General features: G+C 40.2%; 2 protein-coding genes across 2 annotated transcripts in view; one reads left to right on the forward strand and one right to left on the reverse strand.

Moving 5' to 3' along the window:
- Positions 1 to 644, reverse strand: part of LOC306733856 (scavenger receptor cysteine-rich type 1 protein M130-like) — a gene marked incomplete at its 5' end in the record, with an annotated part of 17,274 nt that extends 16,630 nt beyond the window's left edge. The window contains one exon of the mRNA XM_079215162.1: positions 602 to 644. Within this exon, the coding sequence (XP_079071288.1) occupies positions 602 to 644 (43 nt within the window). The remainder of the gene's footprint in view (positions 1 to 601) is intronic.
- Positions 645 to 20,667: 20,023 nt separating this feature from the next.
- LOC306733857 (scavenger receptor cysteine-rich type 1 protein M130-like) lies at positions 20,668 to 58,483 on the forward strand (the record flags this gene model as incomplete). The annotated part of the gene is made up of 10 exons (XM_079215163.1): positions 20,668 to 20,845; positions 29,309 to 29,641; positions 29,734 to 30,027; positions 49,366 to 49,698; positions 49,791 to 50,075; positions 53,212 to 53,562; positions 53,653 to 53,949; positions 57,296 to 57,637; positions 57,730 to 58,014; positions 58,339 to 58,483. The coding sequence occupies 10 exons, from the start codon at positions 20,668 to 20,670 to the stop codon at positions 58,413 to 58,415; spliced, it is 2,775 nt and encodes a 924-aa protein (XP_079071289.1). The 3' UTR covers positions 58,416 to 58,483.
- Between the last annotated feature and the right edge of the window lie 8,992 nt (positions 58,484 to 67,475).

Here is a 67,475-nt window from a genome sequence, read left to right on the forward strand (position 1 = left end):
CAGAGACTCAAACACTACAATGTGACAATGGGACAGAACCAAACCCTCAAGGACTTCAGGGAGCCTCAAAGTCTCTGAGACTGAGTTCATGAATGAACCGGAGACACGAACACCAGAGAAACACTGCACAGAGACTCAACATATAATAATACATGTGGGGGAATAGAACTGAATGTGGACATTTTTCACAAAGTTCAGCGCACATCATCACGTTTTATCAACCAAGAGGATCACATGTCAGCGTTATTTTTTTAACATGGTGGCTGGCACAGTTCAATTCATGCAGTGGTTCTCAAACTGTGGGGAGGTTTATCAAAATTCAGCTCGGACCATTTTGTTACAATCTTGGTGGGACGTGAACATTTCTCTTCCTCCAAAGTGGGGCGTGACAAAAACAGTTTGAGAACCACAATCTTTATTTTTCAGTCGGGATAATTTATGAACGTTTGTTTTTTCACTTTTTTATTTGAAAGACATGAAAATACTACTTCACTGTCATGAACTGTTGTGTGGAATTACAATGACATTATTTCGGTTTAACTGTTTTCTGTGTGTGTGTGTTTTCTGAGTGAAAGCCATATAAATACATAAAGAGTCCTACCTGAGCTCCTCAGCAACAGCAGCAGCATCAACAGGTGATCCATGACGTCCAGGTGGTCCGTCTCTCTCTCTCTGATCACCACATGCCTTCAGGGTATGTCTGCGTACAGGAAGAGAGGAGGAGCTGTGCTCATGGTGGCCTTCAGCTTTATAATTAGACACTTTTCTGAGCTGATTTCCTGTGAAACTGATCATCGTTGATTTCACAAGAAGCTGCTGACCGATGACAGATTACGGGACAGTTACCACGACAACCAGGACTGGCAGAGATGTTCCTCTCAGATTAATGCTGAGTCCTCTTCTTATTTCTGGTAGACGTGTTCACAGATACCTCTCACTGAGCCTGGCTTCATGTTTCTGTGTTGTTGGCCTTCATGAAGCTCAGCATGTGCTCAGCCCAGTGGCGACCGGTCAGTAGAGGTCTAATATTATAAATATTAGACCTCTACTGACCCCACCTTGAGCCACCAAAAAATTATATATATATTTATAAATAAATATGAAGCTGCTGCGAGACTTCTGCCGTTCGAACGCGTTCCCTCGTCACTCACTCTCTCCAGCTCTCTGTCACGGTGTCTCTGCAGAACAGAGTGTTGGACAGGGTCCTGACAGATGAATGCAGAACAGAGTGTTGGACAATGTCCTGACAGATGAATGCAGAACGGTTGTGGGCCTTCAAACTCAGTCCAGCAGGTGCTGCTGAACTCGAGCAGCAACAACTTGAACATGGACAAAAGAAGGAGTCGCTTGTGCAAGACATTCCAACCAGATGGAGTTCAGCTCTGGACATGATGAAAAGCGTCCGCAGAAACAAACAGCCACTGAGGGATGTCCACACACAACACCAAGATCGCCATGACAACTACAGCTGAAATGGACAAACTGCAGATGTTGGAAACGCTGCTGGAGCCCTGCAGGTATATTCTTTACGTCATCTATTTCTCAAGTAAGTGAATGCAATACATTTTGACTGGAATGGGTTTGATTTCCTTTCTGTTGCAGGAATGTGACTGAACTTCTGGGAGGAAAATAGTATGTTTCATGCTCTGCTCATGTGGTTCTTCTTTTCTCTCTCAGGTGATGAAGAGCTCAGGTGATGAAGAGCTCGGGTGATGAAGAGCTCGGGTGATGACCCTGCCTACGTGGTCAAGTCTATATTCATAACAGACCTGGAGACACGCAAGGAAAACGCCAACATTGCATATCTGAAGATTGCTACCGCATTGGACCCGAGATTGAAGAACTCAAGTGTTTACCCAGAGCTGAGAGGAGTGAGGTGTGGGCCTCAGTCAGCAACTTACTCAAGGAACAGGTTGGTGCAGAGAAATGTGTGGAAGCAACAACATCTGAGCCACCAGAGAAGAAGTTAGCCCTGTTGGTTGCTTCATCAGAGTCTGATTCTGAACAAGAGGAAGACTCAGTTGAGAACAGTGTGTGGATCCAGAGCCCCATCAGTACAGAGGCCTTTCCCTTAGAGTGGTGGTCCACACATGCAGGCTCACAGCCGCCTGGCCTCCACTGCACAGCAGTACTTGGCCACACCTGCAGCTCTGTACATGTGAAAGGTTGTTTTCTCTGGCTGGTCATATTGTTCAGAAGAAGAGAGGTTCTTTATCATCTGAAGACGTACATGACCTTGTGTGTAGTAATACCTTTTTAAATTGAATCATACGGGATGTTTGCTGTAATTGATTAGATGGCCCTACCAAGAAAAAATTGCCACCACCCGCCACTGGTTCATCCTTTATGAAGCTGCAGCATGTGTTCATGTGTTCAGCATGTGTTCATGTGTTCATGTGTTCAGCATGTGTTCATGTGTTCATGTGTTCAGCATGTGTTCATGTGTCCATGTGTTCAGCATGTGTTCATGTGTTCATGTGTTCATGTGTCCATGTGTTCAGCATGTGTTCATGTGTTCATGTGTTCATGTGTCCATGTGTTCAGCATGTAATTATAATTATTGATGCATTATAGAGGACCTATTATGCTGTTCTGCTTTCCCTTCAGCGTTTCATATTGTTTTACATGTAAAGGCCCTCAGGAACTCTGCTGAGACTCAGAGGAACAGGGTGTGTTACTTGACTACATGACTTTGGGGTGATGATGTTTTATGAGCGCGTTGAGACACTAACTATGATGAAGGTGATGACATGACGATGATGATGATAGGCCTGATTGTTGTTGGCCTGGTCAGACTAGATTACTCCTCCTCAGCTAACCGGCTGATTCCTTTCATTTGAGTTCTTACGTTAGCATGAAGCTATTGTAGCTATACAGCTTCTTCTTCATGTGTTGTATCATTGCATGGGCACTAAGTCCTCTTCCCTAAATAATGCATCCGCCTATGAAGTTCCTCTCCACACACTTTAGGACCAAACAACCAGCTGATATTATGGTCTGTATTGAGGTGAACAGTATGAATTCCATACATTTAACCCTCACCTGCTCTGAGGAAGGAGCTTGCAGGTAATACAGTATACCTCTGCTGAATAACGGCTGCACTTTGTAACTTTGTTTAAAGAGATCTATGAATGAAATGAGGCCATCAGCAGATATTCCCATACCTTTAATAACAATGTATAGTCTCCTCTAAAGTCTAATAAAAGGGGACCCACTTCTTAAGTCACTTCTTAAAACACATTTTTATAGAATTGCTTTTAAGTGATGTCATCCTTGCATGTCATTTTATGATCTATTATGCAGTTCTTTTGTTCCCCTGTTTGTATATTTTATTTATTTGTTTGTTTTCTACTCCATTTGCTCTTTTTGGTTATTAGTTTGGTTTTGTTGTGTTCATTGCCTTTATGGTCCTTTTTGTTTACTGGTATTTAAGTTATGTCTATGCTTTGCTTCTCTGTAGAGCTCTTTGTAAACTTTGTTTTTAAAGGTGCTATATAAATAAAGTTATTATTATTATTATTATTATTACTCACCAGCTGAATTGTTCTAACAAACATACATTCACCCCTAACTTCTCAGTAAGAACACTTCAATCAAATGATGTTATCAGCACATACGTGTAAAGCGTTTCACACCAACCGTCTGACGGTCGACCAGCAGATCAATATCACACACCTTCCTGTGTGTTTCCTTGACGATCCAAACCACATCTCACTTTGCTTGTTTCTCCTTCAGTGGACAGTTTCTTGTTTTTAAATATTTCTGATGATTAAAACTGACTGAAAAGAAGTACTCACATCTTTTACTTAGTAAAAGTACTACTACGTCACTGTACTGCTCCGTTACCCTGCACTGAAAACATGTCCTGCTTGATCTACTTCATGAAATCAAGGCAACTTTTTGCATGAATGTTTTACATAGAATAAGCAATGCTGTTTATTGTATGAATTACTAATTTTTTTTGTATGCAGCGAATCATTTTTCCAAGTAAAGTCAACTCCATTGTGCTAGTGAATTACCTATAAAATCAAGTTGACTTTACTTGACAAGTTAAGCAACTAATCTGAAAAATGTGGTACACTTTACTTGCAAAAATTAGTTGAATTACCAAATTTAGTTATATATACCTTTAAAAGAAGAATTTGTTACGTGCAAAACTGAGTAATTCATACAAGAACCAGCATTGCTTATTCTATGTAATACATTTATGCAAAAAGTTGCATAAATTGTTTCATATCATCAAGCTATCTTGTTTATTGTATATTGTGTATGCAAGAGCAAGGTGGAACGGGATTCAAATTCCCTGTGTGTGTAAAGCTGATTCTGATTATATGTTTTTTCAATCAGGAGAGACTTGTTTCAGAGTTTAACAATGATTTATTACAATTGCTTCAGCCCCCCTAAAACAGGCCTAAGAACGCCCCTGGTGTATACTTCATCTCAAAATCATTTTCATCAGTGTGGTGAGTTTCCCCCCTGTACAATGACTCAGCACTCAAGGTATTCAAAGTTGTAATGGCCTTTATTTGCACCAGCTCTCACAGACCGTCTGGCAGCGGTCTACCCCGGTCTCTCCCACCGTCTTTCCTACTGCTCTTTATGTTGGGGAAAACAATCAACATCAGCTGAGGCCAATTAGGCCTCATCCCCGGCACCTGTCCCCTGAGCCGCTATCTTTCAGTTACCTCCTGTTTACTTCCTCAAACGCCAACGGACACCGCTCCGTCCACTGGACCGGATCTGAGGCACCTTTCCGGGTCAGGTCAGTCAAGGGGCTGGTCAGATCTGCAAAGTTCGGGATGAAGCGCCTGTAATAACCCGCCAGCCCCAGAAACTGCCTCACCTCTTTTTTTGTCTTGGGCTGTGATAGCGGCGGTCTTGTCCACCTAGGGGCGCACATGCCCACCGCCCAAGTGGTACCCCAGATACCGTACCTCCCTCCGTCCAACTGCACAGTTCCCCGAGTTTCGGTGAGCCCGGCCTGCCTCAGGGACTCCAGCACCGCGCCCACCCGCTGCACATGCTCCGCCCAGGTGGTGCTGTGGATGATTACATCATCCAAGTAGGCGGCCGCATATGCAGCGTGCGGACGCAGCACCCGGTCCATGAGGCGCTGAAAGGTGGCTGGGGCACCGAACAACCCGAAGGGAAGCGTGGTGAATAGTAACCCTTGGTCAAATCCAGTGTCGTGAAGAAACGCGCCGTGCCTTGTCGGTCCAGGAGCTCGTCAACCCGGGGCATTGGGTACGCATCAAAACGTGACACATCATTCACCCTGCGATAGTCCACGCAGAACCGTATAGACCCATCCTTCTTGACAGCAAGAACGATGGGACTAGACCAGGCACTGTTGGACTCTTCTATTACCCCCATCTCCAGCATAGCAGCTAATTCCCTCTGAACCACTTTTCTTTTGTGTTCAGGTAACCTGCAGGGTCGCAACCTCACCGCCCGGGGGAGTCTCAATCTGGTGCATAATGAGGTTTGTGCGTCCTGTGACGACCCTCCCACTCAATAGTTGGGTCTCCAGCCTAAAATGGCTGCCTGGTGGGAGTCCGCCTCCAAGAGGGTATAAAAGGCGGCCCAAGTGGGAGGTTCTCTCTCGAAATCAGCAGGACCTGCTGCACCAGCCTTGGTTTTGATGGCATGAATTGTTTGGGTCTGACAATAAACAGGGTTTGAGTTGAAGATCGAAGTGTGGCCTCCCTTTTTGTTGCCAGCCGTGAGCCAGGCGGTAACAGTCCTGGCAGGAGAGAACACACATCAGCAAACTGCTCTTGCAACTGGGCAATGTCTGTTCTCTGGGTCCCGGAGAGATGGTCTTCACAAAGGAGCGAGGCCGGATTGGTGGATTTTGGGGCCTCAGGCCTCAGCTCCTCTCTCTCAGAAACTGCAGACACCAGAGAAACAGACTCCGCCTCTCTCCTTGCTTTTAGGAGGTTGAGGTGGTAGATCTGTGTAGCTCCGCCCCTGTCAGAACGCGCCGCTGAGCACAGTGCACATATCGCATGACCCTGTTTGTCGTGACCGCACCCCCCCGCCCCATTAATTTATTAAACCCTGGCCAATCGGTTCCCAAGATTAGAGGGTGCGTAAGGCGGGAACTAACCGCAACCTTTATATTATGCTTTCCCCCCCCCCCCGTGTCTAATCTCAACTGACACCATGGGACACTCGTGAACATCCCCATGCACACACCTAATCCTCACCACAATGCCTCCACCAATGCCCCGGGTCGAACCAGGCTCTGGTGGATCATAGACTGCGTACAGCCAGAATCCACCATTGCCTGATGTGTACCCCCCTGGATTCATACCGGAACGTGGTACGTCGCTCCCGGACCGGGGGAGGGTGTTGGAGAGCCGGCAACCCGAATCACCTGGCCCACTTCCATCAGCGGACACTCCCTGCAGAAGTGTCCGGGCTGCCCGCACCGCCAACACACCTGCCCTGGCGCTTGAGGGACCCCCTGTGGGTTGGGGAGGGTGCCGGTGTTCACTGCGGTCAGAGGATCAGGGACCCGGGTGGGGGGTGGACAGCGGTGTCGGCACGGATCCTCTGCCGGGGGCAGACCCAGGGCCGCTGACTGCGCCTCCCCGGTGAGCAGAGGCAGGAGACGGACCGCCCACTTCGTCGCAGGCCAACCACACGCCTCCGCCACCGCCTGGGACGTCTCCAAAAAGGACTGCGCGTCGTCCGCCGCCGTCATTTTCTGTAGTGCCACCCCAAGGTGTTGAGCCGCACTTTAGGACCAAACAACCAGCTGATATTATGGTCTGTATTCAGATGTACAGTATGAATTCCATACATTTAACCCTCTGTGTTTAAAGATATCTATGAATGAAATGAGGCCATCAGCAGATATTCCCATACCTTTAATAACAATGTATAGTCTCCTCTAAAGTCTAATAAAAGGGGACCCACTTCTTAAGTCACTTCTTAAAACACATTTTCATAGAATTGCTTTTAAGTGATGTCGTCCTTTTATGTCCTTTAATGATCTATTATGCAGTTCTTTTGTTCCCCTGTTTGTATATTTTATTTATTTGTTTGTTTTCTACTCCATTTGCTCTTTTTGGTTATTAGTTTGGTTTTGTTGTGTTCATTGCCTTTATGGTCCTTTTTGTTTACTGGTATTTAAGTTATGTCTATGCTTTGCTTCTCTGTAGAGCTCTTTGTAAACTTTGTTTTTAAAGGTGTTATATAAATAAAGTTATTATTATTATTATTACTCACCAGCTGATCTGTTCTATCAAACATACATTCACCCCTAACTTCTCAGTAAGAACACTTCAATCAAATGATGTTATCAGCACATACGTGTAAAGCGTTTCACACGAACCGTCTGACGGTCGACCAGCAGATCAATATCACACACCTTCCTGTGTGTTTCCATGACGATCCAAACCACATCTCACTTTGCTCGTTTCTCCTTTTTAATTATTTCTGGTGATTAAAACTGACTGAAAAGAAGTACTCACATCTTTTACTTAGTAAAAGTACTGTGTAGACATAATATTTTACAGTATTAGGCACAATGGAAAATTTCAGAATAATATTATTTTATTGTATTATAATTATTGATGCATTATAGAGGACTTATTATGCTTTTTCCCTTCCCTTCAGAGTTTCATATTGTTTTATATGTAAAGGCCCTCAGGATATAAAAATAGTTAGTCTAATTGTCAGTGGCCATTGACAATTAGACTAAGTATTTGGCCCATGTTAATGTTGTCGAATTGTCATTTTGTAAGGAATCGATGATCCTTATAATTCAAAAAATGACAATTCGACTACATTAACATGGGCAAAATAGTTAGTCTAATTGTCAGTGGTCATTGACAATTAGACTAAGTATTCGGCCCATGTTAATGTTGTCTGATTGTCATTTTGTCAGGAGTCGATGATCCTTATAATTCAAAAAATGACAATTCGACTACATTAACATGGGCAAAATAGTTAGTTTAATTGTCAGTCAGTGACAATTAGACTAAGTATTCGGGCCATGTTAATGTAGTCGAACTGTCATTTTGTATGGAATCCGTAACCTTTATAATTCGTGAAAAAAAAATTCAACAGTATTTTAATTAAAATGAATTACTTTAAAACCACTTAGAGATGTGGATTCTTTTCCTAAATTAAGAGGGGCTTCTCAACATAGATAGCATCCAATCTGGGACCGATAGCTGTAGTTGACATCTGGAAAAGTTACACAATGAGACATAGATATCTCGAATCAGCGTTAAATGGCGACCATTTTGGACCCAATACCTCAGGAACCATCTAAAAAACATACACTTGGACTTTGCCACGTGTGGCCGAATTTCCACGGAATCAATGATCCTGATGATTCAAAAAATGACAATTCGACTACATTAACATGGGCCGAATACTTAGTATAATTGTCAGTGGCCATTGACAATTAGACTAAGTATTCGGCCCATGTTAATGTTGTCGAATTGTCATTTTGTTAGGAATCGATGATCCTTATAATTCAAAAAATGACAATTCGACTACATTAACATGGGCAAAATAGTTAGTCTAATTGTCAGTGGCCATTGACAATTAGACTAAGTATTTGGCCCATGTTAATGTTGTCGAATTGTCATTTTGTAAGGAATCGATGATCCTTATAATTCAAAAAATGACAATTCGACTACATTAACATGGGCAAAATAGTTAGTCTAATTGTCAGTGGTCATTGACAATTAGACTAAGCATTCGGCCCATGTTAATGTTGTCTGGTTGTCATTTTGTCAGGAGTTGATGATCCTTATAATTCAAAGAATGACAATTCGACTACATTAACATGGGCAAAATAGTTAGTCTAATTGTCAGTCAGTGACAATTAGACTAAGTATTCGGGCCATGTTAATGTAGTCGAATTGTCATTTTGTATGGAATCAGTAACCTATATAATTCGTCAAAAAAAAATCAACAGTATTTTAATTAAAATGAATTACTTTAAAACCCCTTAGAGATGTGGATTCTTTTCCTAAATTAAGAGGGGCTTCTCAACATAGATAGCATCCAATCTGGGACCGATAGCTGTAGTTGACATCTGTAAAAGTTACACAATGAGACATAGATATCTCGAATCAGCGTTAAATGGCGACCATTTTGGACCCAATACCTCAGGAACCATCTAAAAAACATACACTTGGACTTTGCCACGTGTGGCCGAATTTTCACGGAATCAATGATCCTGATGATTCAAAAAATGACAATTCGACTACATTAACATGGGCAAAATAGTTAGTCTAATTGTCAGTGGCCATTGACAATTAGACTAAGTATTCGGCCCATGTTAATGTTGTCGAATTGTCATTTTGTAAGGAATCGATGATCCTTATAATTCAAAAAATGACAACTCGACTACATTAACATGGGCAAAATAGTTAGTCTAATTGTCAGTGGCCATTGACAATTAGACTAAGTATTTGGCCCATGTTAATGTTGTCGAATTGTCATTTTGTAAGGAATCGATGATCCTTATAATTCAAAAAATGACAATTCGACTACATTAACATGGGCAAAATAGTTAGTCTAATTGTCAGTGGTCATTGACAATTAGACTAAGCATTCGGCCCATGTTAATGTTGTCTGATTGTCATTTTGTCAGGAGTCGATGATCCTTATAATTCAAAAAATGACAATTCGACTACATTAACATGGGCAAAATAGTTAGTCTAATTGTCAGTCAGTGACAATTAGACTAAGTATTCGGGCCATGTTAATGTAGTCGAATTGTCATTTTGTATGGAATCAGCAACCTTTATAATTCGTAAAAAAAAATTCAACAGTATTTTAATTAAAATGAATTACTTTAAAACCCCTTAGAGATGTGGATTCTTTTCCTAAATTAAGAGGGGCTTCTCAACATAGATAGCATCCAATCTGGGACCGATAGCTGTAGTTGACATCTGGAAAAGTTACACAATGAGACATAGATATCTCGAATCAGCGTTAAATGGCGACCATTTTGGACCCAATACCTCAGGAACCATCTAAAAAACATACACTTGGACTTTGCCACGTGTGGCCGAATTTCCACGGAATCAATGATCCTGATGATTCAAAAAATGACAATTCGACTACATTAACATGGGCCGAATACTTAGTATAATTGTCAGTGGCCATTGACAATTAGACTAAGTATTCGGCCCATGTTAATGTTGTCGAATTGTCATTTTGTTAGGAATCGATGATCCTTATAATTCAAAAAATGACAATTCGACTACATTAACATGGGCAAAATAGTTAGTCTAATTGTCAGTGGCCATTGACAATTAGACTAAGTATTCGGCCCATGTTAATGTTGTCGAATTGTCATTTTGTAAGGAATCGATGATCCTTATAATTCAAAAAATGACAATTCGACTACATTAACATGGGCAAAATAGTTAGTCTAATTGTCAGTGGCCATTGACAATTAGACTAAGTATTTGGCCCATGTTAATGTTGTCGAATTGTCATTTTGTAAGGAATCGATGATCCTTATAATTCAAAAAATGACAATTCGACTACATTAACATGGGCAAAATAGTTAGTCTAATTGTCAGTGGCCATTGACAATTAGACTAAGTATTCGGCTCATGTTAATGTAGTCGAATTGTCATTTTGTAAGGAATCAGTAATCTTCATAATTCGTAAAAAAGACAATTCAACAGTCTTTTAATTCAAATTAATTACTTTAAAACCGCTTAGAGATGTGGATTCTTTTCCTAAATTAAGAGGGGCTTCTCAACATACATTCCCTCAAATTTAGGGCCAAAAGCTGCAAGGCCTCCAAAACAGTCACAACGTGTGACCTTTGACCCCAATTCCTTCTGTTTTTTGACAAGTGTAAAAATTGCAATAATTTCCTAAATATTAATTTTTAAACTCCCATTTTTCTCACAGACACTCAGGACAGTGCCTACAATGAGGTCATTGGGTTTATATTGTTCAGATTGAAGGTCATTTTTTTCTACGCATGTCAGAGCTTAGCTTTCTTTTTGAAGGTGTGGCCACTATCAAATGGGTTCCAACCATGTACTTTATACCACTCTAGCCCTTAGCCACGCTGCGTGGGAGTGGTTTAAAAACCCAAAAAACACCCAAATTCACACTTTCAAAGGTTAAAAACTCCCTTAGAAAAAGGTCCAAACTGCTTGAAACTTGGTGGGAACATTGCTCTGGAAGCCTTAAATGACATACTAAAAGCACAAGTCTGCAGACCCTCTAGAAAGCTTACTTCCGGTAGCAGCATGCTAGCTAGCTAAAACCAGTAGAGCATGTGACAATTAGACTAACTATTTTTCCCATGTTAATGTCGTCGAATTGTCATTTTTGAATTATAAGGATACTTGAGTCCTTACTCAAATTTAGTCTAATTGTCAGTTGAGAAATCTTGAGACCAGTCTTTTAATTCAGAAAAAATACTTTACATGAACTTAGAGATGTGCATTCTTTTCCTAAATTAAAAGGGGCTTCTCAACATAAATCCCCTGAAATTTGGGGCGAAACGCTACAAGGCAAGACCCCCTAATACAGGCCCAAAGTGTAAAATTTGACCCCAATTCCCTTACATTTTGTTAATGTAAAAATTGCAATAATTCCCTAAATATTAGTATTTAAACTCCCATTTTTCTCACAGACACTCAGGACAGGTGGTGGATGAGGTGAAATCTCCTCTAAAACATTCACAAGAAGGAATTGGCCGGGTGCCAAACTCCCAAATTTATGCCAATTGTCAGTGGCAAAATCTTGAAAAAGTCTTTTTATTCAAATTAATTACTTTAAAACCACTTAGAGATGTGCATTCTTTTCCTATTCAAAGAGGGGCTTCTCAACATACAGAATCTCAAATCTGGGGCCAAAAGCTGCAAGTTAAGGGCCCGAACCCGACCCTAACGACGTTGCCCTTTGATCTTTTTTGACAAGTGCAAAAATGGCCATAATCCACTAAATATTAATATCTAAGCTCCCATTTTTCTCACAGACACTCAGGAGAGGGCCTACAATGAGATCATGTGGTGAAATCCCCTTAAAAACAAGCAAAAGTCTTAATTGGCAGCATAAAATTCAGGATTTGGAGAGGGTCTAGGACTTAACGAACCTGAGACCACCTGAAGAGTCTGGGCCGATCGGGGCTTTTTTTGTTCTGAACGTGCTAGAGCTTAGCTTTCTTTTTGAGGTTGTAGCCACTCCCAAATGGAGTCCAACCATGCCGGATGTGGTTCCGTAACCCTTAGCAACGCTGCCTGGGAGTGGCTTAAAGAACCCCGAAAAACACCAATTTCACTCCTTCAAAGGTTCATATCTCCTCAGAGAAAGATTGAAAGTGCTTGAAACTGGATGGGTCCATTGTCCTGGAAGCCCTGAATAGGATTCTAAAAGCACAAGTCTCTAGACCCTCTAGAAAGCTAACTTCCGGTAGCAACATGCTAGCTACTTAAAATCAAGTGGCCCTAGTAGAGCATCCTCTGATGTCCACCATACTCCAGTTTTGTGCAAAAAAGTGATTTTAAAGTGTTTCAAGTGCACCCAGCAAAATGTCACTCGAGTCGAGAAAGGCCTTTCAGAGGCCTTTCTCGAAAAATGCATTTTTGGAAATGACCCAATTGTCTGGAAATGACCCATTTGTCACAGACAGGGACAATTAGACTAACTATTTTGCCCATGTTAATGCAGTCGAATTGTCATTTTTTGAATTATAAGGATACATGAGTCCAAATTTAGTCCAATCGTCAGTTGAGAAATCTTGAGACCAGTCTTTTAATTCAGAAAAAATACTTTACATGAACTTAGAGATGTGCATTCTTTTCCTAAATTAAGAGGGGCTTCTCAACATAAATCCCCTGAAATTTGGGGCGAAACGCTACAAGGCAAGACCCCCTAATACAGGCCCAAAGTGTGAAATTTGACCCCAATTCCCTTACATTTTGTTAATGTAAAAATTGCAATAATTCCCTAAATATTAGTATTTAAACTCCCATTTTTCTCACAGACACTCAGGACAGTGCCTACAATGAGGCCATGAGGTGAAATCTCCTCTAAAACATTCACAAGAAGGAATTGGCCGGGTGCCAAACTCCCAAATTTATGCCAATTGTCAGTGGCAAAATCTTGAAAAAGTCTTTTAATTCAAATTAATTACTTTAAAACCACTTAGAGATGTGCATTCTTTTCCTATTCAAAGAGGGGCTTCTCAACATACAGAATCTCAAATCTGGGGCCAAAAGCTGCAAGTTAAGGGCTCGAACCCGACCCTGACGACGTTGCCCTTTGATCTTTTTTGACAAGTGCAAAAATGGCCATAATCCACTAAATATTAATATCTAAGCTCCCATTTTTTTCACAGACACTCAGGAGAGGGCCTACAATGAGATCATGGGGTGAAATCCCCGTAAAAACAAGCAAAAGTCTTAATTGGCAGCATAAAATTCAGGATTTGGAGAGGGTCTTGGACTTAACGAACCTGAGACCACCGGAAGAGTCTGGGCCGATCGGGGCTTTTTTTGTTCTGAACGTGCTAGAGCTTAGCTTTCTTTTTGAGGTTGTAGCCACTCCCAAATGGAGTCCAACCATGCCGGATGTGGCTCCGTAACCCTTAGCAACGCTGCGTGGGAGTGGCTTAAAGAACTCCGAAAAACACCAATTTCACTCTTTCAAAGGTTCATATCTCCTCAGAGAAAGATTGAAAGTGCTTGAAACTGGATGGGTCCATTGTCCTGGAAGCCCTGAATAGGATTCTAAAAGCACAAGTCTCTAGACCCTCTAGAAAGCTAACTTCCGGTAGCAGCATGCTAGCTACTTAAAACCAACTGGCCCTAGTAGAACGTCCTCTTTTGTCCACCGTACTCTACTTTTTTGCAAAAAAGTGATTTTTGTGACCCTCTAGAAAGCTAACTTCCGGTAGCAGCATGCTAGCTAGCTAAAACCATTAGCGCATGTGACAATTAGACTAACTATTTTGCCCATGTTAATGTAGTCGAATTGTCATTTTTGAATTACAAGGATTCTCGATTCCTTACTCAAAATGTGCTCAATCGTCAGAAATGCTCCCATCGGCAGTCAATTTTAAGAATGGTCATAATACATCACAGATTAGTTCTAAAGACTCCAGATTTTGCACAGACACTCTGCAAGGGGTCTACAATGAGGTCGTGGGGTTGATATTGCTCAGTTTGAAGGTCATTTTTTTCTAAACATGTCAGAGCTTAGCTTTCTTTTTCACGTTGTAGCCACTCCCAAATGGGGCCCAACCATGTCATTTATACCACGCTAGCCCTTAGCATCGCTGCGTAGGAGTGGTTTAAAAACCCCCAAAACGCCCAAATTCACACATTCAAAGGTCAAAAGCTCCCTTAGAAAAAGTTCCAAAGTGCTTGAAACTTGGTGGAACCATTGTCCTGGATGCCCTAAATGACATACTGAAAGCACAAGTCTGTAGACCCTCTAGAAAGCTAACTTCCGGTAGCAGCATGCTAGCTAGCTAAAACCAACAGATCCTTGAAGAGAGTCCTCTGTTGTCCACCGTAGATGATTTAAAATATTAGTTTGGAATAATAGCAAATTTCCAACCTTTTCAAGCTTTTCAAGGTCATTCAAGGTCTTTCAAGGACTTTCAAGGACTTTCAGATGATTTGAGGAATCTTTGTTCCAATTGCCACAAATGGCCCTAAACGTCACAATGCACTCCCACATTTGCATGAAACAAAATAATTTAGTCACATTGTCAGTATCGTTCCTATCCGTCACAGAATCAATTATTTGTAAGTTGTCGCCCCCCGCAGGATTTTGTAGTTCAACACACCTTCACGCCCCAATTGTCATTTGTATGCCCATCTCCCAGTTTTGTTCCGAATTGACGCCATGTTAATTTGTTCCATTTGTCACCGTGTCCCAATTGTCAAAAATCGAAGACAGCGTGTCACATTTTTGACAATTAGAACAAGGCCCAATGCAAAATGACTGACAATTAGCACACATTTTGGGGAGTTCCCTTACCTGGGGTAGGCCCTGCTTTCCCTTCCTGAGCCGTCGGATGGTTTGCCAGAACTTCCTTGAGGCCAACCGAAAGTCCTTCTCCATGGCCTCCCCGAACTCCTCCCATGCCCGAGTTTTAGCATCCGTGACCATCGCAGCTGCAGCCCTTCTGGCCTGCCGGTACCCGTCAGCTGCTTCAGGAGTTCATAATTGTATATTTATTATAATTTAGTAATGTGGGTTTCTTAACCCTAAATTAAATGGATTTCTGTCAGAGTAACAGAGACATTTGCTTCCATATTTTTTTACATTTATATAAATGCATGTACAATATGTTTACACTTGAATAAACAATAATCTAACACAAAGACAGTTAACATGATGTTGGGAGGAGTTACATGTCTACAGTGTTACAGTTACAACCCTTTGAGGACGACCATGATGCTGATGAGGCCCGGGGTGAAGAGGAGTTTGACTCCCCTGCTCTACACCCTGAACCCTGAACCCTCAGGACTCACTGGCGTCAGCTGCTAAGTGTTGAGTGTGAGAGGCTTCAGGGCTTGATGGTGTGAATATGAATGACAGCACTTTGCTGCAACATCACGTGACTACATAAAACAATATTGTGTCCAATTGTGTACTTATTTTATACTTTTTTTTAATTCACTGATTTGAACGTCTTCCTCACGAGATGAGAAGTCATTTTAAATTATCTATTTGTTTTTGTCAAAACCAAATGTTTGATGAATGTAAAATAAATATGATTATATATATTTTCTGCTTGCATTCCTCTGATTTCACATGTTTTTATGTTCCATCTTTAATCCATAATGTTGTAGTGTAAATGTATTTTATCAGGCTGAACGCCCACATGTCTCTTCTTTTTTTACGTCTCCATGCTTCCATTGGGAACTTTGTGTTTAACGTCACATTGCAATGAATTGTGGGTAATTCCCTTAGGCAAAGTCAGCCTCTAATGCTGACTTAGGGAAAGGGATCATAAAGGACTCAACATGTCTGCCAGAGACTCAAACACTACGATGTGACAATGGGACAGAACCAAACCCTCAAGGACTTCAGGGAGCCTCAAAGTCTCTGAGACTGAGTTCATGAGTAAAGAGTTCCTTACTGAACTCACGCTTGAGCTTCATAATAACAGGTTCATGCATTCTGACCAATGGTTCATGACTTTTCCATGACTTTAAACCAAATTTCCACGACCAAACATTTAGTGAAATCTGGGTGTAAACAGTAAAAAGTGAGTAAATGTAGTATTTAAACTAACAATGAGAATACAAAGCATACAGTAAACCTTAAATGACACAAATGAATGAGACAATAGTTTGATTAAAAGAATAAACATTTATATAGATGCCTGTATGTATGCCTGCTTATATTTTGAGTCTTTCTTTTAAAAGTATATTAATTATTTCAAACTTAGCGTAAATGAACGTCATGAACACATGAATATAACACATTTACATGAACACATGAATATAGCACATTTACATGAACACATGAATATAACACATTTACATGACTTTTACTAAACCTTTTCCAGGCCTGGAAATAACTATTTTAAACTCCATGACTTTTCCAGGTTTTCATGACCGTCAGAACCCTGATAATACCTTTGGTAGAACAACATATGTTCTAGTTATAGAAAAAGCCATTTATTTATCCAATTGACATTGTTTATTCTCTGCACATCATGTACATGAACGCAATATTACAAATTCATCATAAGATGTCCAACAAAACGTTTGAGCTGACTGTGCCTTCGTGCAGATAACCAATGAAAAGAAAACATAAGCATCAAACATCAAAGTGAAGAAGTGTAAACTGAGAAATGAAGCAAGAGGGAGGTCACTCAAGCCCCCTGCCTTCAATGCCTGTCTGACCTTTAGCTTTACAATCTGACCTTCAGATCATGGACAGAGTGAAGTGACATTTGCATTAAAAACTTAGCTGTAAGATAACAGTCTAGTTGCTGTGTGAAATGCGTGTGAAGCATCACAACAACCGTCTGGCCAGCAGATCAATATCACACACCTTCCTGTGTGTTGCCATGACGATCCAAACCACATCTCTGACATTATTTTATATATACTTGTGTTCAATCCACTCTCTCAGATAACTATATTAGTTTGCAGAAACCAACCATTTTTATAATAATAACAATAATTATTATAATTTTAAGAATTATTATTAGTTTAACATTAGTTTAAACAGAAATGATTTTAAGTGAAATCAAAATTAGAACACAATAAATCATAATTTGTTTTTATTTAAGATGTCATTCATTTTCAGATTTCTGAATCATATTCAAGATTCAAGATTCAAGATATTCTTGTCATATGCACAGATACAGACAGTTACTCTGTACACTGAAACGCTTATTTAGCTGGGTCCTCCTGACACAGAATTACAATAAACTTAAGGTAGAAAATAAATAAAAATAAGGCACAAAATATGATAACAGTATTGCTCAGTGTATGAAGTGTATAAAGTGCACTATGCGTTGCTACAATATCCAAGTATGTGAAATATTATGCTATTTCACCAGAAAATGTGAGTAGAAAAGAGGAAATTAAGTATTTGACGGCAAAAATGTTTTGGGGAGAAGATCCTCAAGACCCTAAATACCCTCAAGACCCCCAGGACTCTCTTAATTTGTATCTGCACCATGTTGAAACCAGACTATGACCCTTCCTCAGAACGCATGATGCAAGATGCAGACATCCAAAACGGGTCAATCTAGTGACGTGCTAACGCTAACTATCGTCAACAAACACACGCTAGTTACGGTCTTACAAACACATAATGGAGGTCCAACACGACTAGTCGTACTAAGTTCACTGTAAGAAAGTTAACGGTGATCGGGGCAACAATTGAGTATGCACCGTTCAGTCTCACAGAAACGCTGTAGCCAGCTATCTGGCCCGTTAGCTCCGGCTAGCTCCTTGTTAGCGAATCCTTCAGGCACTGGAGCTGCGCCGTCTGTCCCCTCCAATATAGCTTTGCTCAGGACTCTTTGCTTGGCATCTCCTGACTCACACTGAGGCTTTGCACACGTCGTAAGACACGTCCATGTTTAGATGCTCCGACACGGAAGTGGAAACCATATCCGCCAGATTTGAAACCATATCTCTGTGATGTATTATTGTGATGATATAATTTTATTAAAAACTTAAACACCTGATTTTACGCATCGCCGCGGGCCCCGCCCCCAAAGGGTTAAGTGACTAAATATTGTGCATTCCTTCCTTAACAAGCTGTATCTGTGTAATCTTAGCAAATCTTCTGAAGTCCATCCACACAGCACACATTGGATCGTTGCATTTACTCAGCAAAGTAGTGGTGGTCACGTGACTCCATTTCGCCCGATGGCGGGGGGTTCGCTTAGATTTTTCAAAAGTTACCGAGAAATATACACTGTACTATCTGATAACACCGTTATTGTAACCAACCAGCAGACCGGAAGAGTCTGTCTCTTCCTGAGATGGAGTTTCTTCTTGTTGTGAAAGTGGGCGAGCTCTACCCAGAATGCAGTGTGGCGGTGTATTTTTATAAATGTACAATTATTAGTGTTACAAATTGTTTATGTCACAAACTGTTGTGTCGTAGTGTTTTACCCTGTTAAAGAGCATTAGTTGTGGGTTATTAACTGTTGTTATAAAGTTTTAACCATGACTAAAGTTAAAACCATGACACAAGTTATAACCAGCACAATAACGAGCTCCAACCACTGGGCCCTCAGCGGTAAAAAACAAATGTTGTTGCCTGCCGAAGACCGACAACAGTTGCTACAGCTAAATTTGAAACCGGTATACTCATATTTAAGCAGTAAGGTACTCGAGGCAGTACTGTGTTGTGCAATAATGACGCAACTCAAGGGAGTTGTTGGGCCCTTCACTAGCTGTGAAAGAAAGTCAAAAAGCATGGAGAGGTCTCCGGCTGGGCTCTGCTGCACAGGATATCTGACTCAGGGAAATCACATGTCAATACTTCATTTTCACAGTTTCTTCCTCATTTAATTTCTCCTTTCTTAATGCTTTCTCTCCACCTCTTCGCCACCACTAACCCTTCTCTACTTTCACAATCCTTCTTTCAACTTCCTTTTTCCATTTTCTTCTTTGTCCATTCTAATGAACCAAATATTGACATCACATTGCCATCATTTTCCCAACCTTAAAAGATATGTACAAGTGTTTCTCAAAATTATTATGTAGTATGTGTCAAAACGTATCACTTGGTTTTGGCGTGGCCTCTCTGGAAGGCGTGTGAAGCCTTTGCAACGACTTCAAACAGCCCGACCCAGTGTCCACTTTCAGAATCCGAATCATTTGTATGTCTATGCTAAAATGTGTCATGTCAGGTGGTGCATAATATTAAACATTTTAATACGGGTAGATCAAATCAAGCATTCTGAGTGGTTGAGAGTGAGTCACGAGGTGTAGTTTATTCAGCCATAAAGTACTGTACAGCCTGTTTACATTTAGAGCGTTCCATATCAGTGCGCACTTAAAAACAACAGGTAGATTTAAATTGCGTGACCGTTAGTTGTCATTTCAAGCTTGACATTTACCAAACATGTTTCGTGTAAACTTTGATATTGTAACGTCCGCAGTAACGACCCGCAGACAAGAATATCTTGAATCTTGAATATGATTCAGAAATCTGAAAATAAGTGACATCTTAAATAAAAACAAATATTGTGCAAATTATGATTTATTGTGTTCTAATTTTGATTTCACTTAAAATCATTTCTGTTTAAACTATTGTTAAACTAATCATGATTCTTAAAATGATTATAATTATTGTTATTATTGGTATAATGGTTGGTTTCTGCAAACTAATATAGTTATCTGAGAGAGTGGATTGAACACAAGTATATATAAAATAATGTCAGAGATGTGGTTTGGATCGTGATGCTTCACACGCATTTCACACAGCAACTAGACTGTTATCTTACAGCTAAGTTGTTAATGCAAATGTCACATCCACTCTGTCAAAGTAGAATTAAAGTACATTAAATAAAGTTTATTAAATAAAGTACATAAAATAAAGTACATGTAATAAAGTATGTGCTGACAACATCGTTTGATTGAAGTGTTCTTACTGAGAATTTAGGGGTGAATGTATGTTTGATAGAACAGATCAGCTGGTGAGTAATAATAATAATAATAACTTTATTTATATAACACCTTTAAAAACAAAGTTTACAAAGAGCTCTACAGAGAAGCAAAGCATAGACATAACTTAAATACCAGTAAACAAAAAGGACCATAAAGGCAATGAACACAACAAAACCAAACTAATAACCAAAAAGAGCAAATGGAGTAGAAAACAAACAAATAAATAAAATATACAAACAGGGGAACAAAAGAACTGCATAATAGATCATTAAAGGACATAAAAGGACGACATCACTTAAAAGCAATTCTATAAAAATGTGTTTTAAGAAGTGACTTAAGAAGTGGGTCCCCTTTTATTAGACTTTAGAGGAGACTATACATTGTTATTAAAGGTATGGGAATATCTGCTGATGGCCTCATTTCATTCATAGATCTCTTCAAACACAGAGGGTTAAATGTATGGAATTCATACTGTACATCTCAATACAGACCATAATATCAGCTGGTTGTTTGGTCCTAAAGTGCGGCTCAACACCTTGGGGTGGCACTACAGAAAATGACGGCGGCGGACGACGCGCAGTCCTTTTTGGAGACGTCCCAGGCGGTGGCGGAGGCGTGTGGTTGGCCTGCGACGGAGTGGGTGGTCCGTCTCCTGCCTCTGCTCACCGGGGAGGCGCAGTCAGCGGCCCTGGGTCTGCCCCCGGCAGAGGATCACCTGACGGTTCATGCCTGCGGTCAGGGGGACAGCGATCGCACACCAGCTTTAGCCCGGCCGAAGCCCGCCCCGCGGAGGAGACCCCCACCGCAGCTCCTGGTGCGGCCCGTGTCGACACCCCCCAATTCATACAATAAACAGCATTTCTTATTCTATGGAATACATTCATTGCCTTGATTTCATGAAGTAGCTCAAGCAGGACATGTTTTCAGTGCAGTGTAACGGAGCAGTACAGTAACACACCCTGTTCCTCTGAGTCTCAGCAGAGTTCCTGAGGGCCTTTACATGTAAAACAATATGAAACACTGAAGGGAAAAAGCAGAACAGCATAATAGGTCCTCTATAATGCATCAATAATTATAATACTATACAATAATCTTATTCTGAAATGGTCCATTGTGCATAATGAGTGTTTTTACTGTAAAATAATATTTCTACACTGACATATTAGTACTTTTACTAAGTAAAAGATGTGAGTACTTCTTTTCAGTCAGTTTTAATCATCAGAACTAATGAAACTGAGACGCTCGCACGTGGTTTGGATCGTCATGGCAACACACAGGAAGGAGTCTTGCTGGTCGGCCGTCAGACGGTTGGTGTGCAGGCCTCACTTCTACCACGTTAACACAGCTCAGAAACAACACACAGACTCTCAGCTTCAGCTCAGTTTGAGAGTAAAGAGCAGAGCAACAGAATGTGAACACATGAACACATGCTGAACACTCATCAGCTTCATGAAGGATGAACACATGAACACATGCTGAACACTCATCAGCTTCATGAAGGATGAACACATGAACACATGCTGAACACTCATCAGCTTCATGAAGGATGAACACATGAACACAGGCTGAACACTCATCAGCTTCATGAAGGATGAACACATGAACACAGGCTGCACTACAACAGACTAAGTCGAGTATATGACCTTTGTTATGGGTTGGGAGGTTGACATATTGTATAATGCCGAGACAGTCCAGGAGTGATGTGAAGTCTTTAGCAAAGATACTAGATGGGTTATCAATGTGGATGTTGAAATCGCCGAGGAGGATAACAGTGGGGGACATTGCCACGTTGTTGCGCCACGTTGTTGCGCAACAACGTGGCGCAACGACATGAGCACATGCTGCACTCTGCATGTGTGGACCACCACTCTAAGGGAAAGGCTTCTGTACTGATGGCTCCGCAGACGTGCACTAGCAGCAGAGACGTGCACTAGCAGCAGAGACGTGCACTAGCAGCAGACAGAGACGTGCACTAGCAGCAGATACGTGCACTAGCAGCAGACAGAGACGTGCACTAGCAGCAGAGACGTGCACTAGCAGCAGACAGAGACGTGCACTAGCAGCAGATACGTGCACTAGCAGCAGAGACGTGCACTAGCAGCAGACAGAGACGTGCACTAGCAGCAGAGACGTGCACTAGCAGAGGGGACAAGCAGGAAAGCATATATTTGGCACAGATATCCTATTTTGCAAATATTACTGGGTATATTCCATAGCTCAAAAACACAAATATTGACAATTTGTATAGTTTATTAATATTATTATGTGTTTTATAATTAATAATATTATAAATATTAGACCTCTATTGACCGGTCGCCACTGGGCTGAGCACATGCTGAGCTTCATGAAGGCCAACAACACAGAAACATGAAGCCAGGCTCAGTGAGAGGTATCTGTGAACACGTCTACCAGAAATAAGAAGAGGACTCAGCATTAATCTGAGAGGAACCTCTCTGTCAGTCCTGGTTGTCGTGGTAACTGTCCCGTAATCGTGCATCGGTCAGCAGCTTCTTGTGAAATCAACGATGATCAGTTTCACAGGAAATCAGCTCAAAAAAGTGTCTAATTATAAAGCTGAAGGCCACCATGAGCACAGCTCCTCCTCTCTTCCTGTACGCAGACATACCCTGAAGGCATGTGGTGATCAGAGAGAGAGAGACGGACCACCTGGACGTCATGGATCACCTGTTGATGCTGCTGCTGTTGCTGAGGAGCTCAGGTAGGACTCTTTATGTATTTATATGGCTTTCACTCAGAAAACACACACACACACACAGAAAACAGTTAAACCGAAATAATGTCATTGTAATTCCACACAACAGTTCATGACAGTGAAGTAGTATTTTCATGTCTTTCAAATAGAAAAGTGAAGAACAAACGTTCATAAATTATCCCGACTGAAAAATAAAGATTGTGGTTCTCAAACTGTTTTTGTCACGCCCCACTTTGGAGGAAGAGAAATGTTCACGTCCCACCAAGATTGTAACAAAATGGTCCGAGCTGAATTTTGATAAACCTCCCCACAGTTTGAGAACCACTGCATGAATTGAACTGTGCCAGCCACCATGTTAAAAAAATAACGCTGACATGTGATCCTCTTGGTTGATAAAACGTGATGATGTGCGCTGAACTTTGTGAAAAATGTCCACATTCAGTTCTATTCCCCCACATGTATTATTATATGTTGAGTCTCTGTGCAGTGTTTCTCTGGTGTTCGTGTCTCCGGTTCATTCATGAACTCAGTCTCAGAGACTTTGAGGCTCCCTGAAGTCCTTGAGGGTTTGGTTCTGTCCCATTGTCACATCGTAGTGTTTGAGTCTCTGGCAGACATGTTGAGTCCTTTATGATCCCTTTCCCTAAGTCAGCATTAGAGGCTGACTTTGCCTAAGGGAATTACCCACAATTCATTGCAATGTGACGTTAAACACGCAGTTCCCAATGGAAGCATGGAGACGTAAAAAAAGAAGAGACATGTGGGCGTTCAGCCTGATAAAATACATTTACACTACAACATTATGGATTAAAGATGGAACATAAAAACACATGAAGTGTGTGTGTTGAATGAACCAACCAGTCGTTGTCAACAGTTCTGTAAGCCAATCACAGCGTTGTTGTCAGACTTTAAATAGTTCTCCTCTCTGGTGCTGTCAGTTGTCATTTCAGCTCAAAGCGATGTGACCCTCCTCCTCCAGGCTCCTCCAATCAGCATCAGTCCTTCTTGAGATTGAGATTTTATTGTGAAGGACTCACACATTAAATGACTCCTGCTTGATCTACTTAATCAAATCAAGGCAACTTTTAGCATACATTTATTACATAAATAAACAATGCTGTTTATTGTATGAATTGCTTATTTGTTTGTATGAAGCGAATCATTTTTCCAAGTAAAGTCAACTTCATTGTGCTAGTGAATTACCTAAAAAATCAAGTTAGATATACCTTTTAAAAGAAGAATTTGTTACGTACAAAAATGAGTAATTCAAACAAAAACCAGCATTACTTATTCTATGGAATACATTTATGCAAAAAGTTGCCTCGATTTTATTAAGTAGATCAAGCAAGATATGTTTCTTTTTTAAGCCCCTTCCCTCAGGACGCTTTGCCTTCTGCCGTCATTGTAATTAAGAATTTAAATAAATTATATATGTATATATATGTATGTATATATATTTGTTATAATGCCAGAACAAATAATACCCTTTATTCATCTATCCTGTAATTGTCTAAAAGAAAAGGGGACATCTGAAAAACAGTCTGTATATAAACGTAACATCATCCAAATAAGTTGTTGATGAAAATTGCGATTACATTTAAAAACAAATATGTGTGGATTTCTATAACATTTACTTCAAACAACAAATATGTGTCTATTTCTCCAGGACTCCAGGCTGAAGGAAACTCAACAGGTAAAGAGAAATGAACATTCAATGAAGCAGAATTATAAGTTTTAGTTGATTTATCATTAAATAAACTCCGACGACTCTCTGCTTTCTGTTCAGAACCTGTCAGGTTGGTGGGAGGAGCCAGTCGCTGTGCAGGATCACTGGAGGTGAAGCATCAAGGAGAATGGAGACCAGTAGATGATCCTTACTATGTCTGGACCCTGAAGGCAGCAGCTGTTGTCTGTAGAGATCTGGACTGTGGCTCTGCTGTTTCTACAGGACGGAGACACGAGTCCTCATGGAGAAATGTGTGGAGGATCAACTCCAACTGTTTTCAGTCTGCATCTCCTCTGAGGGAGTGTGTAACATCATTCTTCTCTTCCTTCAGCCTGGATCTCACCTGCTCAGGTAAGCTCATCATGTAATTCATATGTTTCAGTCCTGTCCCTCCCTAACTACAGACTGTGAATCTGTATATAATACATTCTCTGAGGTGTCTCTATTCCTCCATGAGCCTTCACCTGTCTCTTCTTATTGGTGAACCATTATATTCCCCATTGTCTCATTAAACTTGACTTGTTTCCATGTTTAACTCTACTGGCTCAGCACCTTATTGCTGAAGTGGAAACGTGTTTCTTCATCAAGTTAAAGCACATCTTCTGAGGTGTAGATCCTTGTGTTCCATCAGTAAATCCCATAACTCTACATTAATGGCAGGTGTTGCCCTTGATTTGATCTCAAGGTAAATCTGCAGAGAGAGAATGTGTGCAGGTGAACACTGACACTGTTTTACTCAGTGATCACTTCTGGTCATGTGATCTTGCTCCACATAGATGTCAAGCTGCAGGATGTCTTTGTCCTGATGGTTCAGTTCTGTTGCATGTGAGGAAAGTTGCCAGCATCACAGCCTCCTTGACAGCAGCTTTAAAAACGTGTTCCCTCATCCTGTTGATGTTCATCATGACCAGGGGTCTCAAACTCGTTGTGACCCCTACTTGACATCACAGTTTAGTGTTAAAGTGTTTTTCTGAGGCCCCGTAAGAAAACGTTTACTGGACGTTTCCATTAATATCTCCGTGAAAAAACGGAGTAGAAAAAGATTGAGATGCTGCTGGATGCGTCACAGTCTGGAGGCCCCGCCCACTTCTCTGTGATCATCCTCTCATAGGAGCCTGAGGCGTCTGTGTCTCCTCCTTTCACCTGATTGGTTGATTCAGGTGTCCGTCCACATTTAGTGTGAAACTACCCAATGAACACCCAGGAAATACCCTCCCACATACGCTGCAAAGATCCACTGGTTTCATTCAGACAGACAACCCACTACCACCTGAGAAAAGAAACCTGCAGTGAACTAAAACAATCCACAGAGAGAGAGAGACAGAGAGACATCGAAGATCTGCTGTTCACTTTCACTGTGAGACTCACACGACCACGCACTGGTCACCAGTACACAGAGTACACACAGTACACAGAGTACACAGAGTACACACAGTACACACATACAGAGTACACAGAGTACACACAGTACACACATACAGAGTACACAGAGTACACACAGTACACACATACAGAGTACACAGTACACAGAGTACACACATATATAGTACACACAGTACACAGAGTACACATAGTACACAAAGTACAAACAGTACATACATAGTACACAGAGTACACATAGTACACAAAGTACAAATAGTACATACATAGTATACACATACATACAGAGTACATAGTACACACATACAGAGTACATAGTACACACATACATACACACATACAGAGTACACAGTACACACATAGAGAGTACACAGTACACACATACAGAGTACACATACAGAGTACACATACACACATACAGAGTACACATACAGAGTATACAGTACACACATACAGAGTACACATACACACATACAGAGTACACAGTACACATACAGAGTACACAGTACACATACAGAGTACACATACACACATACAGAGTACACAGTACACACATACAGAGTACACAGTACACACATAGAGAGTACACAGTACACACATACAGAGTACACATACAGAATACACATACACACATACAGAGTACACATACACACATACAGAGTACACATACAGAGTATACAGTACACACATACAGAGTACACATACACACATACAGAGTACACAGTACACACATACAGAGTACACAGTACACACATACAGAGTACACATACACACATACAGAGTACACAGTACACACATACAGAGTACACAGTACACATACAGAGTACACATACACACATACAGAGTACACATACACACATACAGAGTACAAAGTACACACATACAGAGTATACAGTACACACATACAGAGTACACATACACACATACAGAGTACACAGTACACACATACAGAGTACACAGTACACATACACAGTACACATACACACATACAGAGTACACATACACACATACAGAGTACACAGTACTCTCATACAGAGTACACAGTACACATACAGAGTACACATACACACATACAGAGTACACATACACACATACAGAGTACACAGTACACACATACAGAGTACACAGTACACATACAGAGTACACACATACAGAGTACACATACACACATACAGAGTACACAGTACACATACAGAGTACACATACACACATACAGAGTACACAGTACACATACAGAGTACACAGTACACATACAGAGTACACACACACACATACAGAGTACATAGTACACATACAGAGTACACACATACAGAGTACACACACACACATACAGAGTACACAGTACACATACAGAGTACACATACACACATACAGAGTACACAGTACACATACAGAGTACTCATACACACATACAGAGTACACAGTACACACATACAGAGTACACAGTACACGTACAGAGTACACATACACACATACAGAGTACACAGTACACATACAGAGTATACATACACACATACAGAGTACACAGTACACATACAGAGTACACATACACACATACAGAGTACACATACACACATACAGAGTACACAGTACACACATACAGAGTACACAGTACACACATAGATACAGAGTACATAGTACACACATAGATACAGAGTACACAGTACACACATAGATACAGAGTACACAGTACACACATAGATACAGAGTACATAGTACACACATAGATACAAAGTACATAGTACACATAGATACAGAGTACATAGTACACACATAGATACAGAGTACATAGTACACACATAGATACAGAGTACACAGGACACACATAGATACAGAGTACATAATACACACATAGATACAGAGTACACAGTACACACATAGATACAGAGTACATAGTACACACATAGATACAGAGTACATAGTACACATAGATACAGAGTACATAGTACACACATAGATACAGAGTACATAGTACACATAGATACAGAGTACATAGTACACACATAGATACAGAGTACATAGTACACATACATACAGAGTACATAGTACACACATAGATACAGAGTACATAGTACACATACATACAGAGTACATAGTACACACATACATACAGAGTACATAGTACACACATACATACAGAGTACACAGTACACACATAGATACAGAGTACATAGTACACACATACATACAGAGTACACAGTACACACATACATACAGAGTACATAGTACACACATAGATACAGAGTACATAGTACACACATAGATACAGAGTACATAGTGCACACATACATACAGAGTACACAGTACACACATAGATACAGAGTACATAGTACACACATACATACAGAGTACACAGTACACACATACATACAGAGTACATAGTACACACATAGATACAGAGTACATAGTACACACATAGATACAGAGTACACAGTACACACATACATACAGAGTACATAGTACACACATAGATACAGAGTACATAGTACACACATAGATACAGAGTACACAGTACACACATACATACAGAGTACATAGTACACACATAGATACAGAGTACATAGTACACACATAGATACAGAGTACATATTACACACATAGATACAGAGTACATAGTACACACATAGATACAGAGTACATAGTACACACATAGATACAGAGTACATAGTACACACATAGATACAGAGCACATTGTGCAAACATAGTAAATAGTTTGTTTTTCTATAGAACATATTGACTCAAATAAATATTAAATATTGAGTTGTAAAACAGAAGCTGTGTAGTATTCATGTTTCATGTTTCATGTTTCATGTTTCATGTTTCATGTTTCACGCCCCATGAAGCTTGATCTGTAGTATGAAGTCATTCCTCAGTCCTGAGTCTGTTGCAAATGGAACTTATTGACTTGCAGCAGAGATCTAAAAGATGAACTCAGAGGAGAACCAGACATGATGGACCATTTCTGAGGGGATTGCCTCCTTCCTCCCCTGAGCTGACAATAGTGATCAGTCGGGTCATGTACCTTTATGGAAGCAATATCTGTGAGAAACCTTTCTCCATATGAACTTTAATACATGCAAGTACAGGTCCAGGCTTAGTGATGCAAATCGTGGACCTGGATCAGGTTCCACTGTGAGCTGGATCAAACCTCATGAAACCTCCAATTTATGTCATATGGACTTATGAAAACTCATCAGACAATGCACTGTGTATTGAACCAGGATTATGTTATGGCATGTTTTGTATTATTATAAATATGTCTTATTATTACTATTGACTTTTGTTATTTTTTAATTCCTCTGAATTATAGTTTAATGACATCTCTTTATTTAGTGTCTGGAGTCTTTCATCTCTCTTGTATCTTCTCTCATCTCTCAGACTCTGTCAGGCTGGTGGATGGAACCAGTCTGTGTTCAGGTAGACTGGAGGTGAGGTCTACCCAGTCTACCCAGTCTAACCAGTCTACCCAGTGGGGGTCCTCCGTGTGTGAAGAGGACTTTGACCAGCAGGATGCAGAGGTGGTCTGTAGGGAGCTTGGCTGTGGCGCTCCTTCAGTCCTCCAGGGGGCGCTCTATGGAGAAGTGGAGGCTCCAATGTGGACCAAAGAGTTCCAGTGTGGAGGCCATGAGTCTGCTCTCCTGGACTGTAGAAGCTCAGGCTCAGAGAGAAACACCTGCTCACCTGGCAAAGCTGTTGGACTCACCTGCTCAGGTAGAAGAGGAGCTGCAGCTTTGATCTGCTTCATCTCTGTTCTCCTGGAACTCACTTTGTTCTTTACTGACGACTCTCTGCTTTCTGTTCAGAACCTCCTGTCAGGTTGGTGGGAGGAGCCAGTCGCTGTGCAGGAACACTGGAGATGAAACAAGGAGACTGGAGACCAGTAGATGATCCTTACTCTGTCTGGACCCTGAAGGCAGCAGCTGTTGTCTGTAGAGATCTGGACTGTGGCTCTGCTGTTTCTACAGGACGGAGACACGAGTCCTCAGAGAGAAATGTGTGGAGGATCAACTCTAAGTGTGTTCAGTCTGCATCTCCTCTGAGGGAGTGTGTATCATCATCATCACTCTCTTCCTACAGCCTGGATCTCACCTGCTCAGGTAAGCTCATCATGTAATTCATATGTTTCAGTCCTGTCCCTCCCTAACTACAGACTGTGAATCTGTATATAATACATTCTCTGAGGTGTCTCTATTCCTCCATGAGCCTTCACCTGTCTCTTCTTATTGGTGAACCATTATATTCCCCATTGTCTCATTAAACTTGACTTGTTTTCATGTTTAACTCTACTGGCTCAGCACCTTATTGCTGAAGTGGAGACGTGTTTCTTCATCAAGTTAAAGCACATCTTCTGAGGTGTGGATCCACAACGCTTGCTGGTGAATTCTACAGGATAGTTTGCCCAACATGATGAACTTTCGTCCCTTAGCATCAGAGCCCTGTTTTGTAATGGCGCTCCAAAAGGCTGTGCTGTGGTTAGGCCACGCCCCCAATGCAGAGGAGACAGAGTTTCATTTGAGTCAAAGAGAATCCTCCTCCAGTCTGATTACATTGTTATGTTTGATCTTCTCCAGTCCACTGACAACACGTTGCTGTGAGTCAGCGTCCACCAACAGGACAGAGACTCAGACTCTATACAAGAGTCACACCTCTTCAAGTTCATACCTTATGTTTTACATGTTTTCACTTTCTTATATTTGGGGTTTCCTGTTTTATTTTGTCATAATATACAAAACAGAAAGACTGAAGAGGTACAGGTAGAAGCATAATGCTGATATATTTATATCCTAAATTATTATCAATTAAATCAGATAATTAATTGGATATAATGAAAACAATAATATATATATATATTTATATATGTTTCTACATTTTATTCACACTTGTAATCCTCACTAATAGTTTCATAAACAATCCTTTTGAAAACCAAAGATGAGTTGAGCGTTCTTACATCCATGTTATTGTTGTTCCATAACTGAACTCCTACAATAGAAATACATCTTCTTTTAATCTCTTTTCTAGCTTTTTGTACAATAAACTTACAAACATCTCAAATCATATTCACACTCATGTATTGAAACAACCTTTGAACACAGTCTGGCAGTGCCTTTGCTTTAGCTCTGCACATCGTCTGCATTATTTTATAATAAACCAAATCATTACATTTCATAACATGAGATCTGACAAACAATGGATGTGTGTGCTCACAGTAACCATAGTAACAACATTATTCATGATGCGTATCGCTGGTTTCTGTAACAAGAAGTTGAATTTATAAATGTTTTATAGGTTGACCTCCACACCTCCACACAATGAGATAAATATGGAAGTATAAGTGAGCAATAAATGATATACAAGGCCTTAGAAGTTAGTACATCTCTACATGTATACAGTATTGCTATTGACTTTGACATTTTACCATTTATATATTCAATATGTTGTCTCCATGTTACTTTATGATCAATCACAACCCAGAGCAATTTTGTCTCAAAACTCTTTCAACTTCATCATCACAGAATTTTAATTCAATATCTCTCTACTTCATTTGATTTCCAAAAACCATGAATTTAGTTTTCTTTATATGAAGAACCAGGATGTGATCATTTCTAGCTCCTTTTCAATAACAAACAAAAGGTCCTTCAATCGTTTTCCTGAACAAAACAAGTTTGTATCCTCAGCAAAAAACATTTTAATAATTTAGTAACATTACAAATATGTTTAATGTAAAGTATAAAAAGTATTGGACCATCACCGATCCCTGTGGTTCTCCACAGGTGAGCTTCCTAAGTCCTGACACCACGTCATGAACTCACTGCGTCTGTTTCAATTAGCTTTCAACCAAGAGTGATGATCCCTCTGATCCATACTTCTCTAATGTGATCAATAACTTACTGTGATCTATATACTTCTAATGTAATCAATAACTTACTGTGATCTATATACTTCTCTAATGTAATCAAAAACTTACTGTGATCTATATACTTCTCTAATGTAATCAATAACTTACTGTGATCTATATACTTCTAATGTAATCAATAACTTAGTGTGATCTATATAATTCTAATGTAATCAATAACTTACTGTGATCTATATACTTCTAATGTAATCAATAACTTACTGTGATCTATATACTTCTAATGTAATCAATAACTTACTGTGATCTATATACTTCTCTCATGTAATCAATAACTTACTGTGATCTATATACTTCTAATGTAATCAATAACTTACTGTGATCTATATACTTCTCTAATGTAATCAATAACTTACTGTGATCTATATACTTCTAATGTAATCAATAACTTACTGTGATCTATATACTTCTAATGTAATCAATAACTTAGTGTGATCTATATACTTCTAATGTAATCACTAACTTAGTGTGATCTATGTACTTCTCTAATGTAATCAATAACTTACTGTGATCTATATACTTCTCTAATGTAATCAATAACTTACTGTGATCTATATACTTCTAATGTAATCAATAACTTACTGTGATCTATATACTTCTAATGTAATCAATAACTTAGTGTGATTTATATACTTCTCTCATGTAATCAATAACTTACTGTGATCTATATACTTTTAATTTTAATCTATAACTTACTGTGATCTATATACTTCTAATGTAATCAATAACTTAGTGTGATCTATATACTTCTACTGTAATCAATAACTTACTGTGATCTATATACTTCTAGTGTAATCAATAACTTACTGTGATCTATATACTTCTCTAATGTAATCAATAACTTAGTGTGATCTATATACTTCTCTAATGTAATCAATAACTTACTTTGATCTATATACTTCTAATGTAATCAAGACCTTAGTGTGATCTATAAACTTCTACTGTAATCAATAACTTAGTGTGATCTATATACTTCTACTGTAATCAATAACTTAGTGTGATCTATATACTTCTACTGTAATCAATAACTTAGTGTGATCTATATACTTCTCTACTGTAATCAATAACTTACTTTGATCTATATACTTCTACTGTAATCAATAACTTAGTGTGATCTATATACTTCTACTGTAATCAATAACTTAGTGTGATCTATATACTTCTACTGTAATCGATAACTTAGTGTGATCTATATACTTCTAATGTAATCAATAACTTACTGTGATCTACATACTTCTAATGTAATCAATAACTTAGTGTGATCTATATACTTCTACTGTAATCAATAACTTACTGTGATCTATATACTTCTACTGTAATCAATAACTTACTGTGATCTATATACTTCTACTGTAATCAATAACTTACTGTGATCTATATACTTCTAATGTAATCAATAACTGAGTGTGATCTATATACTTCTCTAATGTAATCAATAACTAAATGTGATCTATATACTTCTCTAATGTAATCAATAACTTAGTGTGATCTATATACTTCTACTGTAATCAATAACTTACTGTGATCTACATACTTCTACTGTAATCAATAACTTAGTGTGATCTATATACTTCTACTGTAATCAATAACTTACTGTGATCTATATACTTCTAATGTAATCAATAACTTAGTGTGATCTATATACTTCTACTGTAATCAATAACTTAGTGTGATCTATATACTTCTACTGTAATCAATAACTTAGTGTGATCTAGATACTTCTCTAATGTAATCAATAACTTACTGTGATCTATATACTTCTCTAATGTAATCAATAACTTACTGTGATCTATATACTTCTAATGTAATCAATAACTTAGTGTGATCTATGTAATTCTAATGTAATCAATAACTTTCTGTGATCTATATACTTCTAATGTAATCAATAACTTACTGTGATCTACATACTTATCTAATGTAATCAATAACTTACTGTGATCTATATACTTCTAATGTAATCAATAACTTACTGTGATCTATATACTTCTAATGTAATCAAGTACTTAGTGTGATCTATACACTTCTAATGTAATCAATAACTTAGTGTGATCTATGTACTTCTCTAATGTAATCAATAACTTACTGTGATCTATATACTTCTCTAATGTAATCAATAACTTACTGTGATCTATATACTTCTAATGTAATCAATGACTTACTGTGATCTAGATACTTCTAATGTAATCAATAACTTAGTGTGATCTATATACTTCTCTCATGTAATCAATAACTTACTGTGATCTATATACTTCTAATGTAATCAATAACTTACTGTGATCTATACACTTCTAATGTAATCAATAACTTAGTGTGATCTATATACTTCTACTGTAATCAATAACTTACTGTGATCTATATACTTCTACTGTAATCAATAACTTACTGTGATCTATATACTTCTACTGTAATCAATAACTTACTGTGATCTACATACTTCTAATGTAATCAATTACTTACTGTGATCTATATACTTCTACTGTAATCAATAACTTAGTGTGATCTATATACTTCTCTAATGTAATCAATAACTTAGTGTAAACTATATACTTCTCTAATGTAATCAATAACTTACTGTGATCTATATACTTCTACTGTAATCAATAACTTACTGTGATCTATATACTTCTACTGTAATCAATAACTTACTGTGATCTATATACTTCTAATGTAATCAATAACTTACTGTGATCTATATACTTCTAATGTAATCAATAACTTAGTGTGATCTATATACTTCTAATGTAATCAATAACTTACTGTGATCTATATACTTCTCTAATGTAATCAATAACATACTGTGATCTATATACTTCTAATGTAATCAATAACTTACTGTGATCTATATACTTCTAATAAAATCAATAACTTAGTGTGATCTATATACTTCTCTAATGTAATCAATAACTTACTGTGATCTATATACTTCTCTAATGTAATCAATAACTTAGTGTGATCTATATACTTCTACTGTAATCAATAACTTACTGTGATCTATATACTTCTACTGTGATCAATAACTTACTGTGATCTACATACTTCTAATGTAATCAATTACTTACTGTGATCTATATACTTCTACTGTAATCAATAACTTAGTGTGATCTATATACTTCTCTAATGTAATCAATAACTTAGTGTAAACTATATACTTCTCTAATGTAATCAATAACTTACTGTGATCTATATACTTCTACTGTAATCAATAACTTACTGTGATCTATATACTTCTAATGTAATCAATAACTTACTGTGATCTATATACTTCTAATGTAATCAATAACTTAGTGTGATCTATATACTTCTAATGTAATCAATAACTTATTGTGATCTATATACTTCTCTAATGTAATCAATAACATACTGTGATCTATATACTTCTAATGTAATCAATAACTTACTGTGATCTATATACTTCTAATGTAATCAATAACTTAGTGTGATCTATATACTTCTCTAATGTAATCAATAACTTACTGTGATCTATATACTTCTCTAATGTAATCAATAACTTACTGTGATCTATAAACTTCTAATGTAATCAATAACTTACTGTGATCTATATACTTCTAATGTAATCAATAACTTACTGTGATCTATATACTTCTAATGTAATCAATAACTTAGTGTGATCTATATACTTCTCTAATGTAATCAATAACTTAGTGTGATCTATATACTTCTCTAATGTAATCAAGAACTTACTGTGATCTATATACTTCTAATGTAATCAATAACTTACTGTGATCTACATACTTCTAATGTAATCAATAACTTAGTGTGATCTATATAATTCTACTGTAATCAATAACTTAGTGTGATCTATATACTTCTACTGTAATCAATAACTTACTGTGATCTAAAACTTCTAATGTAATCTATAACTTAGTGTGATCTATATACTTCTACTGTAATCAATAACTTACTGTGATCTACATACTTCTAGTGTAATCAATAACTTACTGTGATCTATATACTTCTAATGTAATCAATAACTTACTGTGATCTACATTCTTCTAATGTAATCAATAACTTAGTGTGATCTATGTAATTCTAATGTAATCAATAACTTACTGTGATCTATATACTTCTAATGTAATCAATAACTTACTGTGATCTATATACTTACCTAATGTAATCAATAACTTACTGTGATCTATATACTTCTAATGTAATCAATAACTTACTGTGATCTATATACTTCTAATGTAATCAATAACTTAGTGTGATCTATATACTTCTAATGTAATCAATAACTTAGTGTGATCTATGTACTTCTCTAATGTAATCAATAGCTTACTGTGATCTATATACTTCTCTAATGTAATCAATAACTTACTGTGATCTATATACTTCTAATGTAATCAATAACTTACTGTGATCTATATACTTCTAATGTAATCAATAACTTAGTGTGATCTATATACTTCTCTCATGTAATCAATAACTTACTGTGATCTATATACTTCTATTGTAATCAATAACTTACTGTGATCTATATACTTCTAATGTAATCAATAACTTAGTGTGATCTATATACTTCTAATGTAATCAATAACTTACTGTGATCTATATACTTCTAGTGTAATCAATAACTTACTGTGATCTATATACTTCTCTAATGTAATCAATAACTTAGTGTGATCTATATACTTCTCTAATGTAATCAATAACTTACTTTGATCTATATACTTCTAATGTAATCAAGACCTTAGTGTGATCTATATACTTCTACTGTAATCAATAACTTAGTGTGATCTATATACTTCTACTGTAATCAATAACTTAGTGTGATCTATATACTTCTACTGTAATCAATAACTTAGTGTGATCTATATACTTCTAATGTAATCAATAACTTACTGTGATCTACATACTTCTAATGTAATCAATAACTTAGTGTGATCTATATACTTCTACTGTAATCAATAACTTACTGTGATCTATATACTTCTACTGTAATCAATAACTTACTGTGATCTACATACTTCTAATGTAATCAATTACTTACTGTGATCTATATACTTCTACTGTAATCAATAACTTAGTGTGATCTATTTACTTCTCTAATGTAATCAATAACTTAGTGTAAACTACATACTTCTCTAGTGTAATCAATCACTTACTGTGATCTATATACTTCTACTGTAATCAATAACTTACTGTGATCTATATACTTCTACTGTAATCAATAACTTACTGTGATCTATATACTTCTAATGTAATCAATAACTTACTGTGATCTACATACTTCTAATGTAATCAATAACTTAGTGTGATCTATATACTTCTACTGTAATCAATAACTTAGTGTGATCTATATACTTCTACTGTAATCAATAACTTACTGTGATCTATATACTTCTAATGTAATCAATAACTTAGTGTGATCTATATACTTCTAATGTAATCAATAACTTACTGTGATCTATATACTTCTCTAATGTAATCAATAACATACTGTGATCTATATACTTCTAATGTAATCAATAACTTACTGTGATCTATATACTTCTAATGTAATCAATAACTTAGTGTGATCTATATACTTCTCTAATGTAATCAATAACTTACTGTGATCTATATACTTCTCTAATGTAATCAATAACTTACTGTGATCTATAAACTTCTAATGTAATCAATAACTTACTGTGATCTATATACTTCTAATGTAATCAATAACTTACTGTGATCTATATACTTCTAATGTAATCAATAACTTAGTGTGATCTATATACTTCTCTAATGTAATCAATAACTTAGTGTGATCTATATACTTCTCTAATGTAATCAAGAACTTACTGTGATCTATATACTTCTAATGTAATCAATAACTTACTGTGATCTACATACTTCTAATGTAATCAATAACTTAGTGTGATCTATATACTTCTACTGTAATCAATAACTTAGTGTGATCTATATACTTCTACTGTAATCAATAACTTAGTGTGATCTATATACTTCTACTGTAATCAATAACTTACTGTGATCTACATACCTCTAATGTAATCAATAACTTAGTGTGATCTATATACTTCTACTGTAAACAATAACTTACTGTGATCTACATACTTCTAATGTAATCAATAACTTACTGTGATCTATATACTTCTAATGTTATCAATTACTTACTGTGATCTACATTCTTCTAATGTAATCAATCACTTAGTGTGATCTATATACTTCTACTGTAATCAATGACTTACTGTGATCTACATACTTCTACTGTAATCAATAACTTACTGTGATCTATACACTTCTACTGTAATCAATAACTTACTGTGATCTACATACTTCTAATGTAATCAATAACTTAGTGTGATCTATATACTTCTACTGTAATCAATAACTTACTGTGATCTATATACTTCTACTGTAATCAATAACTTAGTGTGATCTATATACTTCTCTAATGTAATCAATAACTTACTGTGATCTATATACTTCTCTAATGTAATCAATAACTTACTGTGATCTATATACTTCTAATGTAATCAATAACTTAGTGTGATCTATGTAATTCTAATGTAATCAATAACTTACTGTGATCTATATACTTCTAATGTAATCAATAACTTACTGTGATCTATATACTTATCTAATGTAATCAATAACTTACTGTGATCTATATACTTCTAATGTAATCAATAACTTACTGTGATCTATATACTTCTAATGTAATCAATAACTTAGTGTGATCTATATACTTCTAATGTAATCAATAACTTAGTGTGATCTATGTACTTCTCTAATGTAATCAATAACTTACTGTGATCTATATACTTCTCTAATGTAATCAATAACTTAGTGTAAACTATATACTTCTCTAATGTAATCAATAACTTACTGTGATCTATATACTTCTACTGTAATCAATAACTTACTGTGATCTATATACTTCTAATGTAATCAATAACTTACTGTGATCTACATACTTCTAATGTAATCAATAACTTAGTGTGATCTATATACTTCTACCGTAATCAATAACTTAGTGTGATCTATATACTTCTGCTGTAATCAATAACTTACTGTGATCTATATACTTCTAATGTAATCAATAACTTACTGTGATCTACATACTTCTAATGTAATCAATAACTTAGTGTGATCTATATACTTCTACTGTAATCAATAACTTACTGTGATCTACATACTTCTAATGTAATCAATAACTTACTGTGATCTATATACTTCTAATGTAATCAATAACTTACTGTGATCTACATTCTTCTAATGTAATCAATGACTTAGTGTGATCTATATACTTCTACTGTAATCAATGACTTACTGTGATCTATATACTTCTACTGTAATCAATAACTTACTGTGATCTACATACTTCTAATGTAATCAATAACTTAGTGTGATCTATATACTTCTACTGTAATCAATAACTTACTGTGATCTATATACTTCTAATGTAATCAATAACTTAGTGTGATCTATATACTTCTCTCATGTAATCAATAACTTACTGTGATCTATATACTTCTAATGTAATCAATAACTTACTGTGATCTATATACTTCTAATGTAATCAATAACTTAGTGTGATCTATATACTTCTAATGTAATCAATAACTTACTGTGATCTATATACTTCTAGTGTAATCAATAACTTACTGTGATCTATATACTTCTCTAATGTAATCAATAACTTAGTGTGATCTATATACTTCTCTAATGTAATCAATAACTTACTTTGATCTATATACTTCTAATGTAATCAAGACCTTAGTGTGATCTATATACTTCTACTGTAATCAATAACTTAGTGTGATCTATATACTTCTACTGTAATCAATAACTTAGTGTGATCTATATACTTCTACTGTAATCAATAACTTAGTGTGATCTATATATTTCTAATGTAATCAATAACTTACTGTGATCTACATACTTCTAATGTAATCAATAACTTAGTGTGATCTATATACTTCTACTGTAATCAATAACTTACTGTGATCTATATACTTCTACTGTAATCAATAACTTACTGTGATCTACATACTTCTAATGTAATCAATTACTTACTGTGATCTATATACTTCTACTGTAATCAATAACTTAGTGTGATCTATTTACTTCTCTAATGTAATCAATAACTTAGTGTAAACTATATACTTCTCTAATGTAATCAATAACTTACTGTGATCTATATACTTCTACTGTAATCAATAACTTACTGTGATCTATATACTTCTACTGTAATCAATAACTTACTGTGATCTATATACTTCTAATGTAATCAATAACTTACTGTGATCTACATACTTCTAATGTAATCAATAACTTAGTGTGATCTATATACTTCTACTGTAATCAATAACTTAGTGTGATCTATATACTTCTACTGTAATCAATAACTTACTGTGATCTATATACTTCTAATGTAATCAATAACTTACTGTGATCTACATACTTCTAATGTAATCAATAACTTAGTGTGATCTATATACTTCTACTGTAATCAATAACTTACTGTGATTTACATACTTCTAATGTAATCAATAACTTACTGTGATCTATATACTTCTAATGCAATCAATAACTTACTGTGATCTACATTCTTCTAATGTAGTCAATGACTTAGTGTGATCTATATACTTCTACTGTAATCAATGACTTACTGTGATCTATATACTTCTACTGTAATCAATAACTTACTGTGATCTACATACTTCTAATGTAATCAATAACTTAGTGTGATCTATATACTTCTACTGTAATCAATAATTTACTGTGATCTATATACTTATAATGTAATCAATAACTTAGTGTGATCTATATACTTCTCTAATGTAATCAATAACTCAGTGTGATCTATATACTTCTCTAATGTAATCAATAACTTACTGTGATCTATATACTTCTACTGTAATCAATAACTTACTGTGATCTATATACTTCTACTGTAATCAATAACTTACTGTGATCTATATACTTCTAATGTAATCAATAACTTACTGTGATCTACATACTTCTAATGTAATCAATAACTTAGTGTGATCTATATACTTCTCTAATGTAATCAATAACTTAGTGTGATCTATATACTTCTACTGTAATCAATAACTTACTGTGATCTATATACTTCTAATGTAATCAATAACTGAGTGTGATCTATATACTTCTCTAATGTAATCAATAACTTAGTGTGATCTATATACTTCTCTAATGTAATCAATAACTTAGTGTGATCTATATACTTCTACTGTAATCAATAACTTACTGTGATCTACATACTTCTACTGTAATCAATAACTTAGTGTGATCTATATACTTCTACTGTAATCAATAACTTACTGTGATCTATATACTTCTAATGTAATCAATAACTTAGTGTGATCTATATACTTCTACTGTAATCAATAACTTAGTGTGATCTATATACTTCTCTAATGTAATCAATAACTCAGTGTTATCTATATACTTCTCTAATGTAATCAATAACTTACTGTGATCTATATACTTCTTCTGTAATCAATAACTTACTGTGATCTACATACTTCTAATGTAATCAATAACTTAGTGTGATCTATATACTTCTACTGTAATCAATAACTTACTGTGATCTATATACTTCTACTGTAATCAATAACTTAGTGTGATCTATATACTTCTCTAATGTAATCAATAACTTAGTGTGATCTATATACTTCTCTAATGTAATCAATAACTTACTGTGATCTATATACTTCTACTGTAATCAATAACTTACTGTGATCTATATACTTCTAATGTAATCAATAACTGAGTGTGATCTATACACTTCTCTAATGTAATCAATAACTTAGTGTGATCTATATACTTCTCTAATGTAATCAATAACTTAGTGTGATCTATATACTTCTACTGTAATCAATAACTTACTGTGATCTACATACTTCTACTGTAATCAATAACTTAGTGTGATCTATATACTTCTACTGTAATCAATAACTTACTGTGATCTATATACTTCTAATGTAATCAATAACTGAGTGTGATCTATATACTTCTACTGTAATCAATAACTTACTGTGATCTATATACTTCTACTGTAATCAATAACTTAGTGTGATCTATACATCAAAGCCTTCTGGAGGTCAATGTAAATGCCAATAGAATACTCATCATGTTCTTTGTTATTCTTCCACATCTCCATTAGTGCAGAGGGAGTAGTTCTATTTCTACTGAATCCATACTGATGTTCACTCAATAATTCATTTTGACTTATAAAGAGATACAATTTCTGCAGAAATAATTTCTCTAATATTTTAGAGAATGGAGGAAGAAGGGATATTGCTCTAGAATTATCATGTAATGCTTATCTTCATTTTTAAATATTGGTACTACCTTTGCAGTTTTCATTTTATCATGAAAAATACCTTTTTGAAAGACTGATTACATTCATAGGTCAGAGGTCCTGCAATACAATCAATTACTTCTTTAATGATTTAATATCAATAGAATATATATCAGAAGATCTTTTGTTTTTAAAGTTGTTTACAACTTCAATGATTTCAGTCTCATTCACGGCACAAAGGAACATGGAATGTAAATTATCCTTAATAAGGTTATCAAACTAATCTTTTCCGTTATCAGGCACAACTATCTTTTTGTCCAGAGTCGTTCCAACACCCAAAATAATCATTGATATCATCAACAATACTTTTTAAATCGTCCACAGAGTTGTTTAGAAGGAAATTCAGATTTGTATTCTTTATTTCTGGTAATCTGATTACTTTGAAATCCTTTGAATATTATGTTTTACTATCCTCTAGTATTTTATTATAGTATTGTGATTTCATAATGGAAGTCAGTTTATTCTTATAAAACTTATATTTTTCTTCACTTTCATTGGTTCTCAGTTGTAAATGTGTTTTGTCAGGTACATTGTTCTTTTTACTCTCTGCAGACTTTCAGTCTTCCATGGCTTTCCTATCTATCCTTTACCCTGCAGCTTCTAATAGGACAATGCTTATTGCATAACTCAAACAATATGAAAGAAATGCATCAGAGGCCTGATTATGATCATCAGCATACTCCTCATCCCAGCTGTTGTTTTAAGTTCCATCTTAAAGCCTCAATTCTCTCAGCTGTTCTCATTCTTACTGGTTTACAGGAAGGCTCATTTAAACTGAACAGTTTCCCTTTTAATGATGCAGGATCACAAACATATGAAAATGATCACTAATATCAGTTCAAAACAAACCACGTGTTAAGCGGTGTGTGGTGTTGAGGACCCAAATGCACAGACGCAGCAGTTCAAGTTCCTAGGGCGGACTTTATTGCGACAAAAACAAAACACAACGAATAGACACAAACAAATACCACCGGTAATGTCCAGCGAACAGAAGGGGATCCACCTCCCCTGCTCCAGAGTCGGGAGGGCAACTCTACCGCTCTTGTGAACAATGCTCCTGAAGCACGCCGGCCGGATACCGCTCCAGAGTCGGGAGGGCAACTCAACCGCTCCTGTAGACAATGCTCTTGAAGCAGCAAACCAGACTGGAACTGGAAGAACCCGACAAATGAGCCAGGTATACAGTGGTCCCTAGATCACCTGCCGGTGATCAAGGCAATGCACAACAGCTGGGATGAAGAAGAGGGGCGTGGCAGTGGGCGGAAACCGGGGGTGGGGACTTACGAGCAGACAGGGAATCCAACAGTACCCCCCGATTGACCGTGTAGACGGGGCCCCCCTCAATGAGACGGGGGGGTGGAGGGGGTACAGGCGGAGGATTTAAGGGACTGGAGACAACGGGTTTGAGGAGAGAGACATGAAATACTGGGTGAATTCTCATGGAACGAGGCAGCTGAAGTTTTACCGACACCGGGTTGACGATGGAGATGATGGGAAGGACCGACATATCTGGGGGAGAGGTTCCTACACTCGGTGCGGAGGGGGATGTCCTTGGCCGAAAGCCACACCAATTGACCAACACGGTAGTCCGGGGCTGGAACACGCCGTCGATTCGCCGATCTCCTGTTCTGCTCTGCTGTGCGAAGTAGAGCGGCCCGAGTCTCTCTCCACACGCGCCTACAACGACGGGCATTGCTTTGGACCGAAGGTACGGCAACCTCAACCTCCTGGCTGGGGAACAGGGGAGGCTGAAAACCCAAAGAGGCCTCAAATGGGGACTTGGGATCGGGCGGCCTCAGGAACAAACAGGCGGTTCGGGGGACCTCCTCGGGGTCAGGCTGGGTGTGCTGGGCCTCACGTACCACCCTCTCAATCTCCCAGGTGACTGCACCCAGCACGCACGAGGCGGGCAGGATGGTGTCGAGAGTAGAACCTCCCTCCTCCGGAGCAAACTGATGGGAGAGTGCGTCCGGCTTGGTGTTCTTGTGCCCTGGCCGGAAGGTGATGGTGAAGTTGAAGCGTGTGAAGAACAAAGCCCAGCGGGCCTGGCGGGAATTGAGGCGTCTCGCCGAATGGATATATTCCAAATTGTGGTGGTCGGTCCATACAATGAAGGGAAGCACCGATCCCTCCAGCCAGTGCCTCCACTCCTCCAAGGCTAACTTGACCGCCAACAGTTCGCAGTTGCCAACGTCATAATTCCTCTCCGCCGGGGACAATCTGCGGGAGAAGAAGGCACAAGGATGGAGCTTGGAGTCGGAGGCGGACCGCTGGGAAAGTACCGCTCCGACTCCGGTGTCCGAGGCGTCCACCTCGACGACAAACTGGCGGGTCTCGTCTGGGTGGACCAGAATCGGGGCCGAGACGAACCGATCCTTGAGGGCACGAAAGGCCCCGTCGGCCTCTGGTGTCCATGAAAAACGGACCTTGGAAGAGGTGAGTCGTGTCAGTGGTTCTGCCGTTCGGCTGTAGTTCCGGATGAACCGACGATAGAAATTGGCGAACCCCAGAAACTGCTGAAGCTTCTTTCTTGCAGTGGGCACCGGCCACTCCGTTACTGCCTTAACCTTCTTGGGGTCCTTTCTCACCTGACCCTCCTCGATAAAGACCCCCAGGAACTGCACAGATGTAACGTGAAACTCACACTTCTCAGCCTTCACGAAGAGCTGATCCAACAGCCGTTGCAAAACCAGGCGAACATGGTTGGTGTGCTCCTGGGGATTCGGGGAGAAGATGAGAATATCGTCAATATACACAAACACAAAGCGGTTCAAGAAGTCGCGGAGGACATCGTTCACCAGGGCCTGAAAGACGGCAGGGGCATTAGTTAGTCCAAACGGCATCACCAAATATTCAAAGTGTACCAGGGGTGTGTTAAAGGCCGTCTTCCATTCGTCCCCCTCGCGAATTCGGACCAGGTGGTAAGCGTTGCGGAGATCCAGCTTGGTGAATATCTTGGCTCCAGCTAGGGATTCGAAAACAGAGGACATCAACGGCAACGGATACTTATTCTTAATAGTGATTTGATTCAAACCTCTGTAGTCGATGCAGGGACGGAGGCTCTTGTCCTTCTTCGAGACGAAGAAGAAACCCGCTACCACAGGTGATGAAGAGGGGCGTATGATTCCAGCGGCGACCGAGTCCGTGATGTACCTCTCCATAGACTCACGTTCTGGCCGGGAGAGATTATATAACCGGCTCGAGGGAAGTGGAATGCCCGGGAGCAGGTCAATGGCACAATCGTATGGACGATGAGGGGGAAGTGAAAGAGCCCGCTCCTTGCTGAACGCCTCTCCCAAATCCACATACTCCTGAGGCACTGCGACGAGGCCAGGACCGGTGTCAGGCTTGCTGGGAGGAATAACCTGACGGGGCAGCGCAGACCTGAGGCAGCGAGAATGACAGGCAGAACTCCAACCGGTGATCCTACCTCCAGCCCAATCAATCTGAGGATTATGCTCCCTGAGCCAGGGAAGTCCCAGAACCAAGGGTGTCTGGGGGGACGGAAACGCATAGAACCGGGTACAATGGCTGTGATTGCCAGACACGTGCAGGGAAATTGGCTGAGTCCAGTGTGTTATCTCCGCCAGTGAACTACCATCCAATGCGCTTACCAGCAGAGTGCGCTCTAGCGCCTCCACAGGAATCCCTTGGCTCCTAATAAAGTCAGTGTCCAAAAAGTTCTGTTCAGCCCCAGAATCAATGAGGGCTGACAGGTGCACAGGGCCCGATGACAGCCTCACGGTGGCAGGAAATAATGACCGAGACTCAGAATGGGGAATTCTCCTTGACCCACTCGCCAGCACCCCCACTCCTACTGACGAGCTCTCTCTTTTGGCCGAGCGGAGCACACGGCCCTGCGGTCTCCCGACTCCCCGCAGTGCAGGCAGCTTCCTGTGCGGAGGCGTCTCTCTCTCTCTCCTCCGGAGAGAGGTGAATCCGCCCAAGCTGCATCGGCTCCGGTTCCAACGGGGGAGGGACCGAGGAAGGAGAGCGGGCGCGCTCCTGGCCGTACCGTCCGACCGGGCTCGGAGGCTGAGAGCCGGGAGCGGAAGAAAACTGGCGCACCGGATTGGAAGACCGGTAGTTCCTCTCCCGACGGCGTTCCCGAATACGGCTGTCCATCCTGACTGTGAGAGCGATGAGCTCCTCTAAGGAATCCGGTTCGTCCCGGACGGCCAGTTCATCTCTCAGAAGCTCCGACAGACTGCAGCGGTACATCCCCTTCAGCGCCTCATTCCCCCAACCCGACTCCGCCGCCAGAATCTGGAAATCCACGGAGTATTCTGCTGCGCTGGTGGACCCCTGGCGGAGACCGAGCAGGCGCTGTACAACGTCCCGGGTGTACACCGGGTGGTCGAATACGCTCTCGAAAGCCTCCTTGAAGCGCTCGTAGGAGACCCGAGCAGGGCGTCTGTGGAGCCATGCCTCAGCCCAGACCAGCGCCTTACCACCTAACAAACCCACCGTATATGCCACCTTCGCATTGTCCGAGGCGTACGTGCGGGGCTGCTGGGTGAAAACAAACCGACACTGGAGCATGAACCCTCAGTACTCCCCAGACGCTCCACCATAAGGCACAGGAGAGGGAACAAAGGACTCACGGGTGCAGGCGGACTCCTCGTCCTCCGGGACCGGCTCCGCGGCGGCGCAACGAGAGGTTGTGCAACATGCCTCCGATCTCCTCCATCTGGGATCCGATGGTACGCTGGGAGTTCAGTAAGTCCTGCAACACCTGCTGGTGTTGGCCGAGGAGAGCGCCCTGCGAGGCAACCGCTCCCTGTAGCTGATCTGCAGAAAGCGATGCTGCTGCGGCGGCTGGGTCCGTCATCATTGGTCGGGTTGTTCTGTTAAGCGGTGTGTGGTGTTGAGGACCCAAATGCACAGACGCAGCAGTTCAAGTTCCTAGGGCGGACTTTGTTGCGACAAAAACAAAACACAACGAATAGACACAAACAAATACCACCGGTAATGTCCAGCGAACAAAAGGGGATCCACCTCCCCTGCTCCAGAGTCGGGAGGGCAACTCTACCGCTCTTGTGAACAATGTTCCTGAAGCACGCCGGCCGGATACCGCTCCAGAGTCGGGAGGGCAACTCAACCGGTCTTGTGAACAATGCTCCTGAAGCACGCCGGACGGATACCGCTCCAGATTCGGGAGGGCAACTCAACCGCTCTTGTGAACAATGCTCCTGAAGCACGCCGGACGGATACCACTCCAGAGTCGGGAGGGCAACTCAACCACTCCTGTAGACAATGCTCTTGAAGCAGCAAACCAGACTGGAACTGGAACAACCCGACAAATGAGCCAGGTATACAGTGGTCCCTAGATCACCTGCCGGTGATCAAGGCAATACACAACAGCTGGGATGAAGGAGAGGGGCGTGGCAGTGGGCGGAAACCGGGGGTGGGGACTTACGAGCAGACAGGGAATCCAACAGTACCCCCCCCTTAACGGGAGCCTCTTGGCGAACCACCGGATCTACCAGGGTTCTGTCGATGGTAGTCTCTAATGAGCCCCGGATCAAGAATCCGAGAACGGGGCACCCAGCACCGTTCCTCTGGGCCATACCCCTCCCAGTCTACCAGGTACTGATATCCCCTACCCCGCCGGCGGACATCCAGGAGGCGATTGACCGTGTAGACGGGGCCCCCCTCAATGAGACGGGGGGGTGGAGGGGGTACAGGCGGAGGATTTAAGGGACTGGAGACAACGGGTTTGAGGAGAGAGACATGAAATACTGGGTGAATTCTCATGGAACGAGGCAGCTGAAGTTTTACCGACACCGGGTTGACGATGGAGATGATGGGAAGGACCGACATATCTGGGGGAGAGGTTCCTACACTCGGTGCGGAGGGGGATGTCCTTGGCCGAAAGCCACACCAATTGACCAACACGGTAGTCCGGGGCTGGAACACGCCGTCGATTCGCCGATCTCCTGTTCTGCTCTGCTGTGCGAAGTAGAGCGGCCCGAGTCTCTCTCCACACGCGCCTACAACGACGGGCATTGCTTTGGACCGAAGGTACGGCAACCTTCATTCTTACTGGTTTACAGGAAGGCTCACTTAAACTGAACAGGTTCCCTTTAAATGATGCAGGATCACAAACATATGAAAATGATCACTGATATCAGTTCAAAACAAGCCACGTGTTACTTGGCCATGAACATTTGTAAACATGTTATCAATAAGTGATCACTTTCCTTAGTTATATACCAGGTTCATCAATAAGAGGCCAGTTAGCTAAACATAACATTACAAAAATCAGTTGTTAATTTGTGTTCATTCCACTTTAACAGATCAATATTAAAGTCACCACAAACAAAAAGTGATTTCTTTTTAGAAACTTTACCAAGGCGTTCTATGAATGCAACGCAACAATATTCTCTTAAATTAAGTAGAATTAATTTCAATCGTCAAACTCTCCATAATATCATCAACAACTGTGCTATCGATTAATATATCACATTCTGTTTATGAACTTATATTTTATTGAATATTTATGAAATAACTATACTTAAAGGGGTTTTGAATGGTTGCTAATTGTAAATATAAAAGAATCCCACATAGTGCCTTTATGAACCCCATTTGAGAACCACTGATCTATCGACTCTAAATGGACCATCATTTTCTCAATGAACATCATGCTGTAGTGAACTAAACTTGAAACTAGCGATTAAAACCATAAACTCATGTTTACAATGTTTACTAAAGTAATGAATCAAATGAGAAGTAGAGCAGTTTTCTTGTAGACTTCGAAACAATCAGATGAGAAGCATTGACTTCACTTTTCAGAACCGGAGGTTGACTCCTGCACTAGCAAACCAAAGCTTTACAGTTATGTCATTCTGATTGGTTGTTCAAGTTGTTCAAGTTTTCTTTATTTAAAGTGTTTTTGTGTTGACTGATGAATATGAGGATGTTACCCCTTTTCACCATTGTGACCCAACTTATGACATATTTACTTATGAAAACACCTCAGTCAATGCACTGTATGTATTGAACCAGTATTATGTTATGTTTTATTATTGCAAATTGTAATTATCATTATTACCATCAACCTATGTGTCTTTTTTAATTATTTTTTAATTCCTCTGAATTATAGTTTAATGACATCTCTTTATTTCGTGTCTGGAGTCTTTCATCTCTCATGTATCTTCTCTCATCTCTCAGACTCTGTCAGGCTGGTGAATGGAACCAGTCTGTGTTCAGGTAGACTGGAGGTGAGGTCTAACCAGTCTACCCAGTCTACCCAGTCTACCCAGTGGGGGTCCTCAGTGTGTGAAGAGGACTTTGACCAGCAGGATGCAGAGGTGGTCTGTAGGGAGCTTGGCTGTGGCGCTCCTTTAGTCCTCCAGGGGGCGCTCTATGGAGAAGTGGAGGCTCCAATGTGGACCAAAGAGTTCCAGTGTGGAGGCCATGAGTCTGCTCTCCTGTACTGTAGAAGCTCAGGCTCAGAGAGAAACACCTGCTCACCTGGCAAAGCTGTTGGACTCACCTGCTCGGGTAGAAGAGGAGCTGCAGCTTTGATCTGCTTCATCTCTGTTCTCCTGGAACTCACTTTGTTCTTTACTGACGACTCTCTGCTTTCTGTTCAGAACCTGTCAGGTTGGTGGGAGGAGCCAGTCGCTGTGCAGGATCACTGGAGGTGAAACAAGGAGACTGGAGACCAGTAGATGATTATGACTGGACCCTGAAGGCAGCAGCTGTTGTCTGTAGAGATCTGGACTGTGGCTCTGCTGTTTCTACAGGACGGAGATACGAGTCCTCAGAGAGAAATGTGTCGTGGATCGACTATGACTGTGTTCAGTCTGCATCTCCTCTGAGGGAGTGTGTATCATCATCAGAACTCTCTTCCTCCAGCCTGGATCTCACCTGCTCAGGTAAGCTCATCATGTAATTCATATGTTTCAGTCCTGTCCCTCCCTAACTACAGACTGTGAATCTGTATATAATACATTCTCTGAGGTGTCTCTATTCCTCCATGAGCCTTCACCTGTCTCTTCTTATTGGTGAACCATTATATTCCCCATTGTCTCATTAAACTTGACTTGTTTTCATGTTTAACTCTACTGGCTCAGCACCTTATTGCTGAAGTGGAGACGTGTTTCTTCATCAAGTTAAAGCACATCTTCTGAGGTGTGGATCCACAACGCTTGCTGGTGAATTCTACAGGATAGTTTGCCCAACATGATGAACTTTCATCCCTTAGCATCAGAGCCCTGTTTTGTAATGGCGCTCCAAAAGGCTGTGCTGTGGTTAGGCCACGCCCCCAATGCAGATGAGACAGAGTTTCATTTAAGTCAAAGAGAATCCTCCTCCAGTCTGACTTACATTGTTATGTTTGATCTTCTCCAGTCCACTGACAACACGTTGCTGTGAGTCAGCGTCCACCAACAGGACAGAGGCTCAGACTCTATACAAGAGTCACACCTCTTCAAGTCCATACCTTATGTTTTACATGTTTTCACTTTTTTATATTTGGGGTTTCCTGTTTTATTTTGTCATTCGCCGCTCACTCTCGTTTCACATGAGTTCACTTCCTGTCCTTGTGTGTTTCCTGCCAGTGTGATTACCGTCCCGCCCTGATCAGCTTCACCTGTTCTGAATGACCTGTCCTCCCTTGAGTGTTTAGTCCTTGTGCTCCTCTTTGTCTGTCCCAGTTGGTCTTGGTAGCTCCGTGTCGAGCGTTCAAGTCATTTCTCTCTGTGATCTTGTTAACCTAGTTTTCTACTCTGCTTTTCCCAGACTGCCTTTGGTCTCTCATCTGTTTTTTGCTTTATTTGCCTTTTCTGACTTCCCACCTGTGAACCAAACCTTTGAAAGTAAAGACTTTTATTTGGAGATGTTCTCCTCTTGACTCCTTGCCTCAGTGAAGTCTTTGGTCTTAACGATAAGCAGTGGACGTAGTCACCGTGACGTCATCCATCAGTTTCTGGACGACCGTTTAGAAACCTAGAATATAAGACTTTGGCTCTCGCCAGCTTGTTTTTTTCAACCAGAAGGGAAATATAGCTACGTGCAACCAAACTATTAAAATTAACTTCGATGGAGTAAAAACTCACTGAAAGGGTTAAAGTTATGTGATGAAAACACGGACCACTCTCAGACCAGACCACGCAGTGGTAGAGACCTGTCAATCACAAGGGAGCCCCGCCCTAAAGCATCCCCTGCTGTATGACCTAGATTAAGGTTGTGTTTGTGTTTTATTCAGTCAGTCATTACAATACAATAAGTAAAGCCACAATGTAATATACACTACAGGAAGACTGAAGAGGTAGAAGCATAATGCTGATATATTTATATCCTAAATTATTATCAATTGAATCAGATAATTAATTTGATTTCATGAAAAAAAAAAAAATATATATATATATATATATATATATATATATCTTTTTCTGGCCATTCTGAGAGTATAATGAACCCACAATGTGATGCTCCAGATACTCCACTAGCTCAAAGGAAGGACAGTTTATAGCTTCTCACCAGCATCACTGTTTAAGCTGTGCTAACATAATTACTTTGAATATTATGTTTTTCTATCCTCTAGTATTTTATTATAGTATTCCTTCTTTTGTGATCTCATAATGGAAGTCAGTTTATTCTTATAAAACTTATATTTTTCTTCACTTTCATTGGTTCTCAGTTGTAAAGATGTTTTGTCAGGTACATTGTTCTTTTTACTCTCTGCAGACTTTCAGTCTTCCATGGCTTTCCTATCTATCCTTTACCCTGCAGCTTCTAATAGGACAATGCTTATTGTATAACTCAAACAATATGAAAGAAATGCATCAGAGGCCTGATTATGATCATCAGCATACTCCTCATCCCAGCTGTTGTTTTTAGTTCCATCTTAAAGCCTCAATTATCTCAGCTGTTCTCATTCTTACTGGTTTACAGGAAGGCTCACTTAAACTGAACAGGTTCCCTTTAAATGATGCAGGATCACAAACATATGAAAATGATCACTGATATCAGTTCAAAACAAACCACGTGTTACTTGGCCATGAACATTTGTAAACATGTTATCAATAAGTGATCACTTTCCTTAGTTATATACCAGGTTTATCAATAAGAGGCCAGTTAGCTAAACATTACATTACAAAAATCAGTTGTTAATTTGTGTTCATTCCACTTTAACAGATCAATATTAAAGTCACCACAAACAAAAAGTGATTTCTTATTAGAAACTTTACCAAGGCGTTCTATGAATGCAACGCAACAATATTCTCTTAAATTAAGTAGAATTAATTTCAATCGTCAAACTCTCCATAATATCATCAACAACTGTGCTATCGATTAATATATCACATTCTGTTTATGAACTTATATTTTATTGAATATTTATTAAATAACTATACTTAAAGGGGTTTGAATGGTTGCTAGTTGTAAATATAAAAGAATCCCACATAGTGCCTTTATGAACCCCATTTGAGAACCACTGATCTATCGACTCTAAATGGACCATCATTTTCTCAATGAACATCATGCTGTAGTGAACTAAACTTGAAACTAGCGATTAAAACCATAAACTCATGTTTACAATGTTTACTAAAGTAATGAATCAAATGAGAAGTAGAGCAGTTTTCTTGTAGACTTCGAAACAATCAGATGAGAAGCATTGACTTCACTTTTCAGAACCGGAGGTTGACTCCTTCACTAGCAAACCAAAGCTTTACAGTTATGTCATTCTGATTGGTTGTTCAAGTTGTTCAAGTTTTCTTTATTTAAAGTGTTTTTGTGTTGACTGATGAATATGAGGATGTTACCCCTTTTCACCATTGTGAACCAACTTATAACATATTTACTTATGAAAACACCTCAGTCAATGCACTGCATGTATTGAACCAGTATTATGTTATGTTTTATTATTGCAAATTGTAATTATCATTATTACCATCAACCTATGTGTCTTTTTTAATTATTTTTTAATTCCTCTGAATGATAATTTAATGACATCTCTTTATTTAGTGTCTGGAGTCTTTCATCTCTCTTGTATCTTCTCTCATCTCTCAGACTCTGTCAGGCTGGTGGATGGAACCAGTCTGTGTTCAGGTAGACTGGAGGTGAGGTCTATCCAGTCTAACCAGTCTACCCAGTCTACCCAGTCTAACCAGTCTACCCAGTGGGGGTCCTCCGTGTGTGAAGAGGACTTTGACCAGCAGGATGCAGAGGTGGTCTGTAGGGAGCTTGGCTGTGGCGCTCCTTCAGTCCTCCAGGGGGCGCTCTATGGAGAAGTGGAGGCTCCAATGTGGACCAAAGAGTTCCAGTGTGGAGGCCATGAGTCTGCTCTCCTGGACTGTAGAAGCTCAGGCTCAGAGAGAAACACCTGCTCACCTGGCAAAGCTGTTGGACTCACCTGCTCAGGTAGAAGAGGAGCTGCAGCTTTGATCTGCTTCATCTCTGTTCTCCTGGAACTCACTTTGTTCTTTACTGACGACTCTGCTTTCTGTTCAGAACCTCCTGTCAGGTTGGTGGGAGGAGCCAGTCGCTGTGCAGGAACACTGGAGATGAAGCATCAAGGAGACTGGAGACCAGTAGATGATTCTTACTCTGTCTGGACCCTGAATGCAGCAGCTGTTGTCTGTAGAGATCTGGACTGTGGCTCTGCTGTTTCTACAGGACGGAGACACGAGTCCTCAGAGAGAAATGTGTGGAGGATCAACTCTAAGTGTGTTCAGTCTGCATCTCCTCTGAGGGAGTGTGTATCATCATCATCACTCTCTTCCTACAGCCTGGATCTCACCTGCTCAGGTAAGCTCATCATGTAATTCATATGTTTCAGTCCTGTCCCTCCCTAACTACAGACTGTGAATCTGTATATAATACATTCTCTGAGGTGTCTCTATTCCTCCATGAGCCTTCACCTGTCTCTTCTTATTGGTGAACCATTATATTCCCCATTGTCTCATTAAACTTGACTTGTTTTCATGTTTAACTCTACTGGCTCAGCACCTTATTGCTGAAGTGGAGACGTGTTTCTTCATCAAGTTAAAGCACATCTTCTGAGGTGTGGATCCACAACGCTTGCTGGTGAATTCTACAGGATAGTTTTCCCAACATGATGAACTTTCGTCCCTTAGCATCAGAGCCCTGTTTTGTAATGGCGCTCCAAAAGGCCGTGCTGTGGTTAGGCCACGCCCCCAATGCAGATGAGACAGAGTTTCATTTGAGTCAAAGAGAATCCTCCTCCAGTCTGATTACATTGTTATGTTTGATCTTCTCCAGTCCACTGACAACACGTTGCTGTGAGTCAGCGTCCACCAACAGGACAGAGGCTCAGACTCTATACAAGAGTCACACATCTTCAAGTCCATACCTTATGTTTTACATGTTTTCACTTTTTTATATTTGGGGTTTCCTGTTTTATTTTGTTATTCGCCGCTCACTCTCGTTTCACATGAGTTCACTTCCTGTCCTCGTGTGTTTCCTGCCAGTGTGATTACTGTCCCGCCCTGATCAGCTTCACCTGTTCTGAATGACCTGTCCTCCCTTAAATGTTTAGTCCTTGTGCTCCTCTTTGTCTGTCCCAGTTGGTCTTGGTAGCTCCGTGTCGAGCGTTCAAGTCATTTCTCTCTGTGATCTTGTTAACCTAGTTTTCTACTCTGCTTTTCCCAGACTGCCTTTGGTCTCTCATCTGTTTTTTGCTTTGTTTGCCTTTTCTGACTTCCCACCTGTGAACTAAACCTTTGAAAGTAAAGACTTTTATTTGGAGATGTTCTCCTCTTGACTCCTTGCCTCAGGGAAGTCTTTGGTCTTAACGATAAGCAGTGGACGTAGTCACCGTGACGTCATCCATCGGTTTCTGGACGACCGTTTAGAAACCTAGAATATAAGACTTTGGCTCTCGCCAGCTTGTTTTTTTCAACCAGAAGGGAAATATAGCTACGTGCAACCAAACTGTTAATATAAACTTTGATGGAGTTAAAACTCACTGAAAGGGTTAAAGTTATGTGATGAAAACACGCCCCACTCTCAGACCAGACCACGCAGTGGTAGAGACCTGTCAATCACAAGGGAGCCCCGCCCTAAAGCATCCCTTGCTGTATGACCTAGATTATGGTTGTGTTTGTGTTTTATTCAGTCAGTCATTACAATACAATAAGTAAAGCCACAATCTAATATACACTACAGGAAGACTGAAGAGGTAGAAGCATAATGCTGATATATTTATATCCTAAATTATTATCAATTGAATCAGATAATTAATTTGATTTCATGAAACAAATATATACATATATACATATATATATATATATATATATATACATATATATATATATATATATATATATGTATATATATATATATATATATATATATATATATATATATATATATATATATATATATATATACTATCGTTCAAAAGTTTGGGGTCACCCAGATACAGTTTCAGTTTCTTCTCAGTTTCCTTCATGGAATAGTCTTCATGTCTAAGAACAAGAACAGACTGGAGAGTTTCACATGAAAGTTCTCTTTTTCTGGCCATTCTGAGAGTATAATGAACCCACAATGTGATGCTCCAGATACTCCACTAGCTCAAAGGAAGAACAGTTTATAGCTTCTCACCAGCATCACTGTTTAAGCTGTGCTAACATAATTACTTTGAATATTATGTTTTTCTATCCCCTAGTATTGTATCATAGTATTCCTTCTTTTGTGATCTCATAATGGAAGTCAGTTTATTCTTATAAAACTTATATTTTTCTTCACTTTCATTGGTTCTCAGTTGTAAATGTGTTTTGTAAGGTACATTGTTCTTTTTACTCTCTGCAGACTTTCAGTCTTCCATGGCTTTCCTATCTATCCTTTACCCTGCAGCTTCTAATAGGACAATGCTTATTGTATAACTCAAACAATATGAAAGAAATGCATCAGAGGCCTGATTATGATCATCAGCATACTCCTCATCCCAGCTGTTGTTTTAAGTTCCATCTTAAAGCCTCAATTCTCTCAGCTGTTCTCATTCTTACTGGTTTACAGGAAGGCTCACTTAAACTGAACAGGTTCCCTTTAAATGATGCAGGATCACAAACATATGAAAATGATCACTGATATCAGTTCAAAACAAGCCACGTGTTACTTGGCCATGAACATTTGTAAACATGTTATCAATAAGTGATCACTTTCCTTAGTTATATACCAGGTTCATCAATAAGAGGCCAGTTAGCTAAACATTACATTACAAAAATCAGTTGTTAATTTGTGTTCATTCCACTTTAACAGATCAATATTAAAGTCACCACAAACAAAAAGTGATTTCTTATTAGAAACTTTACCAAGGCGTTCTATGAATGCAACGCAACAATATTCTCTTAAATTAAGTAGACTTAATTTCAATCGTCAAACTCTCCATAATATCATCAACAACTGTGCTATTGATTAATATATCACATTCTGTTTATGAACTTATATTTTATTGAATATTTATTAAATAACTATACTTAAAGGGGTTTTGAATGGTTGCTAATTGTAAATATGAAAGAATCCCACATAGTGCCTTTATGAACCCCATTTGAGAACCACTGATCTATCGACTCTAAATGGACCATCATTTTCTCAATGAACATCATGCTGTAGTGAACTAAACTTGAAACTAGCGATTAAAACCATAAACTCATGTTTACAATGTTTACTAAAGTAATGAATCAAATGAGAAGTAGAGCAGTTTTCTTGTAGACTTCTAAACAATCAGATGAGAAGCATTGACTTCACTTTTCAGAACCGGAGGTTGACTCCTGCACTAGCAAACCAAAGCTTTACAGTTATGTCATTCTGATTGGTTGTTCAAGTTGTTCAAGTTTTCTTTATTTAAAGTGTTTTTGTGTTGACTGATGAATATGATGATGTTACCCCTTTTCACCATTGTGACCCAACTTATGACATTTTACTTATGAAAACACCTCAGTCAATGCACTGCATGTATTGAACCAGTATTATGTTATGTTTTATTATTGCAAATTGTAATTATCATTATTACCATCAACCTATGTCTTTTTTAATTCTTTTTTAATTCCTCTGAATTATAATTTAATGACATCTCTTTATTTCGTGTCTGGAGTCTTTCATCTCTCTTGTATCTTCTCTCATCTCTCAGACTCTGTCAGGCTGGTGAATGGAACCAGTCTGTGTTCAGGTAGACTGGAGGTGAGGTCTACCCAGTCTACCCAGTCTACCCAGTCTAACCAGTCTACCCAGTGGTGGTCCTCAGTGTGTGAAGAGGACTTTGACCAGCAGGATGCAGAGGTGGTCTGTAGGGAGCTTGGCTGTGGCGCTCCTTCAGTCCTCCAGGGGGCGCTCTATGGAGAAGTGGAGGCTCCAATGTGGACCAAAGAGTTCCAGTGTGGAGGCCATGAGTCTGCTCTCCTGTACTGTAGAAGCTCAGGCTCAGAGAGAAACACCTGCTCACCTGGCAAAGCTGTTGGACTCACCTGCTCGGGTAGAAGAGGAGCTGCAGCTTTGATCTGCTTCATCTCTGTTCTCCTGGAACTCACTTTGTTCTTTACTGACGACTCTCTGCTTTCTGTTCAGAACCTGTCAGGTTGGTGGGAGGAGCCAGTCGCTGTGCAGGAACACTGGAGGTGAAACAAGGAGACTGGAGACCAGTAGATGGTTCTGACTGGACCCTGAAGGCAGCAGCTGTTGTCTGTAGAGATCTGGACTGTGGCTCTGCTGTTTCTACAGGACGCAGATACGAGTCCTCAAAGAGAAATGTGTCGTGGATCGACTCTGACTGTGTTCAGTCTGCATCTCATCTGAGGGAGTGTGAAACATCATCATCAGTCTCTTCCTCCAGCCTGGATCTCACCTGCTCAGGTAAGCACATCAGTGACATCATCTATGACATCATCTTTTACAGCAATTTCCCCAGTATGTTCCTTCCTCTGTCACAGTGACAGTCAGTGGTTTTCCATTGGACTGAACTGTAAAGTATCCGGGACAACGACATCCTAAAGTGTACAGAGGTGGGCTTGTTTCTGGAAGCTTCAGCTCCTCTATAGATTGCTGATCTTCACCTGGCAGGACACACCTGTTTGTCTGTCTGTCTCTGTGTTCGTCAGACCCGTGACATCACTTCCTTTTTCAGGTCCATCTTGTTCAATGGTTAAACGTGAACTTCCATCATCTCTGTGTTTACAGACCTGCTGCTTCAGCCGAACATCTCCATGGACGGGGTCTCCGAGGCCCAGCAGCAGGGGGCTGAGGTATTTGTGTGATCTTGCACTATGATGGCTGTGTTCAATATGTACTGTTCCTGTTGTGGTTAATAAATATATTGCATGGACTAATGTCTACATGTCTTATTATTATTAATTATTCTTATTCTTATTATTCTTATTATTCTTATTAATATGTGAACCATTATAGTGAACAGTAAATAATCTGCCACTACAATATAGTAACAATCAGTAAACAGCAAAGTGGGATTTCCTTTTCTTGATTTATACATAGCTCTTCATTATTGATGTATGACTTTGCCCAAACTGAGACTCGAGGATATAATAGAACAGGAGAATATTTTAGTCTACGGTGTTGAAAATCCCGTCTGTTTTCAGCACCGTAGACTAAAATATTATCCTGTTCTATTATATTCTCGAGGTTCTATTCTATACATTCACCCCTAACTAACAGTAAGAACACTTCAATCAAACCGAGAACAAATCAAACGGTGTTATCAGCACATACTTTATTTCATCTACTTTGAAAGAGTGAATGTGACATTTGTCTGCATTTAAAAACGTACATTTAAAATGCGTAAAAAGGCAACGAAAACCAACAGAAAAGAGTTCACCCTCAGAAACAGAAAGATTATTCAAAGAAACCTAGCAAATTTCAGACCAATCGTATGAAAGAAATGCAAGGTTACTGCGTCTCATCAAATATTGATGACTAAATGTTCATAAACTATAGACTTTATGTTATTTAGAATCACTGATGCACTCCCCAAAGAAATGTATGTGTGGAATCTTTTTAAGTTTCAACAAGGGATCCTGCCTCTCTCTCTTTCTGCCTCCAAGTGTATATGCAAATGTTATTTGAAATGTCCCAAGCAATATTTTGGAAAGACCGAACTGTCCCCACCAATATTTTAGCAAACTTGTCCCGTCCTTTGGTTCTGAAGGAAGCCAGTAAGTCTTGTGGGTGAATGGATGCTAGTTTCTGAGCTTTTGGGTGACACTTTCTTCAGCGGCCAAGTCTACAAAGCATTATAAACATACTTATGTGTATTCATAGTTATAAGCAGTCCTAAATATGCATAATACTTTATAACATAAACATGCATTCTTAAGTATTTTATAATGACTTGGTCATTTTAAAAAACTAATTTACATATTTGCAGGCACACTTTTGCATGTATTTTCTATGTTATAATTCCCCACATTATAATCTTTTCATTATGCATTATAGTCATGGTTATAATACTAATAACCCTTTGGGGGCGGGGCCCGCGCCGATGCGGTCGGGCAGGTGTTTAAGTTTTTAATAAAAATTATATTATCACAATAATACGTCACAGAGATATGGTTTCAAATCTGGCGGATATGTTTTCCACTTCCGCGTCTGAGCATCTGTACATGGACGTGTTCAATGTGAGTCAGAAGATGCCAAGCAAAGAGTCCTGAGCAAATATATAAATAAATTCGCTAACAAGCAGCTACCCGGAGCTAACGGGCCAGATAGCTGGCTACAGCGTTTCTGTGAGACTGAACGGTGAGTAATCAATTGTTGCCCCTATCACTATTAGCATTTAGCAAGGGTGCAATTTACCATTAGGGGTGTTATTTAACCTCTTAAATCCCCTCACTGTGTTTCAGAGGCTGCAGAGTGAAGATACCGCCTCGTCGGGAAGGATTGTTCATCATAATTTAACCAGGACCCGATAACAAGTATTTCAACCAATATATCAGTTAAGAAAGTTCAAAGAAATATTAAAAATAAAAAGATGGGAAGAACCAAGAGTAGCGGCTTGTCACTTAAAGGAAGAGGTCCACCTTAAAAAAGGTCAGTCTACCGTAAGGGAGCCTGAGCTGAAGCTGTCACTAACTTTGGGGCAAACCCTGTTCACTCTGGACGGTGGCCTGTTGTGGCAGCTCTCTTCCAGTCTCTTGCACACAGTGATCAGATCGGGCCTTGGTATTGGCTGATGCCCAAAAGCCCATGTATCACCACCGGGACTGGAAAAGTCTGGTCGGCGCAAACTCTAATAGTTAGCGTATGTGTTCTTGAGATATACGGCCCAAAACATGTTTTAGTTGTGAGTGTCGCTGGGGCCGTGACTTTTGACCTCCAAAATCTAAATCGGAAACATTTGTAGAAATCCCCTCCATCGCTATGAGAATGAACTGTAAGCACGTAGATGGTCAGACAGACGAGGTGAAAACATAACGCCTCGGGGCCACGGGCATCGACTTAGAATTATACTTCACAGGACACAGGCTTTGCTGGTCTACCGCTGCCTTGTGACTTTCAGATTAGAAACTGGTAAGCGTCCGCGCCGGTACTCTTGTCTGCTTCTCCACACTGGGAGGGTAACGGTAAGTTTAGTAAAACAGTGACTGCGGATAAGGATTGAGGTGTAGTTATGTTGCAAGTCATGCAGAAACCTCCGTCAAGTCACGGGGGGAAAACGTTTTAAGAAGGGAAAACACACTTTGACCAAATTGTAAATATTCAGATTTGAAAACATAAGGAAACCACTGCGGAAACTACAGAATGATATTTAAAAAAACTCTATAAAACCAAAAAAGAAAAAGGACCCTCCCTCAGAATAAATCAATTAGTTTAGACTCTTTAGTTTCCACGTGTTCTTTAACCCTTCTGTTGTCCTTGATCATCCTGTATACACCCCGTGTCCTGCGGTGTCAAATTGTCTTTGCTAAGGAGCCTTCGATTAGCGCGAGCACACCGACGAGGCTGACTACGGGGATTACGCATGATTTTAATCAATTCAGTTAATTTTGTATAGCCCAGAATAACAAATTAAAAGTAAATTGCCTCCGAGGGTTTTACAATCTGTCGCACAAACACTAGTAGACAGCACGACACGACATTACACACAGCCGAAGAGGTCCGACCATGGCTTTCGTGCACCCCAGAGAGTTTGACAGACCTTTTAAAATGGAAAAGAACTGTCAGCATTACATAGAAAGGAGGAGCAACTGGCCTGCGTTGAACAACAAGTGGCCCAAGTTTCTAGAGTGGCTGGGTGACAAATGGTGGGGATCCGTGTCTAGGGTTGAGATTGAGTCTTTCCTGAATAGACCCAAGATCAACTTGGGGTCTCTCGTTGTCGCCAACCATTTTGGTTCGTGCAAGTCTGCCGTGTGTTCCATCACGGTCAAGACTCACGGTTCTATACGACAGTTTCACATGCGTCTCCACGGTGGACATTTCTCCTTGTCCAATATGACCACTGGGAATTGTTGGGATCCGATTTACCTACTACAAGAGCTGCTTGCAGATGTTGCAAAAGGCTCCGATGTCTGGACCCTGCTATCTAAACCCCCGGGAGTATCAGAGGATCCCAGCCGGCCTTCTGCCGCCCGCGTCCTACAGGACATGCGGGAAATGGTCAGATACCTCGGCCCTTTGTGGTGGGGCGTTACGAAAAACTCTATGAGCGAAGCTGAATTCCCGGAGATAGTAGACATTCTGCAAAAGAGGGAGCCGCCGCATGGGGACCGGGCAGCGGCCGCCGCCGCGGTGGCAGCCGGTCCAACAGCGGCGGCGATGTGGTTCGACGGGGAGGGCATGCCGTGGTACCGTCCAACAGCAGCGGCCGCAGTGTGTATTTATAACTATAAAAAACTTGGATACCTGTTCAGCATTATAACCAGCGACAAATACATGGACTACGAGGTGACAGTCGGCCCTTTGGGTTATTGCGTCGACGGGTTGGACTACTCCAACCTCAGAGATTTGCTGAGGAGCGTCACCGCAGAGGTCACCGCAGAGGTCACCGCAGAGGTCCCCTTTGCGACCATTCCCATCGCCACGTTGCAGGAGCTTTGCTTGCGACCGGTACGCAGAGGTGTCAAGTAACGAAGTACAAATACTTCGTTACTTTACTTAAGTAGAAATTTTGGGTATCTATACTTTACTGGAGTATTTATTTTTCAGACGACTTTTTACTTCTACTCCTTACATTTTCACGCAAATATCTGTACTTTCTACTCCCTACATTTTAAAAATAGCCTCGTTGCTATTTAATTTTGGTTTGTTTTCACTCCGGCTTGTCATCGTTCAAAAACACACACAAAAAAACCCTCTCCGCCCCGTTGTGCACAGATACGTGCACGCGCACACAGGTGAGCACTGAGCACACACCAGCGGACAGAGCGCTGCGAGAAATATGTGGCGTGAAATGTAGACCGCTATATCTGCGTTTTAAACGCTCCCAGGGTGAAGATGCAACAGCAGCTCTCCTGTGAGGAGCAGCGGAGTTCTCCTCGCACCGGAGCAGCTCTCTGAACCCGGAGCAGCTCTCTGAACCCGGAGCAGCGCTCCTTCTCCAGGTGAAACGAGACAAAGTACTCGTGTCTTCTACCAACAATGAGCTGCTGGCTTCACATATTACAAAAGTACAAAGTATACGGATATAAAACAAAGTCATTAATAAATACATGGACAAATGCCTGTACTTTCGGGTAAATGGTACGGTACGCCGTTAACAGGTTACGCTTGCGCGATTTGACGCGAAGCAGTGAGCTCCGTGAGCTCGTCTATTCCTGCTGTTGCGTTTCTCAAAATAAAAAAACTGATCTAAGCTCAATATTGAGCATGAATTGAGAGAGGCCGTATCAAATCTATAACCCCGTTTATAACATATGTGTCGAGGAAAGCTGTTCACTGCAGCCACTAATACTGATACAACCTGATGGCTCACATATCTGCACTCATTCTGTTTTGTTTGGCAACAAAAATTAAAAGCTTATTGTTTTCCACAATGAGCTATTTAGTAGTAACTAAATATGAGTTATTTTTTGCACAGATAGAATTTACACAAAACATTGTCTGATGGGGCAATCTGATTTACTTGAAAGTGATTGCAATTTTCTTTATTCTGTTGTTTATAAAAGCACAGATGTGTCACACAATTATGTTATTTACAGAAAAAGTTTGAGAACCACAGCTTTAAGTGTTTGTGTCGGAGTCGCCGCCTATTTTGCAATATTACAATACTTATCGGCAACTAGATATCATGTCTTCCGCTCCATGAAACACATGTTAATGCTCAGTACACATATGGCACTTTAATGTATTTGCATTGTAATAAAATGTGATCATTTTAAATGGGCATATATGCAGCTGAAACGGGTAGCCTAGTGCATCCCACTTTTTTTAACATAACCTTTTAAAACATTATAGTCATTATGGCCTTTATAAAAATGATTGTTTTGGGGGAGGTGGGGTAGTGCACTATAGGCCCCTGAAACGCGGCTTAAGAGTTTGTCCTTTATGAAAGAAAAAACAATTCCCCTTACATTACTTTTATTTTTATACTTTTAAGTAGTTTTTAAACCAGTACTTTTACACTTTTACTTAAGTAAAAAGCTTTAGTTGATACTTCAACTTTTACAGAAGTATTTTTAAACCCTAGTATCTATACTTCTACTTGAGTAATGAATGTGAATACTTTTGACACCTCTGCCGGTACGTGAGCTCAAGAAGACGAACCCGGCGATGGACATCCCACTGTTTCTCTGCGACTCCATCGACTGCGGCACTTCGTAGGCTATGTGTGTGGGGGGGGGGGGGGGGGGTCTCAATGTGTTGTTCCAAAGCCAGTGTTTCCTTATCACTGTATGTACATCATGGTGACTCTGGTGTAACTTTCATGTCTTTAACTTTGTCCCACAACATGAATAATGTTGGTCTTATAATAAAGGCAACCCATGTGAGCTTTTGGTCAGATGTGTAAATATTAGTATATATGTTGCTGGCTAGGAGTAAATAAAGATTGAAACACAGAAAATATGAGTTTCAGGTCCGCCTATAAAAAAGCACTTTCAGGATGATTATCTCTTTGAAATGATGCTTCACTAAGCCCTGAAGCTCTCCCAAATCATAGCACAATATGTGAACAGTCTCTCTGCAATGTTTGACTTTGAAAAAGTGAAGCAGAACAAAGTCAGAGAGGTAAAGTACAGAGAGAATTATTATTGTAGCCCAGGTTCTCTTGTTTAATTTGTTGTGTAGCATCAATATATTTGTTCAAGATTATTGTAATGTTTTACACAGTTACACTGAAATGTCTAAAAAAGGACCGATATAGGTCCGGCGGGGCTTTTAACTCTTGTGTTAACACTTGTCTGAGATCGGCCATTTTGTTTCGCAACACTCAGGCTCGTCAACTTTTAGCTGAAGGACAGGGAGACTTGAAAGTTGGCCGCCCCGACTAATACGGCCGCTGCGGTTCCAGCGGTGCCTATCTCAACCTTTTAGGACCTCGGCAAGGCACTTTTCTGAAATCGGCCATTTTGTTTCACAACACTCAGGCTCGTCAACTTTTAGCTAAAGGCCAGGGAGACTTGAAAGTTGGCCGCCCCGACTAATACGGCCGCTGCGATTCCAGCGGTGCCTATCTCAACCTTTTAGGACCTCGGCGAGGCACTTTTCTGAAATCGGCCATTTTGTTTCACAACACTCAGGCTTGTCAACTTTTAGCTAAAGGCCAGGGAGACTTGAAAGTTGGCCGCCCCGACTAATACGGCCGCTGCGGTTCCAGCGGTGCCTATCTCAACCTTTTAGGACCTCGGCGAGGCACTTTTCTGAAATCGGCCATTTTGTTTCACAACACTCAGGCTCGTCAACTTTTAGCTAAAGGCCAGGGAGACTTGAAAGTTGGCTGCCCCAACTAATACGGCCGCTGCGGTTCCAGCGGTGCCTATCTCAACCTTTTAGGACCTCGGCGAGGCACTTTTCTGAAATCGGCCATTTTGTTTCACAACACTCAGGCTCGTCAACTTTTAGCTAAAGGCCAGGGAGACTTGAAAGTTGGCCGCCCCGACTAATACGGCCGCCGTGGTTCCAGCGGTGCCGATCTCAACCTTTTAGGACCTCGGCGAGGCACCTGTCTGAGATCTGCCATTTTGTTTTGCAAGATGGCACAGGCACAGGCAGAGGCCTGGCAAGTGTGGCAAGTTTTTAAAAATTTTTTAGAGCATCAACATCAATAATAAAAAACCGAACATTGCTTTCGTACGTCTTTATTTGTTAGTGACAAAAAAAACAAAAAAAACAAAGAGAGACCTCTCGATTTTCAGAATCTATAGTCTTTCAGAAAGCCTCGCCCGCTCACAAGGCACATGTCGGGCAGTATGCCAGCGCGCAGCCCTTGCAGATGTACTTGTCGCAGCCGGTGCACACGGTGTACGTTTTACAGTCCTTCTTCGGTGGACAGATCTGACACCTCTTCCGCTTGCTCGCAGCCCCGCGGCGGCGGCCGGATCCTCGGGCCCGTTGCACGCTCTGGCCCTCTGGGCGGCTTTCACGACGGCGGCGGACGCTTCCGTGCGGGGCAGACGTCCCCTTCTCTCCATGAAGGGAGCCACGAGAGCCTTTTCCAGCCGCTCGAGGAACACCCTCCTCTTGTTCTGCTTGCCAGGCATCCAGTCGGGGTTGAGCTCTCTCCATATCACGAAGGCGTTGTAGGCGGACACGACGAGGATGTTGTGGAAAATTACCAGTGGCCAGCGCGCGGTCATCCTTCGGCAGCTGTACGTGCCGGTCACCTTGTCGAGGTTGTCCACGCCGCCTTTGTTGCGGTTGTAGTCCAGGACGATGACGGGCTTGGCGTCCGGGCGATCGCTGACGACGCCCTCTGCGTGCCTCGTGCTCAGGAGCACCACGTTCTTGCTCTTCTTCGGGAGGTAGGACACAAGCGTGGCGGTGGGCGTGAAGGCAAACTTTGACGAGAAGACGTCTCTCTGCTTGGACGCGAGAAGCGCGGCCGGGAGCTCTAGCCTGTTTTTCCGAACCGTGCCGACCACGGTGTTGTTCCTGAGCAGGAGCCGCCGCGCAAGTTCGTAGGTGGTGAAGAAATTGTCGCACGTGACGTTGCGCCCTCTCAGTCCCTCGGTGACGTCGAGCACGACCCGCAACCCCAGGTTCTTCTCTGGGCGTCCGCCGCTCGGCTTTCCGGTGTAGACTTGCATCTTCCAAGCGTAGCTGGATCTGGCGTCGCAGGCGAAACACGACTTGATCCCGTATCTGTTTGCGGAGAGGAGAGGAGAGGAGAGCAGAGGAGAGGAGAGCGTAGCAGAGCAGCAGGTCACGAGATGAGAGGAGAGGTCATGAGAGGAGAGCAGAGGTCATGAGAGCAGAGGAGAGAAAGGAGACAGATTATTATTATTATTACTATCGTTATCATTGTTATGCAAAGCGGGGGGGGGGAGCCGGCCAAGTACCTCTGAACGGAACCAGTTGCTCGTTCACCGTCACTTCAGGCCCCGGGTTGTAGAGGAGGGGCAGCCGCTCCGCGCAGGCGTCCCAGAGCTCTCTCACGGCTGCCAGTTTGTCAGTCTCGCTTCTCTCGGCTCTCGTCTCGCAGTCGTCGAAGCGCAGCAGTCTGGAGTACGTGTGAAAACGTTTGAGTGACATCGTGGCACGGAATATGGCCTGCCGCTCTCGGCGTCCCACAGACTGGCTGCGGCCTCGCCCCGGGGAAAAGATGGAGCAGTTTGGACTTCCGGTTGCCGAGTAATAAATGTTTTACCAAGTCATGATTTTCTGCAGTACCATGTTTGGACACCAGAGTGCGCACGGAGGTACTTGAAATGTCAATTGGCATCCTCAATGTCAACGTGTCCTTAGAGTCAATTGGCATCCTCAATGTCAACGGGTCACTTGAATGTCAACTGGTTCCTCAATGTCAACTTGTCTGGGTCCCAGGCCTGGTCCTGGGGGGGGGGGGGGGGGGGGGTCCACATTGTACTGGTCTACATTGACAGGGTAAAGACAAGGGCTTGAACCTGGGTAAATATGCATGCCAAGAGACCCCTGGAGAGCCAGACCTTAATCCGGAGCTCCCCCTGTGACCCGGCTCACCCTCCGACCCCGTGGACCCACACTTAAGCACCCCCCCCCCCCCTGAGTTAAAACCCATATTTCGCCAATTTAGAGTTTGGCACCCCTGGTTATCTAGATTAAGAAATGGGTGACTTTAGGGATGCCATTTGACATTCGGGAAGTGGTGAGGGGAGAGGGGATTTCACCCAAATAGTATCAAGAAAGAAAAGGTGGGGGCTGAAAAGAGCGAGTGACAAAATGTTACA

This window comes from Taurulus bubalis (genome assembly GCF_910589615.1).
Source record: "Taurulus bubalis genome assembly, chromosome: 3".
Taxonomy (NCBI): Eukaryota; Metazoa; Chordata; class Actinopteri; order Perciformes; family Cottidae; genus Taurulus; species Taurulus bubalis.